Source organism: Cupressus sempervirens, chromosome 2, assembly GCF_028749045.1.
Source record: "Cupressus sempervirens isolate cs-2001-9-10 chromosome 2, ASM2874904v1, whole genome shotgun sequence".
NCBI lineage: Eukaryota > Viridiplantae > Streptophyta > Pinopsida > Cupressales > Cupressaceae > Cupressus > Cupressus sempervirens.
Window position 1 is genome coordinate 589791819 of NC_143119.1, and position 72089 is coordinate 589863907.

Genomic DNA, 72089 nt, shown 5'->3' on the forward strand with positions numbered 1-72089 from the left:
GGGGTCTGCCACATCACCTACCACCTGGATGCCACATGGAACCCTTCGATTGGTCTACTAAATTTCCACTTGCCATCTGACATGCTACCATGTGTCACCATTTTATTAGCCCTTCCGTGCATAGTCACTTCCATTTCATCACCACTTGAGGCCTGGTGTCACATGTCAGCTAGGCACTTCCTCGCATGTATAGTTAGCAACTATCATGTTACATGTAGGAATGCACCTTTGTGACACCTATCCTACCTTGCCACATTGGCACCTTGATTTACGTCCCACATCTAGAGTGCCCTGTATAATTCACCCACGTGCTGCCACTTGTTACCTTATGATTCATCTATGGTGCCACATCACTATTGATGTCACTATCCATGTTGACTCCCCACATCATCATTTTGATTCAAAATTAATTCACAATACCCACTAGCTGGCCCCAAGCCTACCACATGCATGCGGCTTCCAAAAGCATCCAATTGCATACACATATTAATGTGGTATCATTATGGTATAAAAAAACATTAAGAGACCATCCCCTAACAAATGTGGGATCAAGAAAATAAGAGTCCCTAACAAAGAAGGTCATCTGCAAGCAACTGATCTTCACGAGTTGATCTCCATTTGGTTTGATGACATCAGTTTTGTATTTTTATATTTTCTAGATGGAATCACGGTGTTGAAATATAATCTTCTTCTCTTACAGGGTGCTCAAGTAGGGTGGACGATGATATGTTGATAGCGATCTGTAGGGAGATTTGAAAAAACCACCTACAATCATTTATGGAGCCAGTTCAAGAACAACTCAGGCTTTGGTGATAATACCAAACTGCCCTAGTCCACCTAGAACTCCATATAAGGCTCGAAGTTGTGATCATTTGAATGATTTAAAATATTTCCCTTCCCTACAACTATTTACAAAAGATAAATATTGATAATCTTGGGTCCAATGGCAGAATGCTTCTCCAAGCTCTCAAACATTAATGGCTTCCATCTCCAAATGTCATGGATGTTGCATCTATCGTGGGTTGCTTTGGATTCCTCCCTACTATATGCCCTTAATCACACTGAATGGATGCCTACATCTCCTTAACACCTTGGAGCTTGCTTGTCCACCTTCATCGTGGAGCTCCTACTTTGATGGTGCCTCCCAATCATCTTCATGCTAATACGATGTAAGGGAGAGAGCATTTGGTTTCTTTTTCAATTCTCTTTGTTGAAGTGTACCACACACCCTTAAGGGGTTTTGCACATGAAGAAAAGATAAACAAAAATGCATGCTGCTAATGAAGGTTCAATGCCCAATTTAAATCACCCAAGACTTCTTCATCAAGTTTACAACATCTACAACTATCAATTTTAGGGAAAAATTTGCAAGAATTCATATGAATCTAACAACATTGATCGACTAATCATCAATGAGTTCAAAATGAAATCCAATGTCTTGCTAGTTTGTTGGCTAGTGAGGGAAAAAATGTTTCAAAACATTTGTTACTACTTGGGGTGCTATTAAATACAAGCTTTGATTTGACACTTTGATTTTATGTAAACCTCCATATCTAAATTTTCCATCACATCAATGACCTGCATATTGAGTTGAGCAATGCATTCTTGCTAAAGTATCTTGGTTCACCCTGGGTCTATTGCCTTTGGTAGTTGGACATGTATTCATATTTAAGAAACCAACATAGTTCCTCTGTGTAATAACTCATGCTTGGAAAAAAATTTTTATATATACTCAAAATGAATCTTCCATTTGAGTCATTTGTCTGACAACTCTAGCTTTTTAAGATTTGAGGGAGTAACCAGAGTCTTTGGTATTTGACCATTCAAAATACTCATTGCCCAGTCTAACATAACAAATGTGGAGAGATTAGCAAAGCTTGGATGTGTGATGCCATTCCTTATGGTTTGCCTTACATAGAACCCTCAAATTCATTTGATTTCATATGTAAGTATGCACACCAAGAAATTATAATCATGAAAGTCATTATAACATTGCTTTTAAAACCAAAATCTTATCAATCTAGTGAAATTAGTTGGGCCCCAAATGGGCTCAACTAAAAAAAAAAATTTGTTTTCAAACACCTTATTCTTCAAACTAATCCATTGACCATCTAGTGTTGATTCAAAACAAATTTGACTACTTGATACAATTTTAAAATTCATTTCACCTCTTTTTGCAACTTATCAATTTCTTGCCAAGGGGTCCTTTGACTGGCCTTAAAGAACTAACCCAAACACTTGACTGAGCTTTGAAATTAGATGCACTAATTATCTGTTCCACATTCTTGTGCCCTACCAAATCTCATATCATGAAGATCACTCAATCAAAATATATTGACTATCAAAGTTGCCTTCTCAAAACTGCCTACAAGAAAATTTTCAAAAAAACATAAAACGCATTCAATTTTGGCTTTGAAAATAGGTCAAACTAACACTTAGGGGCACGAAAACTAGGACATTAGTTCACTATCATGAGAACAATATAGATCTGGCATTTAGGCACATTAGAAATAACTAAGCACACTTGATGAGTGGTCAAAGTTGGCTACTTGGATTTGCAGGACTAGGAACACTGATAGGATAACGATTTTTTCAAATAGAATGGACCTGGGAAAGTGTGCAGATGGACTCGTCAAGACTTGCAAACTAGCACACTTATAGTATTTCTAGAGTAGAGTACAATTGTACAATCCATTTGATCTCACCTACCATGGATATAAAGTTATGACATCCTAAATAGGGCTACCAATCAATTTGCACTTTACGACACTAGTAAAACTTTAGAAATTGCATTTGAAATCATGTTCAAAAACTAATCAAATGGATTCATAAGTTCAAATCAGAAACATAACAAGTGTCTAACCTCTAGAATGCAATTCAAAAGGAATTTTCTCATTTTGGTCAACTAGGTCAAATTTATAACAAGTCCAATAGGGTGACACTAAATTCTGAACAAATCAACATGATGACAATAAGGAACCAACTTTGAGGGATACAAAACCTAATCAAAACATGTTTAAACAACTTGAAAATTGAAACATAGGCCCTTTTATATGCATATTAAACACTCCCAAAGTGGAGAGTTATAAAACATTACTGGGCACAAGATATTTAATTGTAAACTAGGCCTCCTATCATTGTTTGACACTTAGGCAAAAATGTAGATTTGAAGATTGCTCAAAATAAAACTTCATAAAATGACTTAGAATGGCAGTTTATCTTCATGGGATGTGTGGATATACTAAATGCAAGGAATTAGAAATATTCAACACTTTTTAGGGCTCAAATGGATAGCCAAGTACATATGCATAAAAATGCACTCATAGGGCTCAAAAGCTTGGAATGGTACTCAAATCGAGAAGGCAATTTTGAGTCCCAACATGATCCTTCTTCAATATACATTACTTCATCTTCAATTTCCTCATGTCCAACATTTTCATCATCTACTACTACACATGCACAATATAACAAATAAAATCAAGCAAGTTTGCAAGGGGAAATGTCTCTAAAATTAAAAATCAAAGATATAAAGTTTGCTTAGACCTAGAAATCTAGAGAGAGATTACATACTTGTGAGAGATGCACATGTACCTATTTGAACTTTGGGTGAACCTTCTCTAACCTTGGTAGGTTTTTCTAGTTGACTACGTCCTAAATAAATCCATAATATAAAAGACCATAATTAAATAAACCCTATTTCTAAATGTTCATAATTTAAAAAACCATAATGTAATAAACCCTAATCCTAAATATTCATAATTTAAATTTAATCATAGTTTAATAAAACCTAATCCTAAATATTCAGAATTCAATCAACCCTTAATATTAAGTTAATATTTACCATATTCCTAATTGGATGAACCCTAATCCTAACTATATACAAAAAGTGTAGAATACAAATTTACACTATAAATTAAATATGCATTGGAAAAAAGATTGCACATGTGTACCTTGCCTCCTATGGTATCCTACTAAATTTTTTTGATGATTTTCATCTTCTTGTTCTTGAGTTCTTCTTCATCCATATTTACTTGCTCTTTTATTTTTATTACCCATGTCATAAATTCTTCCAAAATTTGAAAATAGACAAGTTGCAAACTATTTCCTCACTCCCAATTGAAGTGTGAATTTATCTAATTTGATTTGAATGTTAAAATTGAAAGGAAAGAAAAAAAAAAAAAAAACAATTATTATTTATATGAGAATTTTTTTTTAAAAGAAAGCCCTAAAGGCCAACTAAAGTTTTGATCGAAACTATCTAATGTTAAATAAGTGCATGCCTAACCTGTATTTTTAGTTTTGATAGAAACTATAGGATTTTGTTTCTATCAAAACTAAAGTTTGAAGTTTTTATAGAAACTTAATTTATATCAAAACAAGCTAATTACAAGTCTTTTCCAAATGTTAGAAGATTTTCAGTATTTTCATGGCTTGCAGGCTCAATTACTAGGTTCAGATGGAGCACTAAAGACATCATTTTGAATGATAGAAGTACTCTGAATGATCTATCTAATGACTATGAATTTGATAATTTTTTTATTTTTTAGGTATATGCTTTTTTACATGAATTAATGAGAGGTTCATTATAAAAAATAAACCTCTATATTAGATGCTCATGGAAAACTAGTAACTAAAAGATTTTTTTTTTTTGAAAAATAGCTACAATCTCTGTATTTAAGTCATCTTTCAATTAAAAAAAGAAAATTTGAAATCACGTAAATGTTTAATAAGTTACATGTGTCAAAAGCCACGTATGTCCAAATTATTGTTATGTCAACTTTAAACTCTAATAAAATATGAAATACTAAGGATAAAGACATCAGACCACCTCCACAGTTTTGGTATGGAAGTTAGCAAACTAAATTCAAAAGAATCACGTTGATATCTATTTTAGAAAAAAAAGAAATGTCTATTAAAAGCAGTGTCACTCTGTCAAAATAAGGTTTTTGATAACATACCAATTTTTCATGGGAGAAAAAATAATTATATATATATACATAGTTAATCTCATATTGGTTTTGACGTATGAATGAAAATATACTTAAGTCATTTTCTTAGTTCATGCCAAACATGTAATGTATGTCAAGAATAAGTTACCAAATAGTATAAGTCGAGTGAGAGATATGCAGTATGTGTTGAGTAACTAGTAAGTGTCAAGTAGATAGTAGATGTCAAGTCATTCAGATGTTGAGTGATTAGTGGATGCCAAGTCATTCAAACACTGAGTTATAACATTGAAGAGAGATTGGATGTCAAGCATCAAACACTTCAAGTGCCAAGTAAATAGTTTTGGACATAATTGTTTGTAAAGGCACAGACTTCTATGTAAACAATTTTTGAGCTGACTTAAGGATTGTTTTGTGATTTTAGATGATAAGGATGAATATTTATTGAGGATCCCTATGCAACACATGCAACCAATCAGTTGAAGGGATGTTTTAAGTAGAAAAATGGGTGAATCATAGTTGTTGATTCATACCTAACCCTAAGTCACATAGGTCTTCCTAAGGAGGACAAACCCTAAACACAAGGAGAGTGGAATGAGTGAAGAGAGAAGTTTTCATGTGTAAAAAAAGCATTCATGGTGGCTAAGGAGTTGTGAATTGAGATACATTGTAGAATTAGTTAGAGAACATAGGAAAAGGATTAGAGGATATAAGTGATACATCAAATCAATGAGGATCAAGTACACATCAAGAAAGAGGTGATCTATTATCTAACAGAAGAGTGCTAACTAAAGGATCATTGTTGAGACATTCTAGTAGGTGAATCATTTAAATCTCTTAACATAGTAGTCCTAACATGCTATTGTAAATCCTGTAACAGGGTGCTTACTTCATTATGATTTTTAAGTCCTTTAATCAAACACACTTCTAACAGGGTGTTGAAATCCTTTGACAAGGTGAGATCTATCAATCTTGTAAGCCTTTAACAGGGTAGACCTTTCACAAGGTAGATCATAGTTTATGATCAAACATTGTAGCCTTCATTGGATACACTTTATTACTGCAATAGTGGAGATTTGTGGGTGTCATCCCTATCCCATTTTTACCTTCTCATTGGAGGGTTTTTGGGTAACCAAATATCTTGTGTCATACATATGTTGAATGTTATTTTCTTTCATGCTATGGATGAATATGTTTAGCTAGCTATTTAGTTTACATGCAAATTGTGAGATGGATGTGTGGTGAATGAATTTGTGGTTAAAGTTTAGAAGGACTGATTCACCCCATCCAGTTAAAGTTTAGAAGGACATTGCATATAAAGGGGACCCATCTAGTGCATTATCTATGATACCGCCACAAGTTTTGATGATACAAGATGTAAGGTGTTGCTACACTTGTAAGGTAGGAAGCATTGGAGACATGGAAATAAGAGACCTTTATGGAAAATCATGTGAAAATGGAGTATTGAAAGAAGAATACAAGGTTAGAGAGAAAAGGGTTAACTTGTGCCCTAGATTTTCCAAACATGTTCAAGACAAAATGGATAAAGAATGTTGTTAGTAGAATTCATGATAATTTTGTATGGTTGGAGGATGGCCCTATCCAAATTAGAAAGAAGATTATTCACATAGTGATAGGGTATCCAACCCTAGATAGACCTAAGACAATGAGGAGTGATGCAAAAGAGGAAATTGAGAAGAATACAAGGGCACTATGGAACAAGAGAGATATGACCTTAGACACTATTACTGATCCCCTAATTGCATTTTTAGTGAGAATTATTACACATAAATTCTTTCGATCCAGTAGGTTAAACAGTGTACCATGTATGGTTGTGGATTTGGGTTACAAGATAGTGAAGAAAGACCATTCTTATGACCTTGTCGAGTTAGAACTCTAGTAGTTATTTGAAAACTTGGGAGCGATAAGGAAAACAAAAAGTGCACAATGAAAATTTGGTTCAATACTTATGTGTATATTTTTCTATGTGCAGAACACCTTTCCCTCATTTGGGAAGGTAGATTGGAAGACTAATAGATTATTTGTAGTGTAGATTGGTGAATTTATAGAGCAACTTGGAGATAATTTTGAGACTGTGATGACTAGCTATTTTGAAGACTTTAAGAAGTCAATGAAACAAAGACTAAGGATTCCAGTGTCACTAGTTGAGGAGTATTTCAATGATGTTTGTTTCCTAGTTGATATTGATTTCACTTATGTCCAAGCTATTGTTCCAAGGGTGAGATGGATTAGGCCATTGCCTTATGATATTAATGTTGACGAGGCATCTACAACCATCACTTCTCTAATGGAAAAAGAAGTAGATAAGAATGCTACCACTTTTGGAAATTATGATGTATCAAAGTCAAAGATTACAATGGACTTAAAGACAACTTCTGTGATGAGGAAGAAGAATAAGCTTGTGAAGAAACTCAAGGAACAATTTGGTGAAGGGGTAGAAGGAGAGGAAGAGTTAGAAGATAATGAAGATGATGAAGATGCACTTGCCCAAGCACCACTTGCTCTCACACAGGGCCAAGGTGAGGACCAAGGAGAAGAAGAAGAAAAATTTGATGAAGGCATTGAGGGAGAAGAAGCCAATGAAGCACATGTTGCCACAAAAGAAAGGAAGAGAAAAGAAAAGAAGCTAGTAGAAAGAAAACTCAAAAAGGTTGTGAAACCAAAGCCTATAGTTCTTGTTACCTAGGCTAGCACAAGAGCTATTGCCAAGAAGACTTGGGAAGTTCAGAAGCCTAAAGGCAAGAGTGCTAATATAGCTACAAAAGAAGATGAACTTGAGTAGGAGCAAAGAAGGAAGTATATTGCCCCAGCTATATCAAATGAGGAGAGGACCATATTAGATGACAACAACCAATTCCAAGTGTTAAGTCATAGTCCCTCTTCTAATTTGGACAACTTGTGTGAAAATTTCAAGAATAATGTTGATTTAAGTGGATTTACACATGTTGAGTTTGATACACTTGGGAAGATAGATATGAATAAAGTAGAAAAATCTATATATGCCATAATCGCAATATTTAACAAGACTCCAATTGATATTTCCAACTCTTTACCCAAGAGCCTACAAGACAGAGTTGAGCAAAGGTGGCAATATAGTCTCACAACTAAAAGAAATATTAGAGAGACTACACTTGCAAGAGTGATGCTAGAGTTGGAAAAATATGAAATAGGTGATCTATTTAGCAAGCACCTAAGAAAGTAGGAGAAGACAAAGAAGAAGAGGTAGTTGAATTACCAAATGATGAATCTGTAATGGAAGTAGATGGGGAAGGTACTACAGAGGTAATAGTTGAAGAATAGAAACAACAAGACCAAAGTGTACCAAAAGTACACATGTCGATGTCAGTCCATAAGAAGATATAGTAAAGGTTAAGGATGTGTCTGACACTACCATTCAAAAAATCAATCTTCTAACAGGGGAGGATATGTAGAAGATATTGATTGAGTCCACGATCAAAGCACAACTATGCAATCATCATGTTTTGGTGAGTGTGGATGAGATTGAGAAGGCAGAATTGGCATCTATAGGGGAGAAAACACAAGCATTATCCATTACCCCCTCTCAATCTATAGAGGTGCAACCTACAATGTCTATTGTAGTATAAAAAAGGAAGGACATAATTCCTTCACATATCAACACTAAGGTACAAAATGTTTTAGTACCAACAATTACAATAATTGAGAAAGAAGGAACTCTAGTCCAAACAGGTTAGGAAGCCAGTCCTGCACCTACACCACTAGCATAAGGTGGAGCAAAAATCAAAGAAAAGGAGAAGGATAGGACTAAAGATTCAATCTCGACTATGAAGCTAGAGGAAGTAATAGAAATATAGACATTGGTTACCTTACCAAACACTACTACTCCTACTCCTAGTCAAGCACTTCATAGGCTGAGTATTGTAGATACACCATTGTAAGCATCAAGGCCAAGTCCTAACACATCTAAGGTTGATGAGGTGACATCCTATAGTGACATCAACTTAGATGAAGCAATTGAGTTGCCAAAGTATGATCTTACAACAATCACAATAGAGCTAATGAGAATATTGCAGGATGCTCTAGAAAGGAAGAAACACCAAGAACTGCTCAGAAGGGAGCACAGGCAGAAACAAGAACTTCATGAAATCAATGACATATTTCTTGATGCATTTAGCCTCCCTGCACCTGATGAAGCCAAGCCAATCATTGACCAATTAGCAAATATTGTAGAGAAAATTAATGATGAAGACCTAGATTCCAATGTCAAATTACTGGAATGGTTTGAGAAGAAAATTCAAACAAAGGTGGATGAACAAATATCTAGTGTCATTGCACTACACTAGGTTGAGTTAGCAACCAAGATAGAGGATGTGAAGAAGATGTTAGAGAACATTTTTTCTCTTTACACCAAGTTGTTTGATGTTCCCTTGTTTGCACAAGAAGTGCAAAGACACATTGACCATCTAGAGGGAGATTTGAAGAAAATAGGTAACATTCTACAACAATCTCCTAGTCAAGGCCAATCTCATTTAAGGAATATACTATCAGCATAGGGCCAGTTAGCAGCTTTACATGCTCAAGATGCAAATATTAGGGCTATACTGATCAACATCCAATCTATGTTAACCCCACACATGGAGTTGTTATATAAGGAACTAGCCTATGCAAAGACATTGTTGAAGAAAGATCCCCATCTTTCTACGCATGAAGGCTTTGTCACCCTTACTGTAAAGTTAGACATATAGATAAAATATTTGGAGGTAGCATGTGAAAACTAGGATGCATCATTGAAGATAATAATGGAGGTCCATAAATATTTATTGGACAAACACACAATTCATGTACAACCCATGACATAAGTTCTAAAAGGGGGAGAATGAATGAAAGGGGAGAGAATGAAGAAAGGGGAGAATGCATGAAAGGTAAAAATAAGTTTTGGGGGCGACAAAACATAAATAGAGACTACAGAGGTAGAGTCAACACAACAAATCTATTCAACAAGAGTATTCAATTTTAGATTCAGAATGGAACAATCAACTCAAGGGGAGTTATAGAATTTTGAGGTATGACTGATGAGTCATACGTTTTGCAAAATTTTGAAGTTTTGAAATTTTGTATGTAAGCCAAGTATGATATGGATATTATTTGAGTTATGCTCAAAGAGCTAAGGTTATTCATGCATGACCAAGTATTTTTGCCACTCATGTCAAAGGGAGAGATTGTTAATGTTAGATTGGTTTTGACATATGAGTGGCAATATACTTAAGTCATTTTCATAGTTCATGCCAAACAAAGTAATGTTTGTCAAGCATAAGTTGCTAGCTAGTATATGTCGAGTGAGAGATATACAGTATGTGCCAAGTAACTAGTAAATGTTGAGTCACTCAAGTGTCGAGCAGATAGTAGATGCTGAGTCATTTAGATGTTGAGTGATTAGTGGATGTCGAGTCATTCAAAGGCCGAGTTACAACATTGAAGAGATAGTGGATGTCGAGCATCAAAAACTTCAAGTGTCGAGTAAATAGTTTTGAACATAGTCGTTTGTAAAGGCACAAACTTCTATGTAAATAATTTTTTAGTTGACTTAAGGATTATTTTGTGATTCTAGATGATAAGGATGGATATTTATTTAGGATCTTTATGAAGTACATGCAACCAATCAGTTGAAGGGATGATTTAAGCAAAAAATGGATGTATCATAGTCATTGATTCATACCTAACCCTAAGTCACCTAGGTCTTCTTAAGGAGAAAAAACCCTAAATATAAGGAGAGTGGAAGGAGTGAAGAGAGAAGTTTGCATGTGTAAGCAGATCATTCATGGTGGCTAAGGAGTTGTGAATTGAGATACATTGCAGAATTAGTTAGAGGAGAACAAAGGAAAGGAATTAGAGGACATAAGTGATACATCTAATCAAAGAGGATCAAGTACACATTAGGAAAGAGGTGACCTCTTATCTAGCAACATAGTGCTAACTGAAGGATCATTGTTGAGACATTCTAGCAGGTGAACCAGTTAAATCTCTTAACAGAGTAGTCCTAGTAGGATGTTGTAAATCCTTAAATAGAGTTCTTACTTCATTATGAATTTTAATTCCTTTAATCAAGAGCACTTCTAACAAGGTATTGAAATCCTTTAACAAGGTAAGATCTAACAATCTTGTAAGCCTTTAACAGGAAAGATCTTTCATAGGGTAGATCATAGTTTATGATCAAACATTGTAGCCTTCATCGAATACACTTTATTATTGCAGTAGTGGAGATTTGTGGGTGTCATCCCACCCCAGTTTTACCTTCTCATTGGAGGCTTTTTGGGTAACCAAATATCTTGTGTCATACATATGTTGAATGTTATTTGCTTTCATGCTATGGATGAATATGTTTAGCTAGCTATTTCAGTTTACATGAAAATTGTGAGATGGATGTGTGGTGAATGAATTTATGGTTAAAGTTTAGAAGGATTGATTCACACAGAAACCCAAAAGAAAATCACAAAGCTTAGAAGCTTTGACTTAACACAAAAACCCAAAAGGAAATCACGAAAGGTAAAAACTTGAGTAATGGATGTTATAGTTTGCCACAATGCTCGATGGAGAGAAAAGAATGACTTGAAGAGTTGAAGATTTAAACTCTTGAAGGAATGTGGATGCTTGAATATATGTAGATGGGTGATTCTACTAGATGATCTTGTTCCTTCATGGTGTACTCTTTTTCTTGCTTTCAACAATAAAAAAATCTTGATCCATGGAAAATATTTCCATGAAAATACATTAGAATACTTGAGATCTTGCTTGAGAATGCTTGGGTGCAAAATTGTAGGAGAGATCTTGAATTCCAACTTGTCTTACATAAAAATAAATATATATATATGTTAATGTTATACCTCTCACTATATTTTAGGGATCAAAACTTGAAGGAGGTTAACATGGATCTAGAAATTCCACTTATCTAATAAGGAAAGACACCTATTTGAATTTTGGGGAAAATAAAGATAGAAGACAAATTGAGAGTCATCTTCTTGATAAGATAACATGTATGTCATTTCTCATCAATTAGGTTTGAGATTAGGGCCATATGCCCCACATGATGAGGGGATCCCAAATATTAAAGCACAATGGATTACAAGGTCAAGATAAAATAGAAAGGCAAAAAATGGTAATGTACGGCCTATGTCATTAAACAAATATGAATTTGTGAAATGATAAAATAGAACACCTAGAAACAAGGGCTTATATCAATCTTTGGTTAAATTGGATTAACAATGGACTCATAATAGCACAACATAGTGTCCTATTATACATGATAAAAAAAAAACACTCTAAGGTGGGTGCTAAACAATCACAAAATTGTACACACTTGTAAGGTTCTTAAATTGTATGATGATACTGCTTAAACCAAAATTCATTGAGAAATAGGAAGTTATGAGTGAGTTGAGTGTCAAATGTGATTCAAAGAGCAACAAGTAATGTTGAGGGTTAAAAGGAAAACTCTAAGGGTTAGGGTGATGCAAAGGTCAGGGAAAATTCAATCCACCTTTGACCTTTCACTTTTTGATGAAAAAACCTACAAAATGTAGCTCTTAAATGACATTTCCATATATTCTTATGCATGGGTCACCTGTTTCCTTGATGATGTAATGCTCTTTGAGTCTAATCATAAATGTTGGTGTAATAACTTGAATCCATAAGGACCTAATAGGATCTCATAAAAAACATGCTTTCATGAAGGTTGTTGAAGCTTTCCACAATGAAGGAAATGGAGGGATGGTAGCTCTAGAATGCTTGGATTATTTATATGCTTCTCCTTGCACCTTGAATGATTGATATCATGAATTCTTGAATTAATGAATAGATTTTGAAGTCTTTCTTATGATTTCCAAAACAAGGAAGGATATCTTCTTTATAAATATCTACAATACATCTTTGGTGTGAACCTCTAAGGAGACCAATGTGGATTTAGAAATCCTTCCAAGACCAAATAGCCACTACCCAATTTAAATTTGGGGCTGATTATTGGGGTCAAGGGTGACTCAACTAACCCTTACCTAGGAGTAACACTTGACTTCCTAAAACAAACCCAAATTTGGACCTAAAGCCCAAATATGTATGGTGATGCTAATAGTATTGTGAAACTAATGTATGATAAAAGGAAATGTATATGGGAGGATACACATGATAAAATGTGATCCATGTAAGAAAGGAATTATACAAGGATACAATTTATTTTTCTAGAGATACACGTGACACTTTTTTATGCTTATTAATTTATCATGATATTATGATTAATTATATGAGTAAATATGATGAGAATAGATGGAAATATGTTGAATATGGTGATCTTTTTACTAGACATTTGTTGTAGCACTTGGGAATTATAAACTAGCTTACTTTAGCTAAAGACTATAAAATTTCCTATAGCCATGCAGTAGAGCGAGTTTGAACTAATGCATTGGAGTGAAATTTCCTTTTTGATATGCTAGAGAATAGAGGATTCAATACAAAATTATTCAAATAGAAGTTTGTAGTTTACAACAAACAATTTAATGTTTCTATTATCATACAAGGAATGTGTAGTTATGTTTTAAAATGTTGATATTGGACAATCTGAGTAGGACTCTGATGTGTTGTTAGATCTTTATGATTCAATAAACATCCTTCTTTACATTTAAGGAGGTAGATAGATGAATAATTTATTTATTAGGTATCTATATATGTGGTAGCTTCAAGTACTTGAAATTGTTAATGACATTATGAATATATTATCTTTTGTAATTGGTATGCATACATGAATATACAAAGTTCTGATTTAGTTTTTATCATTTGTGGATTGCAACTAGATTGTCCTCAAGGGATCCACTTGAGGCACACATCCTTACTCTTTATTTCATATTGTTAGAATAAGTAGTTAAGCTTTTTGGTTGATAGTGTAGTGTCAATTAAACATTATTGTTAGACTGTTTGATATTTCTACAACCTAGACATTTTTTAATAAGTTAGTATTGATATTATTTTATCTTTACGTAGGCTTAAAATATTTTGTATTTCCTATCTATTATTCATTATCATGTTTATTTGGAAGCTAATTAATTCATTACTTAGCATTAGCCATTGTTGATCATGATCCTGTTAAATTGTTTAGTTTATTTCTTTCATTCTAGTAACTTTTTAGCAGAATAGGTAACAACTAGAATGGTAGCATGATGCATACATAATATTGGTCCATTTCAAGCATGTTTCAAGCCTACATCCTTGGATTGATATTTAAATATCCTAATATTCATGAGAGGTTTCTTATTTAGATGATCTATCTCTGAGTTAGGAGCTTCATGGCTAGGAGTACAAGTGGATATAAGAAACTCTTCATGAATCGTGGATCTTGATCTATAAGCACATTATCCATCTTAAGCTTCCTAAGGTTAAAATTAATGCCCATAAAATTCTCCATTCTCTATCCTTGATGTTGAAATTTCTTTCTACTCTAATCTTTGAGAAAAATTATGTACCAATAAATTTAATCTTTACATTTGTAGAAAGGATAGACAAAATAATATAAAGTGTAACATATTCATTATAGAGTAAAAATATAAATACCAATTTGCAATCTCACCTATAATGTCATAACCATTGTACATTCCCCTATAATTTGTGTAGGCTCACTTTAGCCCTTGCAATAGTCTTTTCCTTCTTAGGATGCTCCAAGTACTTTTCAACAACTACATTATTAAATCATTTAATTAATAATCACATGATGATTTTGTCTCATTATTTTTTACTACAATTTATCTAGATACTATTGCACCACAGAACATCTACGTTTTGTGCTGACAAACTACATCTTAGCATTCAAATGTTGGTTCTAAGAAAATTTTCACCAATAACCTACCCAAGTTAGTGGAACAACTCAAAATCTTCCAAGATGAGCTCAATAGACCTTTATTTCCCTCTTTTTCTCATGTTTGAAATCTATTTTTTTGACTCCAAGAAATCTTCATCTTGGATTCTCTCATAAAATATCTTGGTTCTCTCTTAGATGTTCTCTAGTTCTCTTGGATCACATATCAATGTTCTCTAGTTCTTTTGGATCACATCTTGATGTTCTCTAGTTCTCCTGGATCACATCTTTTAGCACTACGGGATTTACCACATCCCCTATTTTTAAACCACTTATAGTTTTGTCTATTTTTCTTTTGATTTATCTATGTGGCTTCTTGTGTAGGTGGAAATACCAACATAATGACTTGGTAAGTCTGCAAACAACCTCAAACATTTTCCTCTTCTATATCTGTGTATATATCTAGAAACATTTAAACACACAAAGAATTGCATGTATCTATTTACTTTATATTTTTATGTGTATTTTTTGTCTCATATTAGTTGTTACATTTCTAACTTCTAGGTTTCATAGGTTATCATATAACAAAGTTGGCCACCCCCATTATAAGCCCTTCTTCCTCTAGTGATTCCTCCACTGTTTAACCCTATGAGCTAGAAAACATAGAGAGGCTTTGGAAGCCCTTGATACTTTTCCTGGCAAAATGCCTAGGAAAAATACCCTTAACCTTGAAGATAGTGTTGAGCACACTCTGCAATGTCAAACTCACTGCTCTAGTGGGATGCAGACCAAGGAAAGGGATATGAAATCCATTAAAGACCTAGCTAATAAAGAGGAGCCCTTGATAGACACTGAAGGCAAAATGTCTCCAAAGAGTGAGTCAAAAGATTCTTCTTGTAAGGAGACCCTAAATCCCGTGAGGGACCCCTCCCTAACACCTGTTGTTAATCCCCCCTATAGAATACTTTCATCCCTAACCCCTTATTTTTTCCCATGCTAAACTTGAGCAATACTATAGTTTATAGCTTGGGTAAAGGTAAAACTGGTGGTGTCTTGGTTGGAACCCTCAAGTACCAAATTGCCAACATTGACATGTCCGTAAAGTAGATGAAGGAGGCAAAGGATGCAAAGGAGCTTTCTAAGTCCCTGAAAGAAGAATGGGTAGATATCTTGTTGTCTAAGAGACTGGGTAGAGGGAATTAATGTGTTAATCTATGTGGTGCTTACATAACAAGTGTTCTTGCCATTTAGGCCATTTTACTTTTTGTTTCAATGGTTTTGTTAAAACTAGTTTAAACTAAAACTCTTGCCCTTCAAGACACATTATGTTGTTTAATCTCTCTTTATAATTGGTTTACCATACTATTATGCTTATTATTTTGAACTATGGTTTTGATAATATGTGTATTCTTAATACCTTCAAAAAGTTATTTTTGATAGAGGAAGGTTTGTGAGTTTGAATCTTAACTTTTACACCATTGTTGTCGTTAATGTGCTTCTAAGAGTGTTGTAATTGTACCATGGGCCAACACCTTCTTGTTGTTGCTTATTTCAAAAATAAAGTTGGGTTTTTGACCTTATTTCTTATGGTTCATATGAGACGATATTTGCATATTGTGTTGGTGTGCTTGTTTGAGATGCTCAAATTGGATTCAAAACTCCCTATTGTTTGCTCTTTTTATTCCCATAATTGAAATATTTATTTTCTTTATATGTAATTAGACATGTTCACTAGTTTAAGTGGTTGGAGATATTTGAATGTATAGTGGAAAATCTTCTTATAAAAGACTATAGTTTTCCTTTTGAAGTGTTACATTTCCTCTATTACTATAATATATAACTACAATAGAAAAAAACCTAAAAAATGAACTCCACTCTTAAGAAAACCGAATACAACAATAGGAATGTGTAAAAGACAATATTTATACAACAAGAATTTCAAAAGTAGTAATATTTGCTAATAAGTATCATCAACTCCATCTTGAAGAACCTATAAATAGATGAAGCATAAAATTGAAATCAAATGATTTGGAAAACAACGTAAGGTCCAAAAGGATATTTGAGACCCAAATCCTATAACACAAATCACTATACTCCTCAGTCTTGATCCTCTACGACTCCATTATGTATTCAAAGATGCTTTAGGACACACCAAACATTGTCACAATGTCCATCAAGATTCCAACGTTATCTCTCTAAAATAAACATTTAAACAACTAATGGCGTAAATTGTAATACTTCTTTGTTTGTAAAATTATGTCAAACCTCTCTTTTTTCTGAGCTTTATGAAGTCAAAAATTATTAACTTTTAAGATCTCGAGCCACCCAAAGATGCAGCAGACCTGGTAAACCGGGAAAAGGCTGCTGTTCGTAACCACCATTCTATACAGTCAACTATTGGGTCCCACAAATTCTTATGCTTTATGCCTTTGTTTCATCGACGAAGAATGTATGAAAAAGAAAACAGGAATTCATCCGGACAGTAGAATGTGTGGTGGGTGGATTCTCATTGCCAATAATTATAATCATTTTTGATTGACAGAACCAATCCTCCAATGTTTTCGTGCTAATTTTCAGCGTGAATAGATTCTTGCTGGTTGGATAAAAGTTTGGTTAGGTAACTCCAGTTCAAACGCATATACCCAATTTTGCTTTATGCATTCTTGTGTGTATTGCACCATAAATTATGGTGCACCTCAGTTATTCTTACATGGCGTTCCTGTTTAAACCCATTAAATCGTAGGGCACGTCCCTGCTAAATATGGACAGGGATGGATTTCAATCATAATTTTCTTGTGCAGCAAGAGCTTTTTTTGTTTGGGACTATACACAGTCTGATAAAAATTGGTGAGCCACTCTTGAACTTTTCTGGTATGTTTTTCATAATTATATTGAGCTTGGTGCAACTTGGGAGTTATTTACAATATCATTTGGAGGCTAAGAGAATGTATTTATGTGGTAAAATTAAATGTTGACGATAAATTTTTTGGTTTCATGTTTTCATATGCTTTTTTTGGTTTGAAAATTTGATTGCAGTTTTTAAATTTCTATACTGGTTTAGAGTTGTAATACTGCTTGTTTTACTCTGCTTTCTAGTTGTATGAAATCATGTCAACTTCATTAATAGATTCTAAACTAGAAATAATGTTTTCTTACTAGGAAGTTAATAACATATGCCACTTACTGTGTTTTTCTATGCATTGTACCCCATTCTCTAAGGGTTTTCCTCACATTTTACGTTGACAGATGTTGCTTCAGAATAATTCTATCCTCTTCACCCCTTAAAATTTCAGCTGTATTGCCTTAATGGTGAAATTGTATTGTTATGTAATTGGTTCTTCGAGATCTGAGAGGCCATTGTCATCTTATTGAGGCTTTCTTAGGCATCTTCTATTTTAATGTTTTGTCTTCGATCTTCATTGATGTGTCTCTGTTATGCAGCTTCATAGGAACCCATTTACATCTTATTTTGATGAAGAAAACAGGTCTTTGATGACGGTGATCACCAACATTAGTGTCACATTATATGCGAATAATAAAATACAATATCAATTAATAACATAAAATTTTAGAAGCTACTCAAATGGAGGCCCCAATTTTTATAAATTTGGGCTCCACCAGTGGCTCTTGATGGTGACATATGCCCCTTGTGGGCATGATGAAAATCTCAGCTATCTCTGGATGAAGCAAATCTGCTAAAGAAACAATAATTCATTTATGTAATCAAACTAGAAAGATTAATTAAAATATGTAAACAAAGGAAGAAAAAGACAAAGAAACTTCCCTGAATGTGTTTATGAGAAGAATGACTTTAGGTACTGTCCATTGACTGGGAATTCTTGCACGTGTCCATCTGTACCCTGCAAAAAATAAGAATGCTCTTCTGATTTTTCTAAAATGACGAATGGTCCTAATAATAGGGCCTCAAACTTATCATGTTTACCTTTATCTTGATCTTTAGCGTTCCACTTTAAAACCCATTCACCTACTTTAAAAGATATATTTTTGGCTTTCTTATCATGGAGAAATCTTACCTGCTTTTGTTTGTTGATATTATGTTCTTGTGCACACCTATCAGTGCATTTAACCTCTCTTCCACAAAATCAATATCTTCCAATTGCTCTTCATTCATAAATTTATATACTAGCAATAAGTTATTGAGAGGAAGTCTTGCTTCCTTACCATAGACTAGGCTGAAAGGAGAGAAGCTAGTAGACTTCTTAACTGTAATCTTGTCAGTCCATAATGCCAAGTTTAATTTAGAATCCCAAGCACACTTATTATTATCCAACATCTTCCTAATAATCTTCAATATGTTGTTTTTGCTGGATTCGTCTTGTCTGTTTCCCTGGGGATGATAGGGAGGTGACTACGACACAATTGTGCCATACTTCCTGCAAAAATCAAAGAACTCATTAGACGTCAAACACATACCATTGGCCGTAATAATTTTCTGTGGAACTCCAAACTTGATTAAGACATTTTCTGTGAGAAAATTAATCACAAATTTGCTCGTGGATTGTCGGTTAGGTATGGCTTCCACCCATTTGGTGAAGTAATTGGTTGCCACCAAGATCCATCTATGACCTCCGCTCGATTTGTCAATTATCTCTCCTATAAAGTAAATCTCCCACATTTGGAAGGGTTCCTCTGCTTGTAGTGTTCTTAAGGGAGGGCACCATTGTATTTTAGCTTCCTGGAAACCTTTTGGCAAGGTTCGCATTTTCTTACATAGGTGTGACAATCCTTAAAAAGTTGTGGCCTATAGTACCCTGCATGTAAGATTTATGCATTGTAGTCTTTGCTGAAAATGGCCACCATAAACTCCTTCATGCATTTCTTTGAGAATAGTTTCAGATTGATACATATCTAAATAGAAAATTAAAACCCCATCTCGATTTTTCCAATACAAGTCACTATGAATTAGCACATATTTCACAGCTTGAAGCTTAATGGTTCTGTTTTGGTTATCATTCAAGCTTTCATTACATTTCATATGCTGTAAATAGTAAACTATATGAATGTACCAAGGGCATCTTTCAATACTAACTTCAGTGTGCTTAAATTGACTTGATTTACCTATTCAGCTTCCAAATTAGTTTTCTGCCATGAGTTTGGCTAAGCTTTGTCTGCTTACCAACTTTGTGATTTGAATATCAATGTTGAATTCTTGAATCTGATTTATTCATCTGCATTTTCTTCTAGTAGTTTTTGTCTGAAGATATCTTTGATAGCCGTGTTAGGTACATAAGCAACTATTTCCACTCCAACAAGGTAAGGCTTAAAAGATTTAACTGCTTTGACAAGAGCTTACGCCTATTTTTTCGTTGATATCATAATTCAGCTTAGCGGCTTGCAAACTTTTTCTGAAGAATGCAATCGGTTATTCATGACCTTCATTCTTTTCTAGCATCACTACTACTATAGTGTGGTAAGATGCAAAAGAAAAGATCTAAAATGGCTTCTTAAAATCAGGAGATTTAAGTACCAAATCTTCTTTAATTGCTTTCTTTATTGCTGCAAACACGTCTATAGCTTCTTTGTTCCATGTCATCTTAGCCCCTCTTTTCAGCATCTTAGTAATGGGTTTAACGATTTTTGCAAAGTTGGATACAAACCTTCTTACATAATTAATTCGTCCAAAAAAATGATTGGATGGCCTTAATTGTTTTAGGTATCTGAATGTTATCAATGGTGGCACCCTTTTTGAGTCTATTCTTACACCCTCCTTAGATACAATATGCCCTAAAAGCTTCCCTTATGTGACTCCAAAGTGACATTTTTTGGGATTGAGTGAGATTCCATATGCAAGTGCTCTTATTAAAAATCTCTCTAAATGCTCACAATGGTCTTCTTCCTTTTTTAGAGTAAGCAGTAAGGTCATCCTGATATACTACCAAAAAAAGTCAATCCTTCAAAAGCAATGTCCACGGCTCTTAGAAAAGTAGCCCTTGCATTAGTCAAACCGAAGAGCATTCTAGCATAGATATAAGTTCCCCAAGGAGTAGCAAATGTTGTTTCATATTGCTCTGACTCCCTGATTTTGACCTGGTTGTACCCCAAGAAACCATCCATCATGGATGGTAACTCATTTTCGGTTACTTTCTATAATAAAATCTCAGTGTTAGGCAGAGCATAATTATCTTTAAGGACGAGACATTTAAGTTTCTAAAGTCCACACATAGCCTAATATCTTTGTTTTTCTTTTTGACTTGAACGAGATTAATACCCAGGTTGAATGCTTAATAGGCATTATAATTCCAGCGTCTCTTAACTAATTTTTGCTTCATTTTGGGGGCTAGAGTTGGGTTGATAGGTCTTTGTCTTTGCCTAAAGGGTTTAGTGTCAGGCTTTAAAGGTACTTCATTTTGGAACAAATCCTCTCTATAGGCTTTCAACTTGTTGTAACTCTGGGCAAAGACATGCCTATATTTTCTTAACAACGAAATCAAATCAGACCTTATTTTAGAGGACATCTTCCTATGAATGGAAGCATTCTCAGGGACATGTTTAGTTCCTAAATTAATTTCTTCAACATCATTTTGAATTTTAGTAGACTTGCTATGTTTAAAACTTCCTTGCTAATAAAAAATTCTTTCCAAAGGTACCAAACCTTTAGGTATCTTATTTGTTTCATGTTGGACTATCTTTTTACCAAATAAGATTTCCTTACTGTCTTGTTCCTCAGTGCACCCATTCCAGTCAATGTTTTGATCTTGATAATTTTCCTCGTAAGCCGAGAATCCAAGGAGATTTTTATCATCTTCAAACACCTGCCAATTTTGCACATTATCAGGTATCGAAGGTCTATTCTTCATCTCCACCTATACAATCTCATCAAGTAGAAAATCCATTTGTCTAATAGCAAGGTTATCTATTATATTAGAAAGGAAATTACTAGATCTATCTATCCATTTAATAGAAAATGCATCAAAATATTCTATTAATTCCCAAACACAAATCGTGTAACGTTTTAACCTGGTATTTCTAGTTGTAAATTTGTTTCTGATTTGAGATATAATTAAATTTGAATCTCTTAGAACAGAAAGCAATTTCATCTCATATACCTTTGCAATATTTAGACCAATGATTAATGCTCTGTATTCGGAGATATTATTTATACATTCAAAATTCAGTGAAAATGAATATTTGAAGGTCTTACTCAATGGCGAAACAAAGATGACACCAGCCCCATTACCTTCTTTGTTGCAAGCCCCGTCAAAGTACATTTGCCATATGTTATCATGATCATCCTGTGTATGCACTTCAATAGGGTCAATAACCTTTAAAATTGGTTTGGATATACTTACCTGAAAGTTGTCCATATTACCTCGAAATTAGGATTAAAATCTTCAACCAAGTAATACGATCTTGGCTCTCTTTTGATTCTGATTTCTTTACCACCTACTGGTATAGTAGCATAAGATAAATCCAGTTGAACGTGTCCTCCTACCCTGTTTCATGATTGTCTAGATAGTAACATCCCATAATTTGCTGGAATTTCTACAACAGTTATTAGTCCTATATGAAATCTGAGGAAATGCAGAAAATTTAAATTCAACGTTCTTCATAATACCGACTACAAGAACAGATCTATTATCCATAGCATAACATTTTCCATAAGGAGTATCCACTTTTAGACCAATTTCTTTCATTACATCAGCAGACATGATGTTAACTGTTGCTCCAAAATCAATCATGTCGTTTTTAACTAATCTATTATTAATCAATAGAGTTAAATAAAAAGGATCCACTTGATCAAGGTTTTTATTTAGTGTAGTCCCTAAATATACAATAGAAGATTCCTCGTTATCTCTTTTATTATTTTCATTATTTACATCTTATATGCTAGATAGAAATTTCACAATCTCCTTCCTATAATTAAGAAATTTCATCATTTCCATTAGCAGGAAAACAATTTTTAATTGAGACAAAGCATGATTCATAAAAGAGTGACAGATGGAAACCTTCTTACCAGTAGTCTGCTTGGTTAGTTTGGGAGGCTGAAAGGTGTCTACTTGTTTACCTTGGTCTGATTACTAACCTTCCTTGGTGTACCTTCTCGCTGGGGGGCTTTTGCAAATATGCTAGTAGGATTACCTTGATTTGTAACCATGGGTTTGTTTCTTTATTGATACGTGTGTTTAGCCTGCTCCACGGCTGCAATATTATAGACTTTTCTTTCCTCATTTGTCAATCTTCAAAGAGTAGGTACTTCTTCTTCATCAAAAAACACTTGCTGAACATGATGTTGTTGATCCATTTTCCTTGAGTAAGAATCTGAATTACGGTCCTCATCTGAATAATTGTTGTCATCTTTGCCCCACAATGGTTCAGACGACAAAGCATTAATAGTATGTTGCTCTTCTGTCTCTTGATTTTCTTCTCCTAAAATGGATTGCACGGCAATAGAATGATCAGGCGCATGAGGTAACCTGCAAACTTCATACCATAGCCCATCTTCCACCATGTTGACTTTCTTCAAGGGGTCAAGGGTATCCTTTGCATAATTAGGTCTTTCTGGTTTTCCATCTTTCTAGTTTGTATGCTAAGGCATATCTTGTAATCTCGGCCTGTTGTTTCTTTGAAACGTTGGTCTTTCATTTCTGTGTCGCCTCTATAAATCTTTTAACAAATCCATGATTTCTTTTTAATTAATTATTTTTTGGGGCTTTTGGATTATATAATTTCACATCATCCCTTTTGTTTACTCTGCGAGCTGTCTTTTTGTTGTTTTCTATTATTGTAGCTATCTTGAAAGCTTGTGGAAGAGAACTTGGCCTATGAGACCTTATCTCATAGTGAGTTTTACTATCAAATGCATTTAGATAAAAATCAATCAAGAAAGGATCCACAGGCCTGATTTCTGTCAAGATTCTAGTTAACACCTTGTTGAATCCCAAGATTGACTCATTCACATTCTTTTTTATGCTTGCCAATTCATGTGAAGCAAATGAGGTATCATTGTTATGCTCGCTAATCCATGTGAAGCAAATGAGGTATCATTGTGGTCCCCAAATTGATTCACCAATTGATTGACAAAATCGCACCATCTAATTATGGATATGTCAGGAAGACTCCTATACCACTCTATTGCATCTTCTATTAAAGATTGAACAAAAAGTTTCATGAGAATATCCTCATGATCCTCATCCATTTCTTCAATTGGACTTTTCATATTAATGACATGTTGCTCGACAGATTCAACTCCATTGCTGAAAAACTTTGGATTGGGATACCCTCTTATCCCATCAAAATCCAATTTTCTATACTTTTCAATATCCATAGGTTGTCTTATGATAAGATTCCTCATCCCTTGATTTTGCATTCCCTAGCCTTGGTTATTATGACTAATACCTCTATTGTATTGATTACCACCATAAGGCTGCCTTAAGTTTGTGTTATTGTGTGGAATGCCTCCTGCATGTTATCTTGAATTCCCATCATGCTGGTTGTTGCTATAATGTCTTCCAAAACTCTCATTCTGATTTCTATCTTGCCCATGATCATACAAAGGATTCACATGGCTAGTAGGATAAAATGGGTCTAAATTTTTCCAATGAGGAGGGTTGTACTTAGACGTCTTATTTGTCTCTTCCTGAATATGTTCTTTTTTCTCTCTACCTCTCTTGCCCTTGTTTTTTCTCCACCGTTTGCTTTATTTCATGGAGAAATAATATTAGCTTTTGATATTCCTATTTTCTCTAGGATATGATCCAGCGACCTCTTTAGTAGTTTTGCCATTTTTTCATTATTTTCATTAGCTACTTTAGCCATTTTTCTAATGATTACATCCCATTGTTGAAACTCTTCATCATCTATTTGAGTCACTTCGCAATGTGGTTCTTCATCAACTCTAGGGATTTAAAGGAATGGATTAAAATTCTCATTTTCCTTCTCGAGACTATTATGATTTGAATTGCTTCTTTCATTTTTCCTATTAGTCCTTTCATAGAAGTCTCTATGTCTGGAATAGATCTTTTTTTATTTTTTATTTTTACTTTTCTTCTTCCTTGGTTTCCTTTCAAAATTCAACTGTGTAAATCTTTTTGGTCCTTGACTAACTGACCTCCTTCCCCACATAAACTTTTAAGATAGATGTTTAATTCCTTTCTCTTTTTATACAAAATAATTATTCATTCATAAATCATATATGTACAATGGAGTCGCCACCCTTTTAAGGGAATTAAATAAAACTTTAGGTTCTTCCTCAGCAAAGTATATGCCACAAAATATTTGAATTGAAATAAAGATTCATGAAATATATAAATCTGAAATCAAAATCAGAACTTTAACAGGAATTAGAATCTCTATCATTTCAGATTTTAAAAACTCTAATGTTTATGCCCTCACTCTTATATGCTGAAATGAAAATCTGAACATCAATTATTGAAAAACTTTTAACCAGCAAAAAAATATCAGATGCTGAATTAAAATGTCCAAAACTTTTCCAAAATCTGAAATAGTGTCAATTGTTCAAACACTTTGATAAACAAGAAAAGATAGTGTGCTGAAAACCATAGTTACACCGCCTTGGGAGACGGGGGGAGGGGGGGACAAGTTTCCAAGATGGAGTGACAGAGGAGCCTTGATTTGGGGATGGCAAGGGACGGGGGGGTGGTGAAGGGAGCAAGGATGTATATACTATACATATGGTACTTAAAATGCTAGTTGTGAAAAGATGTACTACAATTATACAATATAAGATACAAAGATGTAAAAAACTTAAACATTGAACATTGCATTGAAGTTTTCAATTGGAACATCATGATTCATAATCAAATGACAAACAAACAATGAACATTGAACATTGAACATCAACAAATAATAAATATTAGTCTATATATCAGTCTTCAGATCAATAGTATGAGTATCTAGATTCTACTATCTAATAGTAATCAATGATCATATGAGTCATGACATAAAGATGATTACAATAAGTATCATGTGCCATGAATCATGATATCAAAATAAGTATATAATGCAAACAAAAACTACAAGTCTCCAAGAGTCCAAATCAAAATGTTAAATCAATGATCAATGATCATCCCTTGGAGGTTGGAAGTTGAAACTCATTGCCACTGGAACTATTAGTCTCTTCAAAATCAAGAGCCAAAAAGGGAACACCAACTAGCCCTATGGCTGGATCTAAAGCATCCGCCTCCTCATCAATCTGCGATGGCTCCTCAGGCTCTACATCCCATCGTGATGCTGGACTCTCCTTATACACAATTGTCTTGCGGTCATCGATACGCAACACACCATGTACAGCCACTAGCTTCTTTGCTCTTTGAGAGGTAAGTCTATTCCTCTTAAGAGAGTGGATGAAGCTATATGTAGACCGATTCCTCTCAATGAAGGAGACTTCCTCTTAAGAGAGTGGATGAAGCTATATGTGGACCAATTCCTCTCAATGAAGGAGACTTCGTGGCGTCCCCTGCAATGAAGGAGACTCCTTCACGTCCCCCTGCACCCCCACAATTAGAGATGTCTCGCTATCTCGGAGATGTCTTGCTATCTTGGAGACGTCTTGCCGTCTCGGAGACAATGAAGGAGACTCCTTCGCATCCCCTTGTACACCCACAATCAGAGACATCTCACCGTCTCGGAGATGTCTCCCCATCTTGGAGCGTCCCGTTGTCTCCGGCGGCGGTGGCACTCTAAGTGGCGCCGCCCGAAATGCCGAGATGCCTTCCCCCCATCCTGAGGACATCCCCGTCTCCGAGACGGCCCAGTTTTAGGGGGGGACGCATCCTCATGTTACATTGCTGAAAACTCACCACATTGTCTTTATTAAATGAATCTCCGTGGTGGTCTCAAAACAAAAAACTTGTAAAGTTTACTTGTAAGTTGTAACTCTCCCCAATAGAGTCACCAATCTATTGGTTCCCAAAACCACAAATTTGAATCCTATGAGCCTCGCCAACTCAATGCTGGGATTCCAATGAGTCAAAAGCCAACTTAAGAGGATTGACCAAGTCAATGCAAGTCCTCCATGCTTCTAGCTCTACAGGGCCAAGGATGGTGCACCTAATCTTGAACCAATCTCTTGTGTTCGATGGTTCTTGAAGCAGATAAATTTGATCACAAGTGCAACAAAAGAAGAAACTTCCAAATGGCAATTGATTAAGGAATCCTCTGATTTGCACTTCTTCAAATAGATATAAAAATGCTGAAAGTATATCGAATTCAAAACTTCACTAATTACTTCAAGGTGTAAATGCTTCAAATAGGATGTATTTTAAGACTTAAGATATTCTGAGATTTGCAAATATGAATGGAATTTTTAAAAGTAAAACACTTGAAAGTAAAATGTTTTTTGATGATGATAAATGAATGGATCAATTCTCTGAAAAGATAGGACAGAAAACAATCTCTACATTTCCAAATATGAATCAAATGAACACAACATAAGAACGTAAGAACCAATGCCTTATTTTACAAGGGCAATAGAGTCAATGTTATGTATGTTTCTTACGTACAACTTTATAAAACAGTATATGGTTCTATCATTAACAGTTTAATTATCAAAAAGTGAAAGATCAATCAGATATACAATCTTAAACAAGTCCAGACTGAACTTTAACTCCTTTGAGGGGGAGACAAACTGGACAAAGATATAGGAACAATTTAATGCTTTCTATATCTCTGAAACTACTAATTCAAGATGCTGTAATTAATCTTTATTGCTAATCAGATAATTGAATTACTCACAAGTTTTTTAATAATCATAAAAGAGGAAACATACTAACACTCTAATCTCCATGCCTTATATAAAAGAGTAATAGGTTCCTACAGGTTAAGCTGCAACTATTTCAACAATTGGCATGCCTGTGTGTGATATTTGTTGCAAAACCTTCCTTCAAAAGTTGTATACATTTAATGATAATGTTTTCAAGATCACCTATATTTTTGCAGAACTCAAAATTGCTTCTTGGTCATATTATAAGAATCTGTATCCTCTTTTTGACATAACACTCCTCTATTTATAAGCAGATGGAGAGACATTTCCTCAACCATCGCACCTTTGCATATAAAGTAACTAATTCTTTACTCCAAATATGATTCTTACTCTAGTCCTCTGTCTGTCTCTTAATCACTAATTTTCTTTCAGACGGTGATATAATACAATTAGGAGCATCAGCTATTCTTTAAAGTCTGAATAAAATAAATGTTCAGGCAAATTGATGCTAACCATGCGCTCAGAAATCCACCGTAACCGCATATAATTAGGATAGTTTAAGTATGTGATAATCTCATCCGCTACTGGTGATCATTCAGTTCGCCTCAACATTGCCGATTTCAGAATTCAACACAGCATATCCATATAGAGCTAGGACTTCGATCGTTCTGTATCATGGTATCACCTCTCCTTTTCCGTCTGTGCTTCTCCAATCCTGCAAGGAACAAAAAGAATCATTAGATATCGATTTCTGAATAAACTTAGTCAACGTATTACAACACGCGACTTGAATTTCCCAGTAGCTTATATCAAATAAGGAAGAAGACTTCATGACTCATCGAATGCAGGGGCTTATATGGTCGGCATTGTCGCATCATGGTTATCTAGACTTTTAAAATTTCTTGCCAATTGAATGTCGATAATCATTCTTGCCTGGGCATCATGCTTTCTTGCAACGATAATGTTATATGGGAGCATTTCACGAGCCAAAATGTTTTTGTAAAAACATTAAATCCAAAATTTGTGACCTCAACGAGTTTTCCATGATGGTCCCGATAAGTGATTTGAATGCGTTAGACGTGCGCTACACTGAATCTATGATAACACACGCAAGGGTGGATGTTTTCATTCTACGCAGGGGAATGGAATTTCCGAATCTTAAAATGCTTGCTCGATTACTCGTCTTTCCATTCCATCACCTGGTGGTTTCTACACTCGTTGATTACTGAAAAACAAACAATGGTAGCAAATAATTGTATATACACTGCTAAACCTGCAAAAAGATTTCACCATCCACTACACAGGTCAACATACGCTTTACCATCGCTTGGAACAGGTGATGAGGTAGTCTCAGTAATTGGTGCTTTGGGGAATCCCATGAGTTCTCCCCAATTATCATTCCATCACAAGTCTTTGTTTACGATGCGGCAAATAGGGCTCAATCTGCCTCTCTCATCACACATCTTATAAGTAATCATGTGCGCATCTTATTCCTGTATGGATTCTGACAAACTCCTTCCTTCTCAAGATCTGCAAATAACATTAACACCTGTGTTTTTGGTATGTCCATTTTCAGGTGTGGATATTTCAAGTTATGCCAAGTTCAACTCCTTCAGACGAATCACATTCTTCAATATATCACTGTTTGCTTCAACATGAATTCCTGAAGCCGTTTCGTGCCTTTTGTGATATGCCATGCTCATCGTGTGAAGTTCAAACGTTGTACATTCCTTCTCTACATGCTGCCATGTGGAAGCATTGACATTTTTCTTTTGTTTGACATGATCAATATATTTATTACATCATATATTTCTGTAAGTGGATGTTTCATCATATCATTGATGTTGCTGTATCTGGCATTCTTCATATAGGGTTACAACTGCATATCATCAATCGATATTTGATCATTCAGTATCGCTGCTTGACACTATTCTCTCTGTATATAGGATGAAGACTTTTATTTCTGCTTTATTACGTTTTTGTTTATGTACTTTCCAAAATCCTTGACAGCTTGCTTGATTGTTCCAATTTTGTATTTTAGAGATCATGTAAAATAAAACAAAAAGTGACTGATGATATCACTGTGGTAAAAATTTCCAAGCCAATGTCTCCTTCAGAATAACCAAAACATGTATAGCAGGACAGATTATCCAATACTGTTGATGATATCCAAAATACTGAATTATACAACAATTCATCTTCATCCATTAACATACAATAAAGCGTCCATTAAAATGGCTTTCTCAAGCATCTTCTGTTTTAATGTTTTGCCATCAATTGTCATTGATGTGTCTCTGTTATGCAGCTTCATATGCACCCATTTACATCTTGTTTTGATGAAGAAAACATGTCTTTGATGACAGTGATCACCAACATTAGTGTTGCTTATATACAAATAATAAAATACAACATTAATCATTAAGATGAAATTTTAGAAGCTACTCAAATGGAGGTCCCAATTTGTATAAATTTGGGCTCCATCAGATAGATGCTGCAATTGGAAAAAACATACCATACAGGGAGTGCTATTAAATTTGCAACGATCCTCATTTCTCAACATGGAATCAGAGCGAGGCTGCAAATGAATACTGAGGATGGTAAAAAGACTATAAATGTGGTCGCGCTGCAGAAGAGCTTGCTGAGTTTGTGAATACTGCAGAAGGCATGTCTTATCTCTGGTCAGTGAACTCATTAGAAATAAATTGAAGCCCTCCAAATAACCAGCACATATGATTGAATGTGCACAAGGATTCTTCGATGTCACTGGGAATTGGCTAGTCTTCTTATTATTTGTTTCATGCAACTGACCAATAATATGAGATACGGAGAAGTCTAAACAAATTAGATGAGTATGCAATCTCTCAAACCTAATGCAAGACAATCAGGCTTTTGCTAGTAGGGGTATGCATACCCTATATCGCTGCTCACACCCAAGTGTGAAATGCGCTGGTCCATTCTTTCAAATATTTTCAGAGCTCCCTTGCCAAATCTGTGTCGTGAGTCCAAAATGGAGCATTGGTCTGCAAATGGAGGAATATATACTCTCTAATTTGCTGGAACACAAAAGGAAGCATATTTGTTAGAATGACGGATCTTACTGATAGTATGAAATTATGAATCATTTGCCCAAAGTGCTGAGGTATCTGCATTTGATCAAATCATTCAAAGTGGAATAATATATTTGGGGATTGAAGACCAATCAATAAGATTATAGAAGAGAGTGATTAAATATCACATGAGCTTTGACTCACCCATCGATAGGAAAAACAAATAACCACCAAAAAATATGTTAAACCACAATCACAATAATAATTTAAACCTGCACTCTGCGTGGATACTGCTGTTTGGACCCACCACTAACCATCCAGACATATAATGGACGCACCTTTAATATAAGCATGGCCTCTGAAAGGGAAGATGACTCCTATTTAAGGATAATATATTCCAAACCAGCCCCTTTGATTATGCAGATCATAGCCAAGTATATCCCATTTCAAACAACTTGTGCACAACAATTCCCAAGGCAGCCAATCACGTGGAAGAACCGTATGAAGAAGAGGTCAAGTTGCATTTTGGAGTACAAAGATATTCACATAAACAAAATACCTTTGCAGTCGATCTAAATAAGGGAGAGTATAGTTTATTTAGCACCAAGAAATAAGCCTTTGAAACTAACGTGCAGGTGGGTCAGCATTGGAAGGAAATTAATATTTAAAGGCACAAAAGGGAAAGTGAGTAAGGACTGCAAAAGCACCATGAGGAAGATTATGACTTAGACCAAAAGATAACAAACACTGAGCCCAACACTAGAGTTCATTAACAAACCAAATACAGGTAACTATTTAAAATTGAGGTGGGCGGTCCTATAAGAGTGACACCAATTATTGAAAGGAATTAATTGGAGTAGATTTAATACAAAGAGATCCATTATGGGAGTATAAAAGGATAAGATAAGGTATAGACTTATAGTTATATTTTAACTTCTGTTCATCATTTATATAAAAATTAAGTATTATGTTATCATTTATGTTTTTGTTAGTAATAGGCTTGAGTTAAATTACTAATGTCCTAATTAATGTTAACATTCTTATTTGTATTTCTTTATGTACTATAAGAGTGATTTAACTTGATATTATCCCAAGGATGTTCTTGTAGGAAAAAGAAGATTGATATTAGATTCAGAGGGAGTCCAACACTTCTTCAAAGACAACTTTAGATGAGTAGCTTAGAAGATTGATATTTAGAGGGAGTCTGAAAATCCACAAGTGTGACTGCATGATTTTGATAGGACTATTCTTGTGTACATCATGAGGAAGTGACAACTTCCAAATGATTATCACATGTAAAATTTATTGGAAGGTGACGATCTTTCAATAACTTAACCTTCTATTATGATGGACACCTTATGATGTCTACATAGATCATGATAGATTATAACTTGCATGGTGGCTTAAACAAACCATGACTTAAGCACACCATGACTTTCTATTGTGATGGACATCTGAGGATGTCTAAGTAGATCACGATAGATGATAACTTCCATGGTTGGATTAAATTCCTTTAACAGATCATGAATGTTCTATGGTAAGTATCATTGAGGATACATGTGCACATACCTTATGAACATTTTTTAGTACTTGGTGAATGTTATGCAACTTGATGTTCAAGAGGCCATTACTCAGAGTACTTGGTGAATATCTTGGAACTCAACGTTTAGGAGGTCATTACTCATTACTTAGAGTACTTGGTAATTGTCATGTGACTTGACATTCAGGAGGCCATTACTCTTGATATCATGAGATGATATCTAAATGGTGGATATCTTCTAATCAAGGATATCCTTAAAACTTGTCATTCTTGATATTACGCTGAGGTAATATCATATCATGTGTTTATCCTCCCTAGCTAAGAGGGAGTGTTGATGTTATGTAGCTTCTGTTAGATAAATTCTATGAGACTATTGAAGATATATATCTTATGTAAGATATGATACATATATATAGATATATAAACTGATATAATAATATATGTGTGTGTGTATATATGTAGTTTACATAATCATTATTATTATATTATATTAATATCACAATTATGAACAGACATGTCCCATTCCCTCCTTACCTCATTCTCAATATAAATACAAGATAGATTGCTGCAATTGGAAAACACATACCATACAGGCGGTGCTATTACATTTGCAGTGATCCTCATTTATCAACAAGGAGATTGTAATTATTTTTACAAAGGTTTAGGTCCTTCTCCATGTTGGAATTGTTGAATTTATGAAATTTGATATTCTATTAATTTTTGAGCTATTTTAAGTTTCTATAAAATGAATTATAATTGTATATTATATCATCTACTTTTTAATAACCTGTCCAAGTATCACAACCAAACTCGAATTCAAATCAGTAGAGCTAATACCTAATCATACTTTATCATTAGTGTGGCTAAACAAGTAGTAAACCAATTCACACATCAACACATGAGAACACCGGATATATGTGGAAACTTTGAAGGGAAAAGCCACGGTGAGAATAGCAGCTTGGATCTATTAGCAAAATCCAACCTCACAAAAATAGATTACTTACAATATGAAGTAGGCACAATACTACTGGAGACACTAATCTCCTAAAAGAAGATCTGAACACCAACTCAGCACATGAGACACCAATATCAACAATATACAAAAGATATGAATTGTAGACGTTCAACACAACTTGCTTTTGATCTGAACAACCTTCATAACACTCTCACACATGTAATAAGAACTTCTGATGAAACAACACAATGATTTTGATCAATCATCACACATACCGAATAATTACATCAAAATACACCCACTAGGAATGAAACTAGATCATGTATGTATGTATGCATTCATGCATGTGTGTGTGTGTATATATATATATGAAATTTGAATTACAATGATAACAATATTCACTTGTTGGCCTAATATAAAGATTATTGCATCTATAAATCAGCCACAAACATAATTCTTAACCAAATGTGTGACAAGTCAAGTCCAAAAGCCCACGCATTACTCTAGAAGAAGGGACATGCCATGTGTTACCCAGTATAGACTTATCTAGTCTTAACGGTCATCCACAAACTATCTCTGTTAGAGTACACATTACAATCCTCCAGTGCTTCACTAGAAGAACAACCTAGTCAGCCAACTTGCACAATGAACATTTTGTTGCTTCCAACTTTCTATCTGCTGATGATCAACTCCAGAAACTCTGAATGTGTGTAGACATACTCTTCTTCCAAACCACATATCATAACACACATCTGTGCTAGAATGTGGTAAGTAACAAAGTCCTGGAGCCAGATCACTGTCTAACCTACCTTGGACACTTCCAGATCTCCTCCCACAACTGGAATAGACATAATATGATATTTCAGATATACTGCAACAAATATCACCAACGTAACTTGTCACTGACCTGGAACTCATAGGTACGACAATAGTTACATTCCTCTGGATACCCTTTACTCTTCCAAATATGTTAACGTTAATGACAGAACTGACCAGCACCTTTGTCATCAATGACGACCTTTTTCCATCAGTCAGGTTGCTAGAACTCGATCCATATCACACACAAATTGACACAATTGTCTTGATATGCCTTTTGAACCAATGAGAGCACTGATTGCCATGTTCATCAACATTATTTGGAGTGTATGTTTGGATTATATTTGAATTTGATTGAACTCATCATGAGTATGCTTAGTTTGTTGATACAGATTTGAAAGAATTAAGGATCATAAGACAAGCCAAGGGGCATGATCATATAAAAGCATTTTCAAAAGAGAGAAAGAATCATTGTTGAGGATTGGAACAAGATGACCTCATCCTTGCATCTCGTAGCATTTTTCCCCCAAAAATATTATATATTTTCAACGAATCATGGTATTTCATATTTGCACACTTGGGGTCAAGTATGAGAAGGATGCTCATAAATGGCACTACCTCATGATATTCACACTCTGTATACTTGCAGCCTCTCGCAATAAAAATTGTCTCAGTTTCTTTTGTTACTATATGTTATATCTTATAATTGCAATTGTTGCATCAACTCTATACAATTCCATTATGATGCAAATTCCTCTTCTATTTAACAGCACTGAAGTATATTATCCACTCAGTTAAGAGAGTCAATTACAACAAAAGTGCGATGAGTACTTTGGTTGTAAACCCTAAATGCTATTGCTGCATAAGTTGCCTTTGTGTGTTTAGGTGAGGCATACAAATCAAATTATGAAGCCATACAAAGTTCTTATCTGATCCATTCCCCAAATCAAATTATGAAGCCATACAAATCTTTGCGGGTAAAGCTAAATTGCATAGAGTTTGTACAAAGAAGAAAACTTCTAACAGAATAATTCCTACCATTCATAGACTAGGAATCCCTCTCCTATATTCAGACAGCCCCAAAAAAAGGTTCAAATAATATCCTCTCCTTGCCTTATCCTTGTAAAGCAATCTTTAGCCTCTTTGTATGGCTTTATTTTCTTTATTCCTCAAACAATTCACCCTTTCCTTAGCTTTAGCTATATTTGTTTTATTCACCTAAAGCAATCTTTTAGCTTGTGATGTGAATATCAGGATTTAACTGTGTGATTTTGAGTCAAACTCGATGACCCATGTTTCATGAGTAGTGATTCAACATGAATCCATCTCTCATGAGAATAAATGGAACAGTTCGCACTCATTGGATCTAGGTGATGCTCACAGGGGTGAAGCACCGGGACTTCCCCGGAGGTCACCCATCCCAATACTACTCCAGCCTGAGCGCGCTTAACTACCGAGTAGTACTGGGATGGGTGACCTCCTGGGAAGTCCCGGTGCTTCACCCCTGTGAGCATCACCTAGATCCAATGAGTGCTAACTGTTCCATTTATTCTCATGAGAGATGGATTCATGTTGAATCACTACTCATGAAACATGGGTCATCGAGTTTGACTCAAAATCACACAGTTAAATCCTGATATTCACATCACAATTTGACTAGCTGTGGAAATCATCTCCTACTTATCAATCTTTTAGCTATACATGGATTTATCCGTTTCTCTCCTCAAGCAATGCACAGCCTTTGCATGGCTCTATTCTCACTGAATTTTCTCAGGTGTAGGTTGCAAAATATGAGAGCTCCAGCAAGAAACTACAAAATCTTCACATCATACTGGATATTTGAGAGGTGGAGATGCAGTGCTACAGACTGTCTATACTAGGGTCATCAAGCGACCCCCGAAATCATTAGAGCAAATAATAGCCAAGTGTCTTGATCCTATGCTTTAAAATTGAGAATCACAATGAGCAATAATGCATTTGAAAGATGCACGAATGTCATTAAATTGTTATAATATTATTGAAATGTATTTGGATATATTTTTGATACTACTTATTTTGGTCCTAGTCTTAGGGTGACAGACAAAAAGATCCTAATTTGTTATGCATGGAACAATCATAAATGATAGACTGCAACAATACCAATAATAAGAGTATCTAAACAAGGAGAATACAAAAACACAGAACAATATGCAAGAACTGTAATGCAAGATTGTATTGAAAAGGATATCATGATATGATCATATATGCTTGGGATGATACTTAAGTTGGGGGTGAGGATTGCCCTTGCTGTAGATTACTGCTGTAAACACCAAGGCATTCAAAGTACTAGATACTCTTGGATAACCAACTAATTGGTAAGTATGTTTGGAACAATTTTCTGATACCACTTAGGTTTCGGTTCCATGAATGGGGGCTTCCTTAAAAGATTTAGTGGGTGCTGCGGAGATTTTTTAAGGAATAATTTGAAGCTGGTGGTCTCATGAATGCTGTAGCAATTCAGCTTAAAAATTAAAATCCATAATTTAGGGAAGTTGGTGGAATGGACTGAAAATACACATAAAATTAAATAAATTAAGATTCTTTTTCCCTCATATTTTCTTCCTGGTGTGAATCCATGGGCAATTCACCTTGTGGCTACTCAGCTATGTGGGTGCTTAGATTAATTTGGCTAGCAGCCACAATTCAACTCATTTAGAAATTATTTATGGAGCTTGTGACCCATGAATATTTAATTTTCCCACTTATTTTTTTTTAAGCATTCATATTAAATTTATATTAATAATCATTTGTGCAATTAACATTCAAAAAACTCTTGATTGCTTCCTTTTTCCCGCTGCTTATTTTCAATTCTTAATCAGACAACAGAAGATTTCAAATTATCCTTTTTCAATATTAGTTTTTTTAATAAAAACCCATCAACTGCTTAAATTTAAACAAAACACACTCTTACACAGCCATGAAGAGACATGGATAAAACCTAATAAGATTACAAGTGCCAAAAATAAATAAAAAATTCTGAGCTGAGAATAATTTCTTGCCCACCTCGATTTCACATACTCAAATCTGTAGTGCTAGAAAGAGGAATTGCTATTAGTCAGAAAAACATTTTTTTCTTCCCTTAGTTAGACCCCCTCTCCTTGAAAATAGATGCTAAAGCCCTATGAGAATGAGCCTTACAGTCAATTTCTACTGCAACTCTAAGTTTCGAGTAACCTTTGGCAATTCAAGTCTGATATTGAGCTGCGCGTCTCTAGTGAACCCTACAATCCCAACTACTTTTTGATCAGGTGTTTTAAGTTGGAAAGGAGAGCCCAATGTGCCAAGGATTATTAAGCACTTGGCATTGACCTTTAAGTACTGAAACCTGCACTGTAACAATTGATATTGAACACAAAGTTGCAGTGCACATAAACCCTATGTGACTGTATGAGTTTTTAGAAAACTGATTTTTTGCATCAGCCAAATAGTTGACTGGAACACTTTTAAAAATGACAAAATTGCTACTGAAAATACCCTCTATTCTTTTCTGTTCTGACTGTTCCGACCACTGATATATTGTTGAAAGCTGGAGATATTGTTGAAGGGTAAAAACTTCCATGTTTCCATCACAAACAAAAACAAACACTTAAATGGAAATAAATTGCCCCTAAAACCTTAACAAAACAGACAGACCTAGGCACACTTTCATGACATTTTGCCCCTCCACAAACATTCTTTTTCAGTTCAGGTGCTCCCTACAGTACTTATGCCACCTAACTTGAACTAGGACACACAAGTGTGCCTTTATCTCACCCCCTTTGACACTTTAAAGGCTTCTTTTACCCTCCGGTGCGTAAGGACATATTTTCTACCTCCTCCTAAAATTCTGTCTTCTGTGGTACTTGTAAGGGATTCAAGTGTCCTTATTGCAGCCTTTAAAGTGCAATTCATAAACAGCTTACTTATTGCATTGTCAAATTAGACTAGTGCTATTCACAAAAAAAAATCGTACTGGATGTCAGATTGGAATTCCTTGAATGCAAGTAAAAATGGTTGCTGTCAAGACTCAAGGATTGATCTTTGTGGGAAAAGTGTGCCAAATCAACGTGCAATTTGAGTATATTTTACCTGAAGCTGCCTGTTAAAATGCAATGACATTTTGCTACATTTGAGTCCACAACAGTGTGTCTATTCGAGACAAAATTTCTGATGTTTCTTTTTGGTTCCAATGATCAAAGATTTTGTTCTGTGTTTGAAAATTACTTTTCTCACAAACAAGGTGGCATTCGAAGCTCTATAATATTGCAAACTCTCTTGAATTCTGATATTGATCTGTTCTAAGGAGTTTCTTAATTATTCTGTTATTAAAATGCAGATTTCTTTCATCCTTTGCAGTATCTTATGGTTTAGTACCAACGTGCAACATTTTTCTGTTGAATTCACCAACTTCCCATAGCAGTTGGATGTGGCATAAAACCTAAATGGAATATAAGAGAACTCTAACAATGCAGGGTACCACAAATATTTGCGATGGAGGCAGTCCAAGAAAGAAGAGGAAGAAAACAAAAGCTTCTCTTCAAAATGTCAATCATAAAACTATGGATGAAATTCAGTGGAACAAGTTGCATGAAGATATATTTGAAAGAGTTCTTGCGCGAGTTCCTGTTTCTAGCTTCTTTCAATTTCGTTCAGTGTGCAAAGGATGGAGCTCTCTCATATATTCACCAAGTTTTCAGAAAGTTTGCTCAGAGGTGCCAAGGGGCCCATGGTTCTACATGGTAGATTCAAAGGCTGATGAAAGCTTTGTATATGATACAGAGATTAGTAAATGGCACCATATTAAGTATCCCTGTGAACTGAGTGAACATGTGAGGCATAAACCAGTAGCAGCTTCTGGAGGTTTGGTTTGTTTCAGGTCATCACTTGGTTATTTCACTGTTTGCAATCCCCTCACAGCTTGTTGCCGCAAATTACCACTTATAGAGACTACAGAGACAGTACATGCCATTGCCATGGTCTCCTATCAAATTTCATATAAGGTAATTGTTATTTATGGAGAAATTCCTTCTTTCGTAGTCAAGGTATATGACTCATTCAGACAATGCTGGAGTGAGCCTTCAATTAATTGGAATAGGGAGGAACAAAGAAGTGGAAAATCATCTTCAAAACAAAATATTGCGAGTGATGATGGGACTGTTTACTTTCTTAACAAGGGAGGAAATGTAGTGGCCCGAGACATACGGCGGAATCCTTCCAAGGATTTCTCTTCTATCTTGATATCATCTCAGAATGGGGAAGAAGTAATATATTTTCTGAACAGAGGGGGAAAGGTAGTATCTTGTAACATGGAAAAGGGTCTCTGGAATGAGTTTCCCCCTTTATTGGGCTCAACATCTGAATACTCTATAGATCTTGTTGATTGTCGAGGGCAGATGCTAGTTGTTGTTTTGCATGAAATGATGGGAAGTGCCACTGTGCGAATATGGGAATTCTATGAGGCAAAAGGAGAGTGGGTTCAGGTTTTAGCCATGCCACCTGCAATTTCTCATGAGTACTTTGGAAAAAGCGCTGACATCAACTGTATTGGTTATGATAATCTGATAATGATTTGCATAAGTTCTCGTCGGTTTCACCGTGTAGTGTTATGTGATATTATGGAAAACACATGGCTGGAATTGCCACAATGTTATGTCCCAGGAACATGGAAAGCCAAACATAAAAAGTTTATCTCCGCTTTTTCATTTGAACCTAGGGTGGAAGCCCAGGTCTGAAATTGACCATATCTTGTTTCTATTCAGACTACTCTGTTTTTCATGTGCATTATTTGCAGGGTTTCTAAGCTGCCTTACTTTGTAATTGTTTGCTTCCCCTGATAATTCATATGAGTTATATATAGATTCTACCTTATGCTCGTGTTGTTTTTTCCATGTCTAATGTTTTGGGAAAAATGTTTCTTTTTGTATTTGTGTGCAGTGATATTCCTGCCTGTTGAATGTTGATAAGTAAATTTGGTCAGTTTTATTGTTAGGAACATCGAGAACATTATTATGCAAGTGGCATACACTTTACCATTTTGAAACACAAATTTGAGTATATTGTTGGCTTTTGTATTCAAAAATTACTGGTAAGACAACCAATATCAATAATCTACTAAAATACCAGAATTTAGCTAAAATTTGCATGAGACTAGAGGGAAAGTTAGCAGCTTACAAGGACCAAATGCCTATAAACTTATAGAGAATTGAGATTATACAAAACCTATTTTAAAACAAACAAATAATATCCTAGTGGAGAAAAGAGGTCTCATTGTTCAAATTAAAGATTTGTCTAAACCTTCCCTTGCTTGATTTTGTTTCAACTTAGCCCAAAGACCCTGATCCTCTACATATACTTCATGTGTATATCATTTGAGACAGAGAACTTTCAAGGAGATAATTCATACCATGTCTCAGTGGGTATAACAGGGGTTTTCAGACAATAAAAAGTCTTCAGCACATGATGAATCATGATGAAACCTGAGATAATAATTGGTCAAGTTACAATTGTCCACAATTCCCATCATCAAATTGAATCTCCTCCAAGTTTCTTGTGTTCTTGGCAAGGTGCACACTATGCTAACACAACTTTCCATTATCGAATTAAATCCATGACATATACCCGGCATTTGTTTTTGATGCAATGTGTGTAGGAAGAGTACAATGCATAGAGGAAAGAGCAATTGACAATTGCATATTTAATCTTTGAGTATTTAGCATTGAATAGTTTTATAAGTTCTTTGATTAGTGATTCAATGATATGGATTTTGTGTTTAGTTGTTTGTCAATTATTTAGTTTGATGAACTTCTAGTGGCTCTTGCTTCTGTAGTGCATTTCAAACAATATTTCCTACAGATTTAGTTGGTGTGATATTGTTTGAAATCTCATACACTTGGCACCTGCAGATTTAGCATGTTTTTTTGGAAACAATTTTGAGTTGTGACATCCTGTAGTGTTTGGTGCTAGATATGTGAAGCTGTTTTTTCAATTTAAATACAATCTCTAATTTTTAATATTGAGACATATAATGGTCAAGGCTCATCAAATTATTGATATGCACAAGTCCTGACCAAACCAGAAGCATATTATTATTCCTCTACACCTCATTTAAAGATCTCAAGTAAAGTCCAAGGGGTTTAGCTTGGTTGAAGCAATGAGTTCTCATTGTGGAGACACTAGTTCAAATCGCAAGAGGGACATCTTTGTGGAATTTCTAAGGTATGACTTTTGATCTTCCATTGGTTGTATTTGTCTCATTGTAAAAAGGTGGATTTTAAGTTGTGACTTTTGGTCTTCCTATTGTTGTTTCTAGTGTCGTTGCTCGTATTTGTCTTAGTTTGATAATTGATAAGTTTGCAAGTCTCATGTTGTTTCTCAAATTAGCACAAGGTTTGTAAAAGATCTATAATATTTTTTATTTGAAAAAGATGTCAAGACAAAACACCATTAAACTTTTTAATGTGCAAACCATGAGTTATAAGCTTAAAGATCATTTAGTCCTTTTCCCAATAAGGTAAAGTTGGAGAATAATGGGCAGCTCACATCCCCAAATGACACATTAATCTGTATGAAATGAGAAATCTAGGAAAGAAGAAGGTGCCAACAAGAGAGGCACCTAAAGGAGTGGTACCTTAATGGTAAGTAAGCTAAACGAAAAATGTGCTATGTGAACTATGGAGAACATGAATCTAATCATAAACAAAACCAAAGGACCAAAGATCTAAGATGTAATTAAAAGAGGCTTGATCTTAGGAGTAGTTCAAAACATACTAACGACCCCTTGAAGAAATATAATGTAAATTTGGTCTAGAAGGATGCCTAGTGTGATGCTTGTAGTCTATCACAACAACATGACATACCCTACTTGTGCAATTTCTTTGGCATTAAAGGAAGATGTGAGAGCATATGAAGAATATGAGAAATATGAAATATTCATAAGTGAAGGTCAAGGTCAAGACATAAAAACATTGTACAAATTGTAAAAGAAGCCAAGATCACTCTTTAGATGAGTATGACTGTGATTAGAGAAGGGAAATTGTGGAGAATTATCATAAAAAAACAAAAATATTGATACTCAAGATGAATGTTCCTAACTAAATCATTTGGAGTTGTTCATCCCATAGAAGATTCTACGTTGAAAGTTAGAATACCTACTAACAAGGAAATCTAGGTCCTTACAATTGTTGTAGAGACTCAAGTTAAAAAGAATTACAAATTGAGAAGTAAACCTAAAAGAAAGCAACAAGGAGCTAGAGGTGTGGCTAGAGACCAATAAAAGCATCAAAACCATCAATATTGGGTGCATTGGGAAAAGAACCCAAAGATTAGTAGGCCATTCATTAAATCCTAGTCTAAAGCTAAATAACACGCCCCAAATGAAAACTCAAGTCCTGTATCTAGTAATTGCATATTAAAAGTAACCTTTTCTCCCCAACCTAAGGAAGTTAGATTGAACCATATATGGGTGGTATATCTCTTATCGACTAAATGAACATCAAATGTACCATTTCCTCAATGTTGTCATTCACCCACCCTGTAGATGCTTCGTTGCCTAAGTGCATGCCCTTTAATATGACCCATCTCCTAAGCCAAATTAAAAAAAACAATGTTGTTGTCAATGACTTTCAAGATTCAAGAACATAGAAAATTGGGTTTTACCTTAGCTTGGGGGAACTAATTTTACTTGGTAGCACATGGTAATAATGTCAAAATGTCTAAAGTTTCATTGGAAACCCTAAAATAATGAAATGTCCTTGAGGTATTAATCCCCCCCTTTTTTGTCTTTGATAATAAATGGGAATTGCTCCAGAATTATATGATTGGTTTTGGTGCATCAATTGTGTGATATTTGTAAAAAGTAATTTTATGTGATGTTTGTTAAAGTTCAAAAGTAGACAAGACTGAACATATCTAGGGCCTATCAAAAATACCTTACTATAGATACTAGGGAGATACCTATAAGGCAATCATTAACTAGGTTGAATTTAAACTTGCAAGATACCCTAATAAGGTTTTTACCAGGGACATCATAGTGATTAATTGACACCCAAAAATGGGGAAGTTGTCTTAAAATTGGTTAGCCACCTACCACTATTTCATGGATGGTAAGGAAATGAAACTAATGGGTGGGAAAAGGATGCAATGAACAATTCAAGATATTTTTAAAAAGATTAATGAAATTTGTTACTTGGAAAAAGGAATGAATTATTTTGTTAGGAACTTGGAGACCAAACACATGCAATTTAGAAGGCATGTGGAAGATGTTCTTTGATGATGCTTGCTCTAAGAAAGGTTCTAGTGATAAAACATGTTATTGTCATCTAACAAATAATTACTTAGGTTATCCTTTAAGCTAAATTATTACTAAAATAGTAATTTGGAAAAATATGAAGCTTTGATTGTTGACATCAGAATTTCTCTACAATACAACATTAAAATATTAGTTGTCTATGGTGATTATGAGATAATAGTAACTCATTTTGAGGGTTATCTTCCAACAAGACCAAAATGTTTCCTAAGACACCGTTGAAATGTTCCAAGCATTTGGGATTGAATTGGTGGAAAGATAAACAATATTGTTGTTAATAGCCTAGCCACCATGTCCACATAGTTGGATGAACATTTGATCTCTTTGTTGTGTACACAATGTATTGAAATGCTAATTAGATTGATTTACTCAATAGCATATATTGTTGGAAAGATTTCAATAATGATTTCCATATATTCAATTTATTGAATTGCATTGAAGAATTCAAGGAGAAGCGCATAATTGGTTACCACCACTATAATGGAGATTTTGATTGGTATTTTGTAACCACGCCATTACTAAATAAAATACCAAGGTATCTTATCCTCTCTTGAGAGAAATCTAGTCTATGCAAAGACTATGAAAGATCACACAAGTAATCTCAAGGTTCTCTTATGTTTGGTGTTAACGTATGGATAAATTCAATGGTCATTGTGATATGTTGGTAACACAAAGTAACTTGTATAATTCGTTCTCAAGACAACTTAAATAACATTGGTTTTTGGGAGTTTGTTCAAATGATTTAGCAATAAGTAACATTTCAATAATTTTCATGAATATGCTGAAAGAAAATGAGATAGGGTTGAGAAATCTATTCTAATCCTAAGAATTTGAAAGATAACATTTTCTTTGATGAGATCTACCACACTCTACTTTATTAAAATAATAATAAAAAAGTGGTGCAATCTTCAAGAGTTGTGTGAGAAATATTAATATCACAAATGGACACTATCATGAAACAATGCACATTTAGTAATAGAAGTTAAGCATCCACATAAAATCTTAGGATCAGTCTTGTGTTGCACATAGAACTCATCTAACTCCAGGGTATGAGCAAGCAGTTTCACCATCATGATACTACCAATCTCATTCCTTTAACACCTTGAAAGAAAGTCTAATATTATCCGAGGGAGAGAAAAAACATGCACACTCCAAAAGAAATCAAGTAATCACCAAATTTCAATGAAAAATATATTATTTTGGTAACTTATAGAAACAATCTCCAAAGTTTTCTTTATTAAAAATTGTAATAAGGGGCAAGTCCCTTATATAGGTTTCAAACCACTTTATGGGTGGCCCAAATTGAAATAGAATAGAAGGCCCAAATATTGTCAAATTAGCCCTAGCTAGTGTTAGGGCATGTAGAAAATCTATCATAAATAAGTGAGTCTACATGGACCAATAATAATAGGGTCACCCACTTAGTGGTAGAGTGGTCAAAATTGACCCATGGTGGAGGCAAGATTCACACTTGGCATTAAATACCCAGTTGCCCATAATAGCTCAAGTTTGACTCATTAATCTAAGTGCAACAAATTGAGACATGTCAACTTGAAGACCTTTGATTACCTAGTGAAGATGACTAGGCTCCATATCAACATGTTGGATGCCATGGAGAATCAGTAAATCATCACATGCAATATTTTTTAACTGCATCATTTGTCACCAGATTTCTAACTTTTATTGACTCTTTGAAACTATTAATTGACTCTTTTGAAACAATCTCTCCTTTATCATTTTCTTTTTTCCATGTATTGACTTGAGTATTCACCTTCTTGAAATGGATCAGATTCCCTTGTCGATAATTTTATCATTATTGAATTTCTCATATAGAAATTCTTGACTACGATCTTGTATTTTTGGAGGAAACTCTTAAAGTTACATTCTTCCTTCTACATTTGAGTTCATGAACCTTTAAAGCCTTGAACTAGATTATCTAGAACATGGATGCATTTTATCCCAAATCTCCATATTTCTTGATGTCCTAGTGTTGTATTTGAATTGGACAGATGAATCCTTGTTGTTTTATCCTTTTTTGACTTGTCAAGAATGCCATTTTTTACCATTTATCTCCATAGGAACTTCAATTTTATGTTTCTAGTCACCTCTCTTCAAGGGAACTAGATTATCTAGAACATGGATGTATTTCATCCGAAATCTCCATATTTCTTGATGTTTTGGTCTTGTATTTGAATTGGACAGATGAATCCTTGTTGTTTTATCCTTTTTTGACTTGTCAAGAATGCCATTTTTTACCATTTATCTCCATAGGAACTTCAATTTTATGTTTCAAATCTAGAGAAGAAAGTTCCACTTCACATCCTTAGTTAAATTTTAATGTGATCCATATTTTTGAACACTTGAGTGCATATGAGATGAAACAAAATAATTTCTAAATACTTAGGGGAATTTAAACCTTTCCATGCACTCCATAACTTGGGTGCAAATAAGACATAGAGAAGGATTTTGGCACTTTGGAAAAATCCTTTGAGTATGACGAATTAATGCTCTTGAGTACATCTTAGCCATGGAGGAGAAATCTTGCATATTTTTCACCTAGGGATTGGTTTTCTTAGGTGAAAATGAGGCACGGTGGAGGAATGTTCCACACTCAACCATTTTCATGCTCTTTGATTTTGGGTGCATTTGAGGAGTCAAGGAATTTTTTTATACTTAACCACTTTTTGATCTTGCCTTATTCTCTCCATCTTGGGTGCATATTAGATACAAAGGAGGGATTTTCCAACACAACCATTTTTTCAACGTTTTCATGCTCTTTCACTTTGGGTGTATTTAAGGAGTCAAAGATTTGACTCAATCAACTCCAATAAATATCAACATAGGAAAGAAACTCGATCCTTAGATTAGGAAGATATCAATTGACATGTTAAAAATTTGAGAAAGTGTTTTTATGGTAGTACGATGAGCTTGAAGATTACAAATATGATTTATTCCAACATAAAATGGGTTTGAAACATTATGCCAAGACATATAGGTAAAAGAAGAGGCTAATAAATCCAAACTTTCCCTTGAAATGCCAAAAAAAAAGCTAAAACTAGGAACATGTTTGTAGTCTTAATTGCCTACTAGGATACTGAGCAGGGGCGCGGGGTGAATCAGGATCTATAGCACTTTAACCTTTTCTACAATTCTAAAATGCATTCACTACATTTACCATTTCATATCAAGTTGCTTATGCATGCACAACTTATATAATCAAACTATAATAGCATATAGATCTAATCTATCAATCACATGCATGGAAAGTAATCACATGACACAACAATTTTGGTTATCGAGAAACACTTCAGGATGAAGGTAAAATTGGGGTGGTGATGACAACCAAAAATATTCACTACTATAGTAATAAAGTTAACCTATTAGGGTCACAATGTTTGACCATATCCAATCATCTATCTTGTGAGGGATCTGCCCTATTAAAATCTTTTGCGATTGTTAGATCGCACCTTATTAGAGGATTTCACACTTACAAAAAGTAAGGATTATGTTAGGAGTTTTACAAAGATCTATTAAGACCACTCTATTAAGAGATTTGTCATAACTCAACCTATTAGAATTGATTCAATACATGATCCTCAGTTTTTTTTTATAAGATGGTATTGAATCTCCTCTTTCCAATTTGATCCTTTCTCTAATTCGATAATATTTTTTTGCTCTTCATTGCTTGACTAGGTTGCTTTCTTTGTTCTTGGAATAACAAAACACTTTACCTCTTCTGTAATGCCCTACCCAGAAATCCTTAGAACAAGGATTCAATACAAGCCAAGATATTTTTTTTACAAGTGTGAATGCACATGACAACATCATACAGGGATCACAAAGATCACAATAGAAAACTTCACCAACAATCCCAGCAACTAACAAATCTCCAAACATTACAACCTAACTAACACAACCAAACTAAAGAATGAAAACCTAAGACAACATAGAACAGAAAATCTCTGATCTGTTGAATCATGGAACTACTAGCATTCCTAAAGGGTACTCAAAAGTCCAAATTGCATTCTCTGAAAAACAATGGAGAGGACCCCTATTTTTTGCACGAGAGAATAACAATTGATAGTCTTGTGTGAGGAAGCACCTCTTTGCACAAGAACGTACACTGAGCCACGTGAGGAAACACCATCTTGTGTGAGGACATACTTGGCCTAGCAACCAAAACACCCTAAAACTAATGTGAGGTTTCATGTGAGGATTCACCAAAGTTGCTTGAGGAAACCCAACACACCATATGAACAATTGCATTCTTGCATGAGAAAGTACAATTTCATGCAAGGCTATAAATTAGTAGCCAAAAAATATAAAGGTAAAAAGATAGGAAATAAATTTCCTCCAAACTGGGGAGTACTGGATCCACATTTTGAGGCATAGACACTAAAAAACAATAGCTACTAGATGAATTTGCATCTAATCATCTAACATAGTAGAGAAGGGAAATAACTAAAAGCAACATCACAATGTACTAAAATAACATTGCAATAACTAAACAACCAAACTAAGTACATGGTTCCTCCCAACCATTAATAGCATCATAAGACCATCGTGGTTCCTAGTCATCCCCCGTGCGTAACATCCCAAACTACTGACTATATCATCGATGTTGTCTTATGAGGACGTCACTACTAAAACATGCTACAACATAAGAATAAGGAAATCTAACATGCGAGAAGTAAAGCATAAGGTAATCCTATAAATCAGACTCATCATCTAACATATGCTAAACATCATACGAATAGGAAATCTAACATGCTAAACCAATAAGCATTAGATACTTCAATAAAGCAATTCACATCATCTAATCATATGCTAATATCATAATATAGGAATGCGTCAATAAACTAGCATCATCTAAACATGATATCCAAGCATTCCAATGAAAGAATAAATCATAAGAAAGCATACTACAAAACCCAAAGTATCAAGTGAAAACATCCAACAACAGTTGCACTAGGACAAAAGACCATCTCTATACACTGGTCCCTAGCAATGGTATGGGTAGCTACGCTTCCCAACCATGTTGAACCCGTAGGTCCACTCCTACTATGCTGATGGAGATAATGATCGAACCACAAACACATATAAAGCACAAAATGCATGGCTAACGCTTATGCTAGACAATATGATGACTAAAACCAAGAACATAGACAATGCATAAACTATAGGTCCTAGTCAGACACTTAATGAGCTACTATGTAGGGGCTGACACCATGGAGAGTCGCTTGGCATTGAAAAACACAAGCCAATATTGGCAGCTAAACTCCCCAGTGGGGAAATGCACACTCTAGGAAGCAACTCTTCCCAATGGAAGGTACATAATCCCAACATTTTAATTATCTTAAGTTTTATTACCATTCACACATTTTTAATCTAGTTATCACTTATATAAAACTTTCTCTACCAACCAATGGGAAATAGTCATCAGGTTGCAAGATAGAAGCCTCTCCATGTGCTACCTTACCCTACCCATGCTCATCCAATGATGAGTACCTATAGGCATACATATTCCCAACCAAACTCCACATGATCTTAACTTCTAGCAAGTCCATGAAAGATCGAGACTCACAAGTCACTCAACAAATGTACATGCACACACTCATGTGTGGTGCACCAACATCACGAAGATCATAACATAAGGACTGGGTGAGAGCACAAGAAAAATATCACTCAAATGAAAATAACTTGGGAGTATAGATTCTACATGAATCTCAAAGATAATAAAACCATACATCATGAACTCACTCAATCGGCCTCAATCTGGGAGTATGGATTCTACATGAATCCCAATGATGCAACAAGACTAAACATCATGAACTCACTCAACCAACCTCAATCCAAGAGTATGGATTCTACATGAATCCTAGTGTCCTCGAAAGCATAACAAGGGTCCAAAAGAAATTATAACACCAAGTATAAAATCACTCAACCAAACACAACATCAAGAGTACGGATGTGACACACATCCCAATGCAAACATAAAAGTGCAACAATGGTTCAACTGACATCCAAATGGATGATCTAGGTCCACGACCAATCTCATGCCAAGAAAACTCAAGAAAACATTGTGGCACACAAAATGAGGTAAAAACCCCCAAAACTAGAAAACTTCAAAATTAAAATGCATTTGGTCTTTGGGCACAAAAAATCCAAAAATCCAATAAAATTTAGGTTCGAGCACCATATGCAAAAATGACCAGCATAATGGCACGAAACCCCAAACCCCCATCCTGAAAATAGGGAAAATGTTCATACCCAACCAATTAGGCAGAACCAGCAAATAGAAACAAAGGCAAATGCTAGTTCTTAGCCTCCTTACAAATGGCTACCAAAAATAGAAGTAGAAATGGAGTAGAAATAATAAAATGGGAGAGTTGTACCTCATATCCAAAAGGGCAAAATGGGAATCTAAACCATAAAATAAAAATCTTGTAGAAGTATCCAAAAATTACGACAATTCAAGGTCTCCCCAAGCTAGATCCAATGAGATCAACCTCATGATGATCCCACACCCAAAGCTCCCGTAACAAACAAAAAAATAAATCCTCATGAAGAGGATTTTGGGTTTTTCTCTCAAACTTTCTAATTCAAAAGTGAAAAGTGAGGAATTAAATTCCTCTTTGGATACTTATTCACTATTCGAGTGAATAATCAATTAGGAAAAATAACCAGCCAATCTAGTTAAACCCCAAATTGACCCAAATGAAAATAGGCTATTCCTAGTAATAGGAATTCATATATGGAAAAGCTATGAAAAATTAAAAATTTCCTTAATAACCTTCACAACAATGTGAACCTCTAAATACATAGACACACTCACTAGTCTAATCACATAATGCAAATGAGTTTAGATTTAATAATCATCGAAAGGTTTAGTTAAAAAATTCAAAATAAGGATACTTCGACCCTATAGGGATGACATTAGTAAAATATGAATGGATTAATCACTAACTCCGTGTGCAACTTCCAGGGATATAAATCTTGCACACTAAGCACATGATCAAGTGTAGTTGCATATAATAACATAGCCGAAGCAAAAAATGCATTAAATACATAATTTAACCATTTATTTAATTATACTGAAATAATACATTTACATCACTCACGTTTGCATATAACATAATGAAGCAAGAATGAAGTAAATAACCATAGCACTAAATCCATCACATAACATAATCAGGGATATGTCCAAATATCAAATAACCAGATATCATCATAAAACATACTATCATCTCAAAATGGCATCATCATGCAATATGATCAACTAAAAAAAATAGTAGTTTAACATCTATGATACTAAAAAAAAAGTATAACATCTGATCCTCAAGTCATCTCATATGTAAAACATAACATGAGTAACAAATATCTCTTAGATAAGAATATAGCAAGGTAAATATCGACAACACAAAACCAATGAATCCAACATGGAAAATCCATTTCTAATTATTTAAGCAATTAATAATGGTAGTTTTCACAACATAAAAAGGCACTCAAAACACATAATCAAACACAATCATAAAAAATGACTAACCATTGCTACAAGAACCTAGTAGAGCAATAGTAAACAATGCAATCTCTACACACATCTCAAAGTAATCACGGAATAGCATCATGATACCACATCGATCCTAGTAACCACTACCACAAACCTCAGTGAACTATAAATCACATCATAATCTCATAAATCAGCCATAAGCATAATCAAAACAACTGATACAATACCATAAGTCCAATCACCTCAACGGTCTAGACCACTTGTGGTCCCAATCATGATCCTTCTCAAGGAGAGATCAACAAGGTTGCATCCATCAAGATGACTTACAAAAATAAAATGAGAGAGGCACTACATCTTCTACAATGTTCACACATTCACAAACAAATCATATGAATAGCTTGTTCACTCCTTCGTATCATATTCTTCATCATACCATCAAACTACATTGAAATAGGTCAAGTTCTGCCCTGTTTAAAGATTCCATAAAGAGTTATCTAGATGCTTCCATGTTTTTCCTCTTCATCTAGTTCATTCATCATAGAACATAGGGATCTATGACCCACATCATAAAATACGTCAAAATCCTTGTAAAAAACTCTACAAGTATTAAATGTCATGTTCATGTCAGCTTGAAATGGTTTACCTCAAAGTTTTCATCATTCCTGACTCAAATGTAAATTTTGCATTGCTCGACACATATTGTGTCTCATACTTGGCACTCACTATTTATGTTGTTGTCACTTGGTCTCTACTATGCTCGGTACCTTTTGTATAGCTTGACTTCAATATACTTGAACTTCTCATTTAACATTACACTTGACTTATATTGAAAATACTTAGCGACCACATACTTGCTTGGCTCGTATAGAGCTTGGTAAATACAAGTTTATATACATGACCCATCCTATATAGAGTTGTTCAGTCGTAGTGATGACCATCTGACTCTACCTGGTAAATGACTGAATGTTTGACACTAATAAATGAAAATATTTAAAGAGATCAACAATCTCCCACATTAGTGGCAAAAATAATTTTTCATGATTACATTATTACAATGCTAATATGAGTACTCCGCCTAAGCCTATGACTTAGTTCAAAAATAGAGCTTCAAAACTTTAACTTATGTTGAATAAAATAATAATGAACAATATATACACATGGCTCTAAATAGTCTGATTGATTCATTTTCATACCTTGATTGTGTCTTTTGCATTCTGATTGTCTTTTGAACTCTGAACTTTGATTATATTCCCCTTTTTTCTATTCATCTCTTCTTTTCATCTTTTTTCCATTCAAGATACAAGATATGTAATCATCATTACATTCCCCCTTGTTTTTGTCACTTATTGTTGTTCCTGGGGTTGAATGGGTGGAACCAAACCATATTTGTCAATAAAAGGTTTGTGTATTTGGTGACCATAGCAAGTGCATGATCCCAAATGGTTCTTGCTAATTCTAGAGTGTGATTTTGCAACTGGAGCCTAGTTCCCAAATCAATTAAATTGTCATCTACTAAAAGGTTATGATCTTCAATGATAAGATCTTGGGCTGATTTGATTTCCCTTTGCATAACCTCCAAATGAAGTATCAACTTTGTCTAAATAGAGATCGACTATGATCTTATGTTGCTGTCAGTTTTCTATAGCTCAACCAATTTGTCTTAAGTGTCCAATAGCTTATTGTAGGTGTGAGTGCTAGATTCAGTTGGCTCCAAAATGATGTCTCTTACTATACTTATGTCATCCTAAATTTGTTGGATGTTTTCTTGAAGATCACTTGTTAGTCTTGGCACATCACACAAAATAGTGTATAAATGTTGTATTCTATGAAGTAGTTCAGTTGAATCCTATACATGTTCCTATAGTTGCACTTTCTACTCAGTAATTATTATAGAAACTTTATCTACATCATTATTCTCAAAGTTTTTTGCAGACCAATCCATTAACTTTTCATTGGATTCTATATCACCAACAATATTTTATCAACAATACTTACAATCTGAGAAATGATTGGGGCTTGCCTATCAAAATTTTGAGTATCAAATGTCTCGATAAAAATATCGTTAACATCATGTAGGACTTGCCTTTGTTGATATTCACACCTTAGTTCTTCTTGTCTCTTTTTCTTCACCAAAAATTCTTGCAGCAAAATTGTTTGTTTAAGAGTGAGATTTGCCAAATCCAATTGTGGAATCTTAATAACTTCATCTAGACTAACTTCAATATTTGGAGAGAGGTCCTTTATTTCTTTCTTTTCTTGAGGGGTTGAAGTGCTACTTCTCAGCACTACTTTGAGAGATGGTGAGGGGGTATCACCACTTGGTCATGTCTATAAATGAGTGCTTGATACAATAATAGTAGCATTTAACTATGTTTTATTTTACTCCTTAGTTACCTCAATGTGAGGTTCTGACACTTGTGGCCCTTCTTGACCTTTTGTAGAAATGTCTACACTATTATACTTTTCAGGTTCTTCTACCTCTTTCTCCTTCTTGTCTTCATCTGAGGGCCTTGCTAGAATGTTAGGGCTATCAGCATGAACTTGTGACATGCTGCATTGTAGACTTTGCACACCTGAACTCATCTCATCAATTTCATTATCTGGAATAGTAACTATCTCAGCATCTTTTACTTTTTTTGTGACACCAAAAATACTCTTCTAGAGTAACTCATTCTGCTGAATTACAACATCAGTTTTATTTTGTAATGTCATAAAAATTCTATACTTAGGAACAAATCTATTCCTGTATTTCTCCAAAAATCTTTCCTTTCGATCTTGTGATAGATCATGCATAACCACTAATGTGTCATTTCTTATCTTTTTCTCTTCTACTTCTTCCTGTTGCCACCTTCTCTTAAGTCTATCATACAAATCTGTAGGTATCTTCTTTTCTATTTCATTTGGAGATAACTTATTATTTGCAATCATACCTATCATTGCCTCCTCAATGTTTTTCTATCAGTATTATCTAATGTGTCATATTTCACAAATCTAAATCTGGATATGTTGGAATTATATGATAGGCTAAGTTACTGAGAGGGGAGGGGTGAATCATTAACATATAAAAATTAATCTTTATTTACCAATTAATCCTTCATGAATATTCTGATCTAATTGCATGCATGAAAAAGTGAAAGCATTAAAACATTCATAACACTTTGACATACAATATGGTGACCTAGAAACCTTTAAAATAAAATGTACAACTAGGGTGGGGATGATACCCACGAGCTTTAGTACTATAGTATAAAGTTGGCTTGTTAAGGTTTACAATGATCACTTTTGATGATCTGCCCTATTAGGAGCAATAGGGACTGCTAGGTCCAAATTGCAAAAGGACTTACAAACATACAATGAAGTATACACTCAGTAAAGAGATTTATAAAAGATTCTCAAGTCTACCGTGTGAAAGGATTTAACTATTCCACCTGTTACGATGAATCAGTGGATGATCTCTAATATACAACTTGATTTGCTAAATGAGATTCCTTTGAGTGTAATGATCACCTTGCTCTGATAGATAAATCTTTGCTGCTCCTTATACTACTGTAGCCTTTTACTTCATACTTTTTCACTTTTATACTTCGATGATACCTTCTTACTATTCTTTGGATGTGATACAATACATTACATATATACTAATCCAATTTACAAATTAGAAAAGTTGGCTACAATACAAGTTTCACCAAAATACACAATGTCGGCCCAACTGCAGGTACTCAGGTTTTGAAGACAAACTTGGTGAGGTTTTGATGCTCGACAACCATTGTCAACATTCAACATTGTCATACACTTGGTAGATATAGAAGCTTAACCCATACTAATCACTTCCAAGTAGTCTAAACTTAGTCTGCACTAGTGACTCAGTGAATACTACAAAATTTGACATATAAACTGAATCACTTGATTCACATGGGCATAGCTTAGTCAACACTATTGCTGCGAGCTCAATATAAACTGAATCACTTGGTTGACATTACAAAGCTCGATGAACACTAGATTCACATTACTGAAACTACAAACTTAGAAACCACTCTAGAACCCAGTTTGCACTAAGAAAATCAGTATGCACTATGAAGCTTGTTTTACTCTAATAATCACCAACTTGGTACACACTACTTAGCACAAATTGAATACTATTCCTGTTACTTAGTAGAAATTGTAGAACTCGATAGAGCCTGAATTACTTGGTTAACACTATTAATTGTACAATAAGCTCAGTAGTTGTTAGTTATCTGATTAAGTGTATGTGTCACTAATAAAGAAACTGGATTGAGATGTCAACAATCTCCCCCTCTGGCATTAGTGACAAAAATACTTATCAATCAAAACTGAATGATCAAAAAGTTTCAAACCATCCTTAGTCTTCAACTTGTGTCTTGAACTTGGTAATATACTTTGTTTTTGAGATTTTTCAAAATTTCTTTTGTAAGAGATGTTTATCTATAATCCTAAAGATTTTCTAAGGTTGGCATATACCTCATCAATAGATTTTGTTTTCCCTATGGGTGGTCCCTTAACCAATCTCTTTCTCTTTGATTTTGATCCACTAGTTTTAGTAGTCTCTACTAGTCTTTCTTTTTAGTCTGTTTGACACTAGTTGTTTCCTTAGTCCTTGGTTTGGTAGGTGGTGGAGGAAAGAGGGGTGTCAACACTAACTTCTTTGTAGTTATTTTAGCCTTCTTTCTAAGTGGTGTGTCAACCACTAGGGCTTTATGCTTAACTCCTTCTTCCTCTTCCTCATCACCACTACCCTCTTCATCTTCTCCAAGACCTTGAGCTATCTGTAGAGGTTCCTTGCCCTTGCCTTGGGTGCCTAGCTTTGCCTCTAGGTCTTCAATCATTTTCTTCATTTTATTTTCCTTGGAAGCTATTTTGATGTCTGTATTAATTCTAGCCTTATCTTTTTCATACTTCCAAAAAGGTTCAACATTAACATCAATGTCTTCCTTCAATAATGCAACAATGTTTGCATCCATAGTCTCACTATCAATTTCATAGTCAAATGTTGTAAGCCATCCCTTCCTTGGCTTAATAGCTTGTACATATGTGTTATCTATGTCTACCAAGAAACGTACATCTTATAATGGTTCATTACCAATTCCTCTAGTATCTGCATCATTAATCTCATTCTTTGTCTGAATTCTTCAAAATATATATCCATAATATTCTCAAAATTCTCTCCTAATTGAGTTATATACTCATATATGTGTCTTATGACAGGTTTTCCTTGTTCCCAATAGCAAGAATTTTTTTTTGAATGTATAAGAAAATACATATGACAACTAAACCAAACTTACACATTGAATTCTTTTCCTTCCTAATAGCTATCATGTTTTCTGCTAGTTATAGCTTCTGCAACTTGGCAACATCATATTCATGATCTTTCATGACTATCTTCCATGCTTGATCCACTACCATACATGGCACACTATTCAATCTACTAGATTGATAGAATTTGTGAGCAATCACTCTCATAGTAAATCTGATCAATGGGTTAGAAATGTTTGTGATATACAACCCTTGTCCATTCCACTCGACACCTATGTTTGCTTCAACTTCTTCATGGCTTAAACTTCACATGGTCTTCTTCTTATCCAATGTAGGGCAATCGGTAACCTTGTGAATCATCTTCTTAGTTATTTCAATTGGTCCATTATAGAGCCAAAACTTTATGTCATGAATCTTTCCCAGCATGATCTTTGATCCATTCAATCTTGAAATGCCCTAGGAACTCTAGGGAATGAGTTAACTCTTTGTTCTTAATGATTTTGAATTCATCCTTCAAAACTCCTTCATCACACAATTTCTCATATGCTTCCCAAATTTCATAATCTCCCACTTCTCCAATCTTACACATGTAGCAACTTTGCACATTGTGTATCATGATTACCTTGGGTGGTATCAAAGACAATGCACACATCAAGTCACCTCTCATTGTAATTTCAAGAATAGCATGAAATTTGGGTGGAGGATAAATGTCACTCTTTGCCAATTGAATCTTAAAAACTTTTATTCCTTGACTCTTTGTTGTGGATGATGGAGTTGCCATTTTATATTTTTTAGGGTTTGTAAACTTTATTTACTTTGAATTAGTCAACACAACTTAGATCTAAACTCAATCAATCTTCTTGTCTTAGATTTCCTCTTGAATCACCTTAAGATCTCTTATCACTTAAATCACTCTATTCTTTTAGATTTTGTATGCAAGGTATGAAATAATGCCTTCATATTTTGATAAATGCTTCCTTTTGCTTAATTTAGGGTCTCCATTAATGTTGTGTACTCATGTAGTTGGAAGCCTACTGTTTTGGTTGACATTGGTTCCTTCAAACTAGGTCTTCACTCTACAACTCAATCTTTTCCATCTAGGTCGACCTCTACACTAGTTTAGCTTATGAAGTACTCAGTCCATAATGCAATGCTTAGTCAATATAGACAATTTTTACTCATGTTTGACACTGTCTATGTACATGATTATTTTGCACTTATCATTTCATAAATTGTTCTTATGTAATTATGAACTTTTGCACATTTTATGTTAGGAACTGATGTAAGATGTATCATTAGGTATATAGTTCAAAACATACCTTTCTCACTTAGTTTGAGATTGTGTGATCACCTTCTCCATTGGATTGGGTGAACTTAACTTCATTTATTTGACTACTTCCATCTTTTGTATTTTTCTTCCATGTTTATTCATCTCCTTCTTTATTTGATTAATGTTCACTTTGCCTTTACCCTTGGTGTTGTGATTTTCTTTTGGTACTTGAGTTCTGTAATATTTTCTTGAACGTCCAAACTTCTAACATTTGGAAAATGCATTGTTAGGTACATGGTTCTACCTTTGATTAGTCCAGTAGGATTTTGGCTATGATCTACATTATATGCTCTATGTCCATACTTTTGAAAGTTGTAGAAATAGACTTCAAATCTAGGTGTAGCAAATACATTCTTCATTATTGACCTACACTCATGTACTTGATAGACTTTCCTTTTGTAGCAAAAATAATAACCGGTAAACATAGGTTTAGGATTTTGCATACCATTTTTTCTTCAACAAATGTTGGCAATATGACCAAGTTTTCCATAGTGATAACATGTTGGTTTGCCCTTCGATTTTGTATTTTCTAGTTCTCCATTTCTAGATGATTCTCCTTGCTTAGTTGATGAACATCCTGATATATTAGTGATACTAGATGACCTCATAAGTTCTTCAAAGTATTTTATTGCTTCATTCAGCTTGTTGAATCTTTCCACATTTAGTTTTTTAGTTTTTAGCCCATTCTTCAATAGATTCTTCTGTGACATGACATGTGCTGTTTCCACATCCTTACTGTTCAACTCTTGATTTGCAAGCATTAGTTGATTCATCATGTTAGGTTGAGTGTTTGTGAGATTTTTTACATTAGATATCCTTTCTTCAAGTCTAGTTGCCATTTTCCTTTTTTCTTCCTTAGTGACAACCTTGTCTTCCTAAGCTTTCTTCTTTTCCTTAGTTATTTCACATAACCTTACTGACTGAATCTCATGTTCCCTTTTTTATTGTTTGACTTCTTCATTCAAGAGTCTGTTCTTATCCAATAGATCTATAGTTGCTATGTCATTTAAATTTATTGGTTCAAACAGTCCTTCAATTTCAAATTCTTCATAAGAACACTTCTTGTCTTGAATAGACATATCCTTTCTCCATTTTAGGGATTTCTTCAAATCTTCTCTTGTTGATTCAAGTTTCTACAATAGGAGCTTGATGTCAATCACCTTCTTATCAATGGTCTTGTCCAATCTGTAAGCCTCCATCTCCAAGATCTTTACTCCAAGTTGTTAAACTTCTCCAAGATAACTTAGCTCTAATACCAATTGTTGGAAGTCTTAATTGGACACTAGGATTTTGGTGGGGAGGGGCGAATTAAGACCTATAACACTTTAACCTTTTCTATAATTCTAAAATGCATTCATCACATTTATCATCTCATACAAAATTTCTTATACATGCACAACTTATATAATCAAACTATAGTAGCATATAGATCTAATATATCAATCACATGCATGAAATGAAATCACACGACACAATAATTCTAGTTACCTAAAAGCACTTTAGGATGAATGTAAATCTAGGGTGGAATGACACTGACAAATCTTCACTACTATAGTAATAAAGTTAACCTATTATGGTTACAATATTTGACTATATCCAATGATCTCAATATTTGACAATATACAATGATCTATCCTATGAGGGATCTACCCTATTAGAATATTTTGAGACTATTACATCTCACCTTGTTAGAGAACTTCACACTTACAAAAAAGTAAAGACTCTGTTAGGAGATTTAAAAAGGCTTGTTAAGACCACTCTATTAAGAGATTTACCCTCACTCAATTCATTAGAATTGATTTATTATCTGATCCTCAATTTTATCTGATACTATGATATTGGATCTCCTCTTTCCAATCTGATCCTTTCTCTGATCTGATAATGATTTTCTACTCTTCACTACTCGACTAGGTCACTTGCTTTGTTCTTAGAATAACATAACACTTTGCCTCTTATACAATGTTCAAACATTCACACATGAATCATATGAAAATCCTATTCACTCCTTCGTATCATACTCTTCATCATACCATCAAACTATATTGAAATAGGTCAAGTTCTGCCCTATTTAAAGATTCCCTTAAATAGTTTTCTAGATGCTTCCATATTTTGCCTCTTCATTTGGTTCATTCATCATAGAACATATGGATCTATGATCCACATCATAAAATACATAAAAATATTTGTAACAAACTCTACAAGTATTAAATATCACATTCATATTAGCTTGAAATGGTTTACCTAAAATTTAACATCATTCCTGACTTGAATGTAAATTATGTGTTGCTCAACACATACTATTTTGATACTTGAAACTCATTGTTTATGTTGTTGTCACTCGATCTCTACTATGCTTGGTACCTTCTGTATAGCTTGGTTTCAACATACTTGAGCTACTTGGTTAATGTTACAATTGGATTATATTGAAAGTATTTGATGACCAAATACTTGCTCGGCTCATATAAAGATCAATATATAAAAGTTTATATAGACGACTCAACTTATATAGAGTAGCTCGGTTGCAATGATGACCAGACTCTACCTAGTAGATGACTAAGTGTTTGACACTAATAGATACCAATAATTAAAGAGATCAACAGAATAATAACATCATTGAATCAATAAAATAGCCTTGGGAGCAAATGTGGAGTAGTAGTCACATTCAAGATTTTAATGGGTGACTAAAAGTTGTAAAAATTTTGAAAGGTGATTTTGAACACCTTCTAAAAAGTGATAAGATTGAACCTTTAATATTTATTTTTTAAATAACCAAATTAATTTCGCTAGAAAGTATATGGATTCATTGAAGGGGTACAAGTCACATTGAATGTTAGATACAAAAAAAACATAAAAAAGAACAATATATTATTGGATTTTGTGTTTCCATCAAATCAAAATATGTTCCAGTTGAGATATAATTATGTGCATGCATATTAGTTAATGATATGTTAATGAAATTAGAATCACGTGTGAATCATGTCAACGCATTTGGTTTCAATAATGAAAAGGTTTTAATACACACTAATATTTTTAGTAGTGTTGAGATATCTTATATCTTGTACCATCTTTAAAAGTAAGCACTTAATTTTATGCACTTTTTGGGACCATTTTAGCCCTTATTTTCTTTTATTTCTTTAGGACCTTAGATTGCATTTAATTTTATATAGGATTTAAATCAAGATCCTCTCTCTTCCTCCAAGCTTTCTCAAAAATAGGTTGGCTCTAATTTCTATGCACAAGACTCTAATTTATATGCATGATTTCCTATCTTGCTTGCATAATGATGAAGATGATTAAGGAAGAGAGCACAAAGTGATTTCATTGTGTTTTTATTGATGAAAACAAAGCATACTGGAAGTGATGGATCAACCATACTGGCAATGAATTTGACCTAACAAATCAAGTTATTATGTGTTTAGTGTATCAGTGACATGATAGCCATTTGTGGAAGAGGTGATCAAAGATGAACATCTTGGGAGTTTTAGGTTATGTGTATTATGTGGAACCATTGATAGTGTCATATAAATTTATGTATAGAATCACATCAGCTAGTTCACATTACAAGATAAATTCTAAAAGATACAACTCAGGTTATTGACTAGAATAGGGTACTAGCATAATAAGTTAAGATAAATCAATAAATTAGTAGAGAAAACATAAAAGGATGATTTAATTTCTTGTTGAAATATTTAGAGCTTACATCAGGGAAATTGAAATAATGAATTGGTGTTCTCGCTCAATTGTTTTATTTGATTTGAAGGTCAACTTTGGTAACACATTTAGGGTTTCCATCGACATGGAAAAAGGTCTATCAAAGTAGATGTAAATTATAATGTAATGGATTGTGATGCATGGACGTGATTTTTGAAGTTAGGGAAAATGCATTGGAGTATTGTTGAATCATATCAAAGTAGCACATTGAGTATAAAAAAAGTGAATCTATCAAGTAGCTAGTGTTACTATCAGATCATCATTTGAGTTTCTACTAAACGAAAATCCTAACAACTTTGAAGGACAAATTCCTTAATAGGATAAGTAGGATCCTAATAGGTCTAAAGATTAAATCCTCTAACTACATGACTCTCATAAAGAGTTTGTGAATCCCTTATCTGAGTAGCTCCTAATAAGGCTTTTCTAATAGCTTTTGATAGGGTTATAGATACTCTTAACTAGGTGTGCACCTAAAATAATGATGTAATGCCTTTAACATGGAAAAACATGTTTTTTTAGTAGCGATACATTGTGAATGTTGATTCTCACCATGTTTTTTACCTCTAACCAAGGGTTTCCATGATAAAAATCTCTATTTTCTTATGTTGCATGTTGTGAATGTCTCATTTACATTTTTTTTATGGTAGCACTTGCATGTTGGTTTATTTGGAAGTTTCTTAACATTCCTTTTAGATATGTGGTGACACTAATTCACCCCATCCCCCTAGTGCCTTATCATACTAACCATTAGTCTTAAAGCCAAGTTTCCTTGAAGAATCCTAACAACTTGGGGAGAATCTATAAGGTAGATATGGAATGATTAGTGAGATATCAAAGAAAGCTTAGTTGAAAGAAGTACTCAAGAAATCAAGAGTCAAGAGCTTTTTGAAAAACTATCAAACTATAGTAATAGTGGATTTGAGGGATCTAAAGCCTTGGAGGCTAAGTCCCTAGAGAATGAGTAGTTGAATTAAAAAAAAAATATAAAGAGAGAGTTGGAAGCTTTGTCCATAAAAATAGGTCAAAAGATAGAAGCAAGAAAGGCTATAGAAGAATCTATAAAAGCTAATATAAGGTGGATGAAATTTTCAAGTATGAAGAAGTTATAACATCGCATGCACATATACATGAAACTAATGAAGAGAAGATATAAATCCTAATGGAAAGTGAAAATCTAAAATATAAGAATGAGAAGCTAAAAAGTGATTTAAAAGTTGAAAATGTTTTACTTAAAAAATTCAATGAAAGTTGGCAAAGCTTGATGAGTAAACCCAAAATTAAAGAATTCATATAAAGAACTATGGCCTAGACTATACCAGCTATAAAAGCTATTCAAACATACCAATTATGAAGTGGGTAACTCTTCTTGAAGAAAAAAATCCAAGAAAGATGCTAAGTATAGACCAATGGTAACCAAAAGAAGTTGTGGTAAGGAATATTATAGATATGTATATTTGAATAACCATAAGTTGGGACACATTGCTAATGTATACAAAAGTAGACCTTAGAGTACTCATGTATTTTCTATTTTTTATAAGGTGGAACACACCATTAATGTATGCAAGACTAGATCTAGTAATTTTCATGGTTACTATTGGTGTTTGAAACTATTGAGCAACAAAATGCTCAATATCACAGTGAAATTACTCACACAATCTAAGGATTAGCCAATTCCTAGTAGCAATTACATAAATAAACCACTTTGACCCAACTTCAACAAAACCAAAATGGTTTTCTACTCTTTAGGCTCTGCTAAACCAAGGTAGGTATACCAAGGGATGATTCTAATGCAAACTGTGGAATGAAATTATCTTAGTTTCATTTTGATTCTCATCTTTTACCCTCAGGCACGTACACATTTTATCAATTTTCTCTAAAAGCTTCTCAAATCTATATGCATCCCCTATAAGCAGATCTGGTTATAAATCTCCTATAGTTTACAAGTATTCCTAGAATTAGTGGCCATCTAAGACTCAGAAAACTATATGCAAATGAGCGGTAATCAAAATTTGTAACTTTAAACAAAATGGAATGAAATGGTTTTGATTTTTTAAAAAATGATTTGATATGAAGTAGCAAAATTCACCCTTGCTCACTTCTGACTTATGTGACTAGTGCCTTATCCATTGGGCAAAAAATTGACTATTGGCAGGAGATCTAATTCAAATAACTTGCAAATGAATAAATTAATTGTAATCACCCATTTCCCTTCTTATGAAATATCCCTTTTATAAGCTCACAAACCCTACTGATTCACTGAAGCATTTCCATAATTCCTTGAATTATAAGCAACAATAAAACCAACATACAACCCATCCAGATTGCATTCAACCAATTAAACCTTATTTGAGTGACTTCAAAGTAAACAAACTCATAAAATGGAGGCAGAAATTGGTGACACAAATATAGTGTTAATACCCCTTTGTATTATCCTTTTGAATGACTAATACAATAACCAATAGAATTCAAAGAAAAGCCCAGAACATCTTGCTGATTTTGTCATTTCAATATCAGCAGAGAGTACAAGTGGAAGCAAACTCAAAACAACTACACACTATTGGACCGACTGTCTGTACTTTTCTTGAGAAACACAAAAATTATACAAGTTTTTAGACGATCACAATGCCTTGAAAACTCATTTATAAAGGCATTACTTGCAACAAGCAAAGGGTAAATGTGATTGACAGGTGTCCTTCTAAAAATATTTACATACACCTATCACAAAAGACAAAAATACAAATAACAGAAAAGCTAATACATCAAACATTCCTTTGTGTGTCCCTTTCTGTTATTCTGCCTAAACAGACAAAAGTGTTACCATCTAATTCTTTGATTACTCTGATTCCTCAGAGTAAGTGGCCATCAAGTTTGAAAGCAATGTGTCATCTCTGATTACTTGCAAACTTACTTTAATCCAAGGATTTTCCTTGTCTTCATCATTAACTATGAGGGTAACTTTTACTTTTGCACTTTCCTCCTCCTCATCATCTTCTGCCTCATCATCCTATAGCATCTGATCTTCTGACATAAATTTATCTTTCCACTCATTATAGGCAGTATCATCAGACCAATCAAAATTGAGGACATCTCTTTGTACTGTTATAAGAGAATTTCCAATTGCTTCTATATCAACCAATTCTTTTTTGATGGAGTTATAGAATATTTGCACTTTAACCAACTCTTCATTTGTCATAGCCCATAACAAGTGTCTAGTTTCATTTATAACTTTATTTATCCTTTCACAAAAAATCTCATCCAACTGCCTCTTTCATTCCTCTTTTTCCTTCATTTTATCAATAGTCTTTAATGCACAAGGGAATAAATCAAATTTTTTTGCAATATACTTAGAAATACAAATAATTAATCTTTTTTGAAAAGAATTTTTCTTATCATCAAATCCTTGCAATTTATTTAACAAGTCAAAGATTTTTTCTATTTGATGACAAGACAGTTGGATGACATATATACACATAGAAGTGATATCTTCATTTCTTTCTATCCACTTCTACACAAGGGGTTTAAATACAACTTCATCTCTCTTTAATTCATCCCTGATGATTGCAATCCCTAATAATAAACCAAAAAATGATGGCCATTCTATCCTATCCACTAAATACATAACACCCTGCCTCAATTTTTCTTGATACTGATCATTTAGTTCTACATGTAGTGCATATAATTTGTTCTTCTCCTCTTCAAACTCCTTTGTAGTGTAGAATTGAGGCCTTTTTGGGGTGTCTGGTATTTCAATAATTGGAGTTTATTTGAAGGGTTCAACAGGTGGCCTTGGGGGGTATGTAATTCTCGGCCTTGTGGGCTTCCTTTTTAGCTTGTCCTCAAGCTCAATTCTCCTTTTTACCTCCTTATTATAGGCCTCAAGAATTGTTTCATATTTACTCTATAGTTAAAACATAGTCTGTTACTCCTTCTTAGTAGTGGCCAAAGGAAATTGGGATGAATCCACATTCCAATGTGCTGCCTGCACATGTGAGGTATCAGTAACTCTTCTCACAATTATGCTTCCCATAAATCTAGACTCATCTAGTTGTGATGATGTGGCTCTAGATCCTCTTCTCAATGACCAACTAACCAATGTAGCTTGATCTTCAATGAATGTAGTGCCTTGGAAGTCCCTTTTATTTTGATCTTGTAAAGTTAGTTTATTTGAAACAAAATTGAAAACTAAGGCATCAACAATATCCCAATTTGGTAACAATAAAATGTTAGATGCCTTCACCATTTGCCTTCCATCCTCATGGTTTATATTCTAAAATTATTTTATCATTTCTTCTTTTGTTTGGTTTTGGATGGAAGCTTCATCCATTTCTAGATGCTCTATTTTCAACCTTTTACATTTTTCCTCAAAAATATTCATGTTTGCCCTCCATGCAAACTACTGAAAAGCCCTAGATTTCACAAAGTTGTCATCAACCAAAAATTGATGACTTGCCCATTCTAAAATAGGGCCCAATTCCCTACCTCTACATTCTACTATTGTTAGATCCAAACTTGGGAGGGGAGGTTCTGGAGGGTTGCCCTCATCTAATTCTGCTTGAGTAATAAAAATACCTCCCTGTGATTCCATGTGTTCAATCTACTCACTAGTGAGCTATTCCTCTCCAATCCTCAAAGGGGATTGAGTGGGTGAATATTCCTCAACTTGAGGCCTCTCTTCTTTCATTACCTTCTACCTCTTGGAATTAGGCTCATCAGGTCTCTCCTCTTGGGCTATACTGGTGGATCCCATTATTTGCTTGCCCTTATCTACATGAGCACTTTTATTTTGAATTATAGTGTAACCAGGCTTCTTTTGTACAATTATTTGACTAGCTCCTATATTAGGAGTGAAAGCCAACCTCCTCATGAATTCTTTGGCCTTATTAGGATAAGAATCAATAAAAAATTGTTTCTTCTCATTCATAGCTACCATTATTTTAGGGAATTTACTCATGAGATTATTTATTTTGTCAGCCTCTATATTAGAATCATCTAAAGGACTATATTTCTAATCAAAACAATGAATGAATTCTAGCACTCGGGAATAAACTCTTCATTTTTATTTTTTAATTTCCTACTCCTACAATGAGAATTCATTCCTTACAATGTCCTCTACATAATATGAATCATGTTTGACCTATCCTAGCTTAATTCTATGCCTCAAGGTCTAATTAAAAAATCCCTCAGAATCACAAAAATGGGGATGGGAGATAGCCATCATATACTGATCCAAAATTTTATGCAAAAAGAGCCAACCCCCTTTGGTAATCACAAACTGATGGGCCACTGTGCAGGTAGGGAAAATTGACCCTAGTTGCCTTTCAACAGAAATATTTCTTCTACTCCTCCTAATTGCCACAAAACTTCAGCGATTCCTACCTTGAAAGGTACTTGGTAGGGCAAGAAATGAGGGCTCCCTTTAAAAGCATAAATTTTCAAAATAGTAGAAATAGAGTAAGGGATGATATCTCCCCAATTATGTGAAACTTTCAAATTATGGGGGTTATCCATAAACCTGATGAGACTCATTAGTGCCTTGGGGATCCTAGGATTGTCATTCAATATGAGGCATCTCAACTTGGAAGCAAAATATCTATCAAATCTAACAAAACTAACATTATCAGCATCCCAAGTCATATTTACACTCCACAACTGGACTGGCAGTGCTTCCCCATTCTCTTCTCTGTTCAAATCCATCTCTTTACCAAAATAAGTCACCGCTTTGAACAAGAACATGTGCATCAATAAAGAATAGTGTCCAAAATTTTTCTCTATCTTCTCTTTTGCAATTCCAACTAAACTAGTATGAATTTCTTGAGCCAAATAGGAAGCAAAATCAAAAATAACATCCACACCAAAGGAAGAAATTTGAACCATCATATACATAAGGCCAATGGGCATGAAATCCTGCTCATCTTCACTAAAAAATGGCACATGGTCCTGTATATCTCTACAGCCCAGGAAGTGAAAAGACTCTTCTTAAAAGGTTCTCTAGAGGCTGTAGTAATTATCGACAGAGTTCCTATTGTACCAATGTGTGCCCTTAGTGCACCTCCCCTAATTACATCCTTCTTTTCTTTGTATTCATTTTCTAGTTCTGGTAGATTGATTGGCACATGGTAATCTGATAATGGTTCTAGGTGAAAAACCTCTCTAATTTCTGTAGGACTAATTGAGATTAGAGACACACCATCATTTCATCTCACCACCCTAATAGCTTGGTCATAATTCTTTACAATGGCTTCAAGAAAATCATAATCCATGAAAACACTTGGAACTACTAGCTTTCCCAAATCAAAATTCTAGATGTTAGCATGCAGGGCAAATAAATTCCTCTATGAAAACCACTTTTTAAACAAGAAAAGACCAGTTTGAGTAGTTGTTGCATCCCTAACCTTGTTCCCCTTGTCATATAAGCCATCAACAATTTTAATCCTAGGGTTTAAGGAAATCAAATTTTTAACTTGTGCAGGTTCAGTGGTGGATTCTAGGAGTAATTCTAACAAATCGTCATGAACATTCCTATCCATATGATTAACTTGCCCAGAAAATGCTTTCTTAGGAGGCATCTTGATCATAATGAAAGGAACTAGAATGCTACAGAGGTTGTAATATGAGTACTTACTTAATTTTCCAAACTTGTTCTTCTCTGAACCTCTGCAATTGCTCTTGAACAAATGAGGAATCGCTTCATGTTTTTACCAGGCTTAACACAATACAATCAACCTGCTCTTGTGCTCAAAAAATGTGAAATCTTTGTTTGAGATTGGAAGTTATGAAATCTCCTATATTATACTCTATTTTTCTCACACACAAATCTTTCATTCATCATAAATGCACAAAATAGAGAAATAGAGTGGCACCATACTTTTAAATTTGCGTTGTTGATCTTTGAAAACTCCTATAATCACGGAATGAAAACTGAGCTAACTCACATTTCCTCTTAACATGTTGGCGGTCTACCCAATAAAATAACTCCATTTGTACCTTTCCTCTAATGTTGGCATTTCAAATTGGGCCCACGGATGATTGAGGACACATGTCATCAACTCACTACCTTGCTATACATAACTTTTGAGCACCTTTCTATAGTGAGCTAGCGATAACCATTGATTTTGCTTTGATCTTGTGGCAAACATTTGATACAACCCTTAAGAGAACAATGGTGGGTCCCTCACTCACTACCTCGCTATACGTAACTTTCACACATCTTTCCATAGCGAGTTAGCAAGTATCATCGATTTATGCTTGATCTAAAAATTTAGAATCATTTACATGTTCTATGCATGGGGAGTGGGTCCAAGATATTGCTGTCACCGAGCTGGCTTAACATGCTAGCACACATATATTATTTAATTTATAATGACATCATTTTTCCTTGACTCTTTCATGTTTGTCATTTTTAGGCATGTCACTACCTTGCTACTAGAAAAAATAAAAAACTTCCTGGTAGTGACATAGCGAGCTCTGACAGAGTCAAAACTTTTGGCCTATAAATGCTAAGTAGGATGCCACCGTGTCATTTAATTTGCACAACTCATTTCTGAAAAATCACTTGTTCGGGGCCCATCTCTTTTGAAATTTCTATTACATCACAACCTTCTAACTAGTCGCTACCTCACTATCAGTGAAAACACCAACTTCCTGGCTAGCAAGATAGCGACTTTCAACAGAGTCAAAACTCTGGTGATGGAGAACAAAAACACATTGATTGAAAATTTGTCAATTAATATTGGTGTTAGAGAAGGTGGTCACACATATTTATGAACTTGCATGGGAATTTCCACGATCATATTAGTTTTTAAAAAAGGTTGCCACTTCCTTTAAAATTTGAGCACTCGCTATGTTGTTACTGGCAGGTCACATAGATTTTTCGATAGCCACTTAGTGAGTCGCCAGAGAAAATTCAATTTCAGTGACACCATTTGCAAATTCTTCCTTGTGCGTCCTTTTTGACACTAAAAATCCTAGGATATATCACATGACCATAATGCCTTCATATTAATAGAGTTTTTTCGGCATCGGACTTCACTTTCAACACTAGGACATAGTTCTTCGATGATCACTACATCACTATAGAAACAACCTCACAACTTTTTATAGCAAGTGCATGACATCCATTGATTCTAACAAGATCCAACGGTGGGATAAGATTTTTCAAAAGGCCTCAACAATGACCTCAATTTAGACAGGAAAGAAAATTTAGTTACTGTTAAGACTTTCATGCTAAAATAAGATTTAAAAGGCAAGACCTAGGGTTTTACATAGATTTTAAAAGATATCAAAAATACGAGACCAAAAGCTAAAACCATAGGACCTAACAAAAGAACTCACATCTAATTTTTTCACCATGATTCTAAGAAAAATTAATATTTAAAAAAATAGACCAACATTTACAATTACAATTGCAATAAGTATTGTCATATAACTAATAAATACAAGTGTGAAAAATCAAAGGTCAAATGTGAATTGATTAATTTCTTATAAGAATGAGAACTAGTGGGATGTTATATGTTCACATTGTCATAATTATGGTTACATGTCCATTAACTATAGATTGGGGACTAATTGAGGTAATGTTGGACCTTGGATAACAACTAGAATTACATATTCTCACCGTCACAAGATTAGACACATTTCAAGGTTTTCTAGGTCAAGAAACAACACAATTTAACTATTCAAATGATCGAAATGGAAAGTATATTGTAAAAGTGGAACATAAAATAAATAAGAGGATATAAACTTGGGTGAAAAAGCATGATGGTAAACCATAAGAAGGATCCACTTCTTCACTAGGTGTGTAGAAATAACGAGTTAACTAAGTCTAATTTTTTGCTTAGGAGGAGAAATCATTGTTAGAGTTATTCCTAGACCCCCTAGAAGTATGTGCAATAATTTTTATTGGCATAATTAGATGCATAATGAATTTTTATAATATGGTGAAAAGTATTATTGATTCACTTGAAGTTTCATAGTAGAAATAATTTTGAATTTGAGTGCTGTATGGTTATCTTCAATTGATAAGCATTGAATGTGAGTATACAAAGGAAGATAAAATGTTATTTCAGTCTCATTTTGTAACTTACACATTCAAAAGATTAGTTATAGAGTAAAAAAATAAAATATTTGAGAAATTAATAGAAACCAAGGTGATTAGTAAGTGTGTTTTTAGTGATGTTGTAGAGAAAATTAAATGGTGATCAAGCATGTTCATGAAAACTTTAGTTGTGGTAGTCTATAAAGTATTTATCATGTATCATAGCTTGAATCTATATTTAGAATGGGCACACATATAGTAGTTGATATTAATGAGAGGCCATGACCACAATTCAAGAGATATCTATTTAAGTCAACAAAAGATGCTATGATAGGTGCCCTATATAGTGTTCCCTATGGTGTGTTTCATATTGTAGATATTAGAGCATATATCCATTGTAATTTGGAGGATTTATGTTCTAGATTAATTCTCAAGCAATATAATAAAATTTGTGATAATGTTATGTCAAAGGATTAATATAAGAGGGTATCATATAAGGGCTTCATATATGTGGTGAATTTTCCAAAAAAAATTAATGATGAGAAAGTTAGGTATGTCCTCAACTGAGTGCATGATCATTTTATATGGTTTGACTACCCATATAAGATTACTAAGTTATTCATGAAGTTACAAGTTTTTGCGCTACTTGATAATCATAGGTATCAAGATTTCTACAATAGGATGAAGTCACCCAATTGACTAGATCTAAATGGAATAAAAGGGAAATGATAGTCAATGACATATTTGATCCCAAGGTGAAGTTTTCTGCTATGGTGATAGGTTATAAAGTATACCATTCTAGTAGGATAAATAGTATTCTAGGTTCATTCATTCACATTGCATACTGGATGAAGGGAGAATATTGAATATGACATATGCAAAGAAATGAGGGAGTAATTAATTCTCAACATGGAGAAGATTAAGAAGAAAAAGAGAAAACCATTTAAGTGGTTACATACTAATGGGTCTATTCTTCTATTTCTAAAATTTCTATCCTAGTATTGGAAATATTACTTGGCCTATGGATAGACATATTAGAAAGTAAAGTCCACCAAGATAACTAAGGTTTGGGGGGGCGGGGGGGGGGGGGGGGGGGGGGGTTAAATCAGTTATCAGATCAATATAATTTTATTCAACCTTATTAAACTTTAAACATGTGAACGATATAATAAAAAACTATAAGAAGATATTCATACACAATAACACCAGATATGTTAACTAGGTAAAACCTTGGTGGGAATGGTACCCACAAATGATGTACTAATATAAAAGTTCCTTTTAAGAGGTTGGAACCTATTAAGAGCTAATGAAATACATTTAGTACATATTAGTCCTTGTTAGGAGACTTTGAATCCCTATTAGGAGATTCCAACACTTTTAAGAGTTGTGCCAACCTTGTTAGGAGTTGTAGAAGGAATATGGACCCATTGTCCAAAAAAATTTAGAGGAAAGACCACCCAAATCACTATCTAACCAGCCTCTGCATTATTCCTTTCAAAATAATAGAAATGAGACTAATCTCCTCAGCTCAAACTTTTTCTTTGTATTCCTACTATGCCAATACCACACTAAATGCCTTCTCAGATGTTAGTACTAGATCTTCAAATTTGCATCACACTAATCCATTTGATTGCTTAAACACATTTACCAACTTCTTACAAATAAATGAAAAGCAATCTAATCTACCATTAAAGCCAATGAAATAAAGATGCATAATAAACATGATGCTCCAATGTTATCCTTTCTTCTCAAAAAACTTGATGTAGCTCTAGTTGACAAGATGCACCTAAAATTGAAAGCAAGAGGATGATAATGATAATAAGATGATATGATAGCAAGAATACTTGGATCATATTTAGCCAAAAGAAGCACATAATGGTTCAATTTATAGGATTAAGTCAAATGCAAGAAATGGAAAGAAAGAATGCAAAAGAGAAATATTTAATAATCATGTGTGAAACTTAGAAAGTGCTATGAAAAGTAAATGAAATTTGGAACATTATGACACAATATGACAAATTATGACAATGTGTAAGAATTGTGCATAGAAATGTGTAAGAAAAATGGAAGGAGAAAGTGTCAGAAAAAAATGCATA

General features: G+C 34.2%; 1 protein-coding gene across 3 annotated transcripts; it reads left to right on the forward strand.

Annotated features, from left to right (window-relative positions):
• The first annotated feature begins 17012 nt into the window (after window positions 1-17012).
• Window positions 17013-39701, forward strand: LOC149574784 (F-box only protein 13-like). 3 transcript variants are annotated; one of them, XM_089814613.1, is made up of 2 exons: window positions 17013-17622; window positions 38170-39701. In XM_089814613.1, exon 2 carries the CDS (start codon window positions 38276-38278, stop codon window positions 39563-39565), a length of 1290 nt encoding a protein of 429 aa, XP_089670739.1. In that variant the 5' UTR covers window positions 17013-17622; window positions 38170-38275; the 3' UTR covers window positions 39566-39701. The 3 variants fall into 3 exon arrangements, with proteins under 3 accessions (XP_089670739.1, XP_089670740.1, XP_089670741.1); XM_089814614.1 differs by having other exon boundaries at window positions 17227-17622; window positions 38190-39701; XM_089814615.1 differs by having other exon boundaries at window positions 17262-17622; window positions 38306-39701.
• The last annotated feature ends 32388 nt before the right edge of the window (window positions 39702-72089 follow it).

Coding starts and splice junctions, on each gene's coding strand:
- LOC149574784 (XM_089814613.1), top strand. CDS start 38,276: ATGGAATATAAGAGAACTCTAACAATGCAGGGTACCACAAATATTTGC.